Source organism: Cryptomeria japonica, chromosome 8 (genome assembly GCF_030272615.1).
Source record: "Cryptomeria japonica chromosome 8, Sugi_1.0, whole genome shotgun sequence".
In the NCBI taxonomy this organism is placed as follows: domain Eukaryota; kingdom Viridiplantae; phylum Streptophyta; class Pinopsida; order Cupressales; family Cupressaceae; genus Cryptomeria; species Cryptomeria japonica.
Window position 1 is genome coordinate 633,555,327 of NC_081412.1, and position 72,089 is coordinate 633,627,415.

General features: G+C 34.7%; 2 protein-coding genes across 2 annotated transcripts; both read right to left on the reverse strand.

Moving 5' to 3' along the window:
- Positions 1-6,747: 6,747 nt before the first annotated feature.
- On the reverse strand, positions 6,748-36,653 carry LOC131857851 (receptor like protein 21-like). The gene is made up of 5 exons (XM_059210619.1): positions 36,362-36,653; positions 35,856-36,200; positions 35,549-35,814; positions 35,400-35,407; positions 6,748-7,003 (listed from the first exon to the last, which is right to left on the reverse strand). Exons 1-5 carry the CDS (start codon positions 36,651-36,653, stop codon positions 6,748-6,750), a joined length of 1,167 nt encoding a protein of 388 aa, XP_059066602.1.
- A 31,926-nt stretch (positions 36,654-68,579) lies between these two features.
- Positions 68,580-71,495, reverse strand: LOC131045139 (receptor-like protein 7). Its single transcript, XM_057978672.2, has one exon. The coding sequence runs from the start codon at positions 71,493-71,495 to the stop codon at positions 68,580-68,582; it is 2,916 nt and encodes a 971-aa protein (XP_057834655.2).
- Between the last annotated feature and the right edge of the window lie 594 nt (positions 71,496-72,089).

Below are 72,089 nucleotides of genomic sequence, written 5' to 3' on the forward strand. Positions count from 1 at the left end.
ATTATCACATCACTTTTCTTTGCAACTTGTAAATTTTCCTTCTATGTATTGAATGTGCTTTATGATGTAAACAAAAAATGTACCATGGTTTAAGCTATGTTTTCAACTAATTAATTTTAGGTTGAAGATCTAATTATTAAAACGTAGAAATCATAAAAGTGAGGACGAAGATTAATATATTACATTACATTGTGCGATTTGAAGCATGAAACAAGTATTAAATGTACATAAATGTAAAATGAATGCATAAATAATGAGGATGAACTAAAAATTATAGAGAATCCCTTAACCACATCATATTTCCTAGCATCCCATTTAGTGCATCATCATAGAATTCATATTTAGATGGAACTCATTGCATGGGAATTTCCCTATTTTTTACAAGAGAAACCATAAATGGTTAATGTAAGGGAGTCCAATGTTCTAATGGTTTTTTTAAAGTTTGATTAGCTTTGCATTTTACTCTTTACATTGAGCATTTATATTTGCCTTTAAAATTTGTTCAACTTATATAACATAATGCATGTTTGTATCCTTTTAAGTAAACACAAAGATAGACTATTGAGAAATATATGATTAGTCCTTTACATGGATAATATATATTTATTAAAGAAGGCTTTAAAAAAATAAAATTGAATTTCTCGATAATATGTCTCATCACTAAAATCATATGGTCGTAAAATAGAAAAATGTTTATAAATTATTTTTATTAATAGTTAAAATTAGATATTATTTGTGTGCAACTTAATTAACTTATTAAATCAAAATAATATTGTAATAAAATTTTATTTTATTTTTTTTTTTTTTTGAAAAAGGGTAAAAACTTTATTGAGAATCAGAAACATGCATTACAAAAAGAATCAGAGCCCTGAGGCCCCCGAAAAGGATAACTAGCCCAACCACAAATCAACCAGCTTCAAAGCCACCCATGTCCTCAGTGAGAATCTTCTGCAATTCCTGACAGTAATCCCCAAAGAGATGCTCCCAGCCTTCCACTTTCCACTCATTATCATGTTCTGATGCCCACTTGGCCAAACAGTCAACCACACCATTCCATTCATGAGGAATATGGATGAAGGACACCTGCTCCATTAAAGAGCTAATTTGAAGAATCTGCTGAACAATCCCTGCCAACTGCCACTGAATCCCACTCACCTTCTGATCAGACAACAAGTTAACAACAATTTGTGAATCCGATTCACAAATCACCCTCCTAAAACCCCTCGCCAAAGCCCACTCAAGTGCATAAAGAATTGCAAAACCCTCCATAAAATTATTAAACTGATACCCTTTATGCACCAAAAAGAAGAAAACAACCTCCCCCCTACTATTCCTGCCAACACCCCCAACACCAGTAGGGCCTGGGTTGCCCCTAGATGAGCCATTAGTGTTGATCTTGATATACTCATCCTGAGGGGGTGTCCACCTTCCAACCCTTTGCACCTTCTTCATAGCCTGTCTCCCTTTCCTAACACAAGCAGAGTCAGTAGACAACTCCTGCAATCCAAGCCTACTCACAATATCTACCTCATCTCTACCCAACGAGAAATTCACCTCACATTTAGCTTCCACTGTCTCCCAAATCATAACAATGATCCTATTCCAAACTTGTTGAACAAACAATTTGGCCTCCTAAAAGATCCTCCTATTCCTTTCAAGCCAGATCTACCACAGAATGAAGATGGGCCCAATATACCAGACCGTCTAGAGGAAGGAGGATGGAATAGGAGGTCTGCCCAAACTGCTCCAAAACTCCACCAGAGAGTCCGCATGGACACAAGGATGCTTCCACACCCCCCACCAATAGTGACAGATCATCATAGAGAAGGTGCATCTGAAGAACAGGTGTGAGGAATTTTCCTCTCCGTTACCACATAAAACATAGATAGAAGGCCCCAGGAATCCCCGCTTGCACATATTGTCCCAAGTTAGACATCTATTCCAAGCCAAAGTCCTGGCAAAGCAGTTACACTTTGGCTAAGAAGCATTATTCCACACCTAATTCCACCAGTTCACTTCTTCTCCCTCAAGTCTTTGACTCAACAATTCCCAGTAACCACTAGCCATAGAAAAAATGCCCTTAGGATTTGGAGACCAAGCAATCCCATCCCTACCCTTCATGGAGCTACAATGTCTATTCGCCAAAATGCCTTGCAACTCTGCACATTCTTCCTCCATCCCAACCACTAGCCATTCATTAGGAGTCTTCCACCACTCCAATTCTAGTCAACCGCACCTATAGATAGCCTTAAAGTCACTCACCCTTGACCATCCAGCTTCCAAGAACCTATGGCCCAGGTTTCCAAGGTTAGGAAACTGATCAAGAATGGGAGGGTATCCATCCCAAGAATCATTCTAGAAAAGAACCTCTTCCCCCCTTCTGCAGATCCAAAAAAGCTTTGCCTTAATGAGAGAAGCCCCCCTCTTGAGAGTGTACCAGATCGATGAGCCCTTTCCTATAAGCGGATATCTAGGGATTTCATCCATCAGGATCCTCTGCATATATTTGTTGGCCAAAATCCTAGCCCAGCCTCGGTCCTGCTCAACACACCACCTTCAGAATAATTTAGCAGTAAGTGCTTCCCCAAAAAGAATAGACTACCTTAACCCAAGCCCCCCAGACTACTTCAACCTACAAAACAGGTCCCAATTGACCAGACTCCATTTGGAAGAGGTGAGATTACTAGCCCATAAGAATTTCCTAGCCAGAGAGTCCAAACCCTTCAAGAACCACTTAGGAACCACCTGAAGCATACATCGATAGGTCGGCAAAGCTTGAACCACCGACTCAATTAGTAGAACCCTCCCCACAAAGGATAACCATCTATGAGTCCAGTGTTCAACCTTGGAGCAGAATTTATCCAAGATCCCTTGCCACGACTCCCTAGAGGGGTTTCTAGGAGAAATAGGAATACCCAAATACGTCTGGGGCAGGGAGCCAACTTGGAATCTCAAGATAAGAGCAATCCTCCTTTGAATAGACTCAAGAGTTTTAAAAAAGAGGATGGAAGATTTATCCTCATTGATCATCTGGCCAGATGCTGCAAGATAAACATCTAGGACCTTACACAGATTTGAAGCTTCATTGATCTGAGCAAGCCCCATCAGGTTTGTATCATCCACAAACTACAGGTGAGACTGCGGCTGCAAGTCATTCCCCCATCTCCAACCCTGAAAAAAACCCCAGCCCACATTATGCTTAGTCAACCTCCCCAGACCCTCAGCAAGAAGAATGAATAAATAAGGGGAGAGAGGATCTCCCTGGCGGAGACCCCTAGAATCACCAAATAGATGAATATGGTCTCCATTGATGAGCACAAAGAAAGAGGTGGACGCAACACAACTCATAACCCAGAGGATCCACTCTTCCACAAAACCAAAAGCCCTGAGGATCTTCTGAAGGGAGGATCTTCTGAAGGAAGGACCACTGAACTCTATTGTACGCCTTAGCCATATCCAGCTTGATAAACATAGCTTTTTCCTTGGATGTTGCCATAGAATGAATGGTCTCCATAGCAATGACCACCCCATCTAGAATTTGGCGCCCTTCCACGAACCCACTCTGCTCCTCAGAAATAACATTCCCCAAGAACTTCTTCAATCTATCTGCTATCAAATTAGAGATGATCTTAAAAATCACATTGCAGAGGGAGATCGGGTGGCACTGGCCTAACTGGTCGGCCCCTTCACACTTGGGGATTAGGGCAATGAAGGTCACTTTCAATGCCCTAAGCATCTGTTTATTCCTCTGGGACTCCTGGACTACTTCCAATAAATCCAGCTTAATTATATCCCAGAACTCTTGAAAGAACTCAACCAGGAACCCATCCAGTCTAGAAGCCTTTCCTTTCCTCATGTGGAAGACAATCCTCTCAAGTTCTTCCAATAAGATAGGACACAAAAGCTGCTCATTCATCTCCCTCGAGACAAGAGAAGGGATGCAATCCAGAACTAGATTCTCCTCCACTGTTTCCCCCTGAGAGTCCTCCCTAAAGAGGGACTAGAAAAACTAGAGAGACTCCCTAGACATCTCCTGCAAGGATAAGCACTACTCACCTCTGTCATTAACCAATACGGGAATGGAATTTTCGTGTCTTCTTGCTTTCACTGAGTTGAAGAAGAAAGCAGTGTTCTTGTCTGCCTCCTTCAACCAGTCAATATGAGCTCTTTGCTTCCAATATATTTCTTCCCAAAGCTCCCATTCCTCAACCACCTTGACAGCCCTGTCTTCCTCTCTAAGCAGTTCCTCATACAACCCATGCTCCCTAATTTTACTGGTGATCTCATTCAGTGCAATTTGAGAAGCTTTCTTCTCATGAAAAATGTTCCCGAAACCTTGACGGTTCCACTATTTAAGCTGAAGCTTAACAAATTACAGCTGCTTGGCAAAAGAGTACATGGCAGTGCCAAAGGCTGGTCTCCCTTTCCTCCACCAGTCCTCAACAAGAACCTGCAACGACATGTCCCAAAGCCACATAAGTTGGAATTTGAATGAAGGCAAATGGGCAACCCGAGCCGAAGATGAAACTAGCTTGATGGGCCAGTGATCCGACCCTCTCCAGTCAAGAATCTCAGAACATGTGGACCACCCCCTGCTAATCCAAAAATAGGAAACCAAAAAATGATCCAATCGTTCAACAATCCAATTCTCTCCCACCCTCCTGTTGTTCCAAGTGAACAAACCATTGCTAGGCTTGACGTCAACTAGCTGCAGCAAGGAGATACTATCCTGGAAAAGGAAAGAAGAAGGTTCCAACCACATTATGCCCCCCTTCTTTTCACTCAACTCTAGGATGGCATTGAAGTCTCCTGCCATAATCCAAGGATGAAAAGGGGCCAACCTTCGCACACCTAACACATGTGACCATAAGATTTACTTACCCTAAAAATCAGTGGGAGCATAGATATTCAAAAACAAGATGAATTCCCTAGTCTCAAGACTAGCCAGTACCCCAGATAAAGAGGATCTGGAGGCAACCCACTAGATAGGATAGAACCTTAAAGGGTTCTAAAGACAGGCCACCCCTCCCGAGGAACCAGCTGCCCCAACACACTGACACTCGCCTCGCCCCCACAGCTTTGGTACGAGACCCATCAACTATCCACAGTAAGTTTAGTTTCTTGCAAGAAAAGGACATTAGGTGAGTGATTCCTAATCATATCCCGAACAACTTTTTGTCTAGGGTCATTGTTCAAGCCCCTTACATTCCATCAGAGCACAATCATTTAGGAGGGTTGGAAAAGTGTGAATCCAAAGTCTTCACTGACCCTAACTCAACCAAATTCTCACCCATCAATTTGATCTTATCTAGATCCTTCTTTCTGCCAACCTTTGAGTTCTTCTCTGAAGCACTTTTCTTAATATCTCTTTGATGTAGACCTAGGTGAATGGTTGTCTTATTACTTTTTTCCCCAACCAGTTCCAATTTGAAAGCTATTAGAGAACCCGCCCCCTCAGCTACGTTCACCTCAATAACAGGAGCCAGGCCCAACTGAGCCCCAACTGTCTAGTCCATCTCCATCTGCTAGCTTCCAATCACTAGCAAGGCCTGGGAAGATTCCTCCATCACACTTTCTAGCACCCCTCCTGATGCACCCTAATCTAGAGGGGTAAACCCTGGGTTAACTTCCTAATGGCTCAAGTCATCTAGGGCCTCAAATCTGTTAAAGGTATCCTCCTCCCGTCTCTCCTATAAGGGTCTCTTTTGTCCTATGTTCCTATTCTTTGTCTTAACTGAGACAAAACCATCAGCACCCTCTACCACACCCGACATGATAGCTTTCCCTTTCTCAGCCCTATCAAGGCTTAGTTCTGACTGCTAAGGTTGTCTCACTACTGGTTTGTATCTAGGACACTTACGCTGTAAATGACCATACTCATGATATAGACGATAGCAAAATGGTAAAGTCTCATAATCTAGCTATTGAACCCATGAATAAGAGCCTACACACATATCTATAGCATCTGGCAAGGGTTTACTAAGATCTATTTCAACACAGATATGTGCAAAGGTCATTACCTTTCTCCCCAGAGTTTGCAACGAGGATCCCACTAGCCTCCCAAGCAGAGCAGCGAGCATCCATAGCACATCCTCTCGATAGCATTCCATTGGAAGATGTGGTAGCTGAACCCACACCGGAACTCTATTTGGGAGCTCCTCTGAAGGATTAAACCTTGCATGACAAGGTTTGATGAATAATCCCATCTGGTTGTAAAAATACGGACCTCCTTCAAAGACCCTATTGCGATCCTCCATGCAGTTGAACATAACCATGAAATAGTTATTTGCCAGCAGCATAATCTCCATTTCCCCTTTCGGTGCCCATGTCCGCTACGCCCAGTTTTCCAAAAACTGCAATGAAACCCTCATTCCCAAGAACTTGCAATATAGCAAGTGATTTGAAAAGTATTCAGTGTCATCAGCTATAATCTCAAGAGGGATGATCAACTTTGGCCTCTAACTACATCTCTCCAGGCAACCATTAATTTTCACCATGCGTGAGCTACCAGCACTCCCAGAGCCTGAATCAGAAGAGAATAGGTTATTGTTAAACATCTTTACATTCTGAAATGGGTGTTTTGAGCCCACCGCAGCACAGAAATCCATAGCTGGAACCGCCTGCGAGGCTTCCCCACCCAAAGTCACCATCAGGGCACACAAAAATAAAAAATAAAAACAAGGACAACGGTAGAAGGCCCACACTCCTAGGTCTCCCCACGGGGCTCAGCACCCAAGGTCCCTCCCCTCACTCATACCACCAAGGATCGGCCCACCTAAAACCCCAAACCCCCAGGAAAGCTTTGGCCACAACAGCAAAACCCCACCCCCGCTCAACCCTCCCACCTCCTGGCGACCACCCCCACAGCCACCACCGAGCCCTAGCAACTCCTTCCTCCTCCGTCTTCCCTCGACACCCAACACTCCCCCCCCCCGCGCGAACCCACATCAACATCGCCTGGGAGCTAGGGCCGCGAAACCCTAGCTTGGCCTCCTGCGCAGACCTGCATGAAGGCCATCCTTAGAGAAATCAATATTGTAATAAAATTATTGTCTTATAAATATCTTAATTTATTAACTATTTAATTTTATTTTTTGAATGTTTAATATTTTTTTCCTTAAATATATATATATATCTTGAATTAGTAATTATTAATTGACTTTTAAATAAAAGGTTACAAAGAAATATTAAAAAATATTTGAAAATATTTTTAATTGATTACATATATTTTGAATAATATTTTAATCTTAAATATTTTCTTATAAACATTTATAATAATTTAAAATTGTAGCGTCCTAAAATTGTGACGCTTGCAATTTCGACTGCATTTGGGTCTTCACGATGGTGACGCAACACGAAACCTGAATGGAGACCCCGAAACTTGTCCACGACATCAAAAACTACATTTTTCCAGCACCCTGCCTGATCCCTCCTTGCACCCTGCTGTCCCGGGAGGTGGGACCAGAGCGCCCAGTGCCCTGGTCCCCCAGGACCATGGCGCCCAGTGCCCTGATCCCTGGCCCTATTTTTGGGCCCGGTCTCCTATGGGACCTCAGGTCTTTATGTTTGCAATTTGGAAAATAATCTTTCCTGGTCGGCCTAAGGTCGAAAAAATCAGTCTATCAACCTTAATTGACAAGTATATAAACTACATTTCTTCTCTCATTTTAAAAGATGGAAAAAGGTGGAAACGATATTCAAACATTCAAGCATTCAAGCATTCAAGCATTCCTTCAAGCAATTAATCATTCTAAGTCTCCATTCAAGGCTAAGTGTTGCATTCAAGACAAGGATTCAACCATTGAAGAGGAGATCACATACTACAACATACAACATATAACAAACAACAACATCTACACCTTCGCATGTAAGAATACAAACATTCTTACAACAAGGTACTAGTACTTGTTTTACAATCATTTACATTTACAGCATTTCTCATTTCTTGGTTAATTCCAAAACCAGGATTTGACCTAAGGGCAAACCCCTAATCCCTAACCCCCCAATCATCTTCGCTTTTCTGTGTGTAGGTTGCAGGTACATGGCTGAAATTGAAGATCTGGAATCCTTGTACAGAGATGAATAGATCCCCCTTCATTTCGTGGATTTTTTGGAGGACCGTGTGCACGTCGGGTGCCATCGTCCCATCAACTTTTGCTCAAATTTGCAGGACAACGCCATCTCGACATTTCATTGTTAATTCCAGGTCCACAGCTTCATCCTATATCCCTATCTCAGTTTATAAGAGAATCTTTCTCACTTTTCTATGCATTCCTAACTTAATCATTCTATCTACATTCTTTACAAAAGAGGGTAGCCTTGCTGTCCTAACCCTTGAAACTCATTTAGAATCCAATCTTGCATTATGTGGGATTGGATCTTGTAGGTTTCAACCCCTCTTTTGAATGTAAAGTCTCCCCTAAGTGAAAACTGTCAATCCTAGTAACCTCCCTTCTCTCTCCTTGGAGTTGGAAGAGGGGAGAGCAACTAGGGTTCGATTTTCCGCTTTACATTTTGGTGAACCCGACGTGAACATCCTTTCTGATTATTCATGGTTAGATCTGAAAATTGGATTCCTTAATTACATTTCCATGTTTGATCTTTTGCAAAATTTTAGAGGTTGATTGCATAAAAACCCTAAATTTTCTTTTTAGTAATTGAGCTTGCGAAATGTTTAATTATTAATGCTTGTTTTAGATCTACCCTTCTATTGCAAATTATCAATTCATATTTGTGCTTTAATTCTGAAAATTAAGTGGTTAAGTGTCAAAACCTAATTTTTAAAGCCCTCTTGATTCAACCTTTGACTGATAATTTGACTGATCAAAACATCTCCAAATCAGCTGTAACTTTGGATTCCACAACAAAATCATAAAATCTTTCATCCCTGAAAATTTGGAAAAAAGTTGCGAGGACCGTGTGCACTCCGAGCACCATCATCCCTGACATTTTTTCTGAAATTTCGGGAGTTAGATCTTACTGTATTTTTCTGCTAAAATCTGGAATTTTGGCTGATTTTATCAATTCTAACACTTTCAAAATTAAGGTCAAAGTTGGTCTTGTGGTTGCTTGGGTTAAGGCTTCTAATCATTCAAAAATTGTTGAAATTGAAATTCATGTCGAAATTGTGTTTCTTACTATTCTAAATCTGAAAAGTGTGTTGGTGTTCATTCAAAATTTTAGTGCTTTATTCAAATTCTTGCAATTTGTGACTTTTGAAATTAAGTGCTTAATTACAACAACTTTGATTTCCATTTTCAAAATTGAATTTTGCATGAAATTGAGTCAACTTTTAGAATTCAAAACTTGCATTGCTTTTGGTATTCCCTCTAAAATCATAAAATTCAAAATTTCAGTTTCCCTCTCTTTTTCAAAATTCAAATTTTGCATTTTTCGACAATCTTGGTAGGGTTCAATTTTGAGATTGCAACTTTAATTTGGCCTATCTACAGATCGTAAAATCACTCAATTTTTTCAAATTATCTCTAAAATCATCATAACTTTGATCCCTGCAAATTTTGAAAAAATTTGCGAGGACCGTGTGCACCCTCAGCGCCACGGTCCCTAACATTTTTTCCAAAATTTTGGGAGATTGTCGTGATTGCATTTAATAGCCTAAATCTAGGAGATTGGCTAATTTTATTAAAATTTGCTACCTCTAAATTCAAAATCTTCTCTCCCTCTCTAGTGCATGAATTTTACAACAATAAGCCCTACTTACACCATTCCCGTTAGATGAAGCCTTAGAATTAAGTCTTTCCAAGGTTTAATTATTGAGGAGATGGAACCTAATTTGAATAGCCTTTTTAATGAGGACATGGGTAATTCCTCTAATCCTCCTAATGATGAAGAAGCTCTCCATGAGGTTTCTATAGAACAACTTTCGAAATTGGATAATCAATTTGATGATTTTCGACAATGGATGTCTCAAGAATACCCCGATAGTCAAGCTCTTTCATTAATTGAGGGTCTAAAATGTATGGTTCAAAGTGATAAGAATGGAATTGATATTTTGCTTGGTATTGCACACATTGTGGATTTGAATGTGATGCCTATGAAGAGTTGTGCTGAAACTTTAGGTTATACACAACCTTCCACTCAAGTCAATCATTCAATTCCTTTGACAACTTCTATTGCTAGCATACCTACCTTTACATCAAACATAATGGCTACTTCAATACAAGACATTCCCCCTATGATTACCAGTCATGGGGGCAATCCTTCCTCTTCGATTAACCCTCTTCCTTTATTTAATCCAAATTCTTCATTCATTCCTTCAATGAGTGTTCCTATTATATCTCCACAAATGAACATGATGCAAGGGGGCAATTCATTTAATCATTCCATTCCTCCTTGTAGTGTTCCTCCTTTCCAATCATCTCCTATGACTAACTATCATAGTGTCCCGCCACCTTACTCTTTACCTTCTTTCAATAACATAACACCTCCATCTCAATCTAACGCATCTAATATGAACTCTTTGACTGAAGTGACCATTAACAATCTTGCACAAACTGTCTCTTCTTTATAGCAACAAATTGCCTCTATGAATCAATCTAAGTTTAGTGTGCCCACATTTGATGTTGTGAGACCACTTTCTCTTGACATTGTTCGAGCTATCCCTCCTAAACATGTTGAAATCCTGCATTTGGAGCTTTATAATGGTAAAGGTGATCCTCTAACACATGTTAAGACTTTTCAAACAATATGTACTTATTTTGCTTATGACCAAAGGTTGCTTGCGAAACTGTTTACTAGGACATTAAGAGATAAAGCCCTACAATGGTATTGCTTGTTGCCTTCTTATTCTATTACTTCTTTCGAACAACTTGCAAATGCTTTTATTCAACAATTTCAAAACAATATAAGTCCTAAAGTTACTTTGATTGATTTAATGCATTGTAAACAAGGTGTTAAAGAAAAAGTGACTGATTTCATTGGTAGATATAAGCATTTGTATGGTCAAATTTCTTTTCCAGTGCCTGACAATGATATTCAAAGAATCTTTATTTCCAATTTACAAAAAGATATTCGAGACAAACTCCTATTTTCTGAGTTTACTTCTTTCCAACAGTTGTGTGCAACTCTTCACAATTATCAACTGACTGTGAGTCAAATGGAACAATCACATCCTATGGCTCCGAGTGATAAGGGTGATAGTAGTCAACAACCATTTGGGAAGTTTAAACCGAACAGAGAGTCCATTGAATTCAATGAAAACATCATCAACAACAATGTGAATGCAGCATCAGGTGTGCCTCCTATTTCTAATTTTTTCAAGAAAGAAAGAAAGTATACTCCTTTGAATGAATCATTGCATAGTATTATGAATAAGCTATTGGAACAAAATGTGCTTACTCTTCCTCCTATAAAGCAAATAGATCCTGCAAAGATTAATTCACCCTATTTTGATAACAAATCTTTTTGTCAATTTCATCGTCAACCTGGGCATGATACTGAAAATTTTTTTGCTTTAAAGGGTTAAATTCAAGATTTGATTGATAATAATACTATCTCTGTTTTTGGAGTGAATGATAAAGGCAATACATCTGTAGCTCCTCCTAACCAAAATCTTCAGATTTTTACTGATCCATTACCTTCTCATACCTCTAATGCGATTAAGGCTAATGATTCTTCTTTCTCATCTGATGGTCTTGTGTCTATGACTCCGAATGTGACTAACTTTGTAGAGCAGCAAGAAAACCCTAAAGAACCTTCCATCACATTTGATTCTAGTGAAACTATCAGGGCACCTGATGGTCCTTTATACATAGTTGCAAAAGTCAAGAATACACCTTGCCGTGGAGTGCTTATTGATCCTTCGTGCATGGTTAATGTTATTACTGAAGAATTTCTTTTTACTTTGCAATTGAATCAAGTGATCTATGACAAAACAGATGTGATTGTGAAATTATTTGATGCATTTTCTTCTCCTACAATTGGTTCTATTACATTACCTATTGAGGTCCATAACAAATCCCTTGATGTAAACTTTGCTATTATTCCTTCATCCGAACAATTTCGTGTGAAGCTTGGCTATCCTTGGCTATCTTCCATGAAAGCTATTGCTTCTCCTATTCATAAGTGTTTGAAATTTCCCCATAATGGTGAAGTTGTTACTGTCAATCATAGTCTCTTTAAACCAGCTGAAAGAACCTCTAGCATTCCTATTGAATATTTTTGGCCTAAACAATTCCAATCTCTTCCTCCACGAAGTGATCATCTTTTCAAATCTTATCAAAAGTGGAAAATAGATATGATCATATCTCTAAGTGAACGTAGAACACCCAAACTTGATATTCCTATCGTTCTTGAGAAGGAAGTTCTTCCTTTGAAAGATAAAACTAATGTCTTTTCTCAAGAAGATTCCCAACCCATTCCTATGGATGTGATTATGTCTATGTCTAATAAACCTTCTAAAAGTAGACCTATACCTCCTCGTCATGATGGACTTGGTCTCCTTCCTAAACCAAAAATTCTTCCTTTATATGGAGCAGTTCCTCCTCCATCCTTTTATAGAGAGAAGAGACCATCCTCTTCTCCTATTATCCAGCCTAAGAGACCACAACCCAAACACCCAAGTGATAAGGATGAGAACATTCCTCTTCCTAAATCTTCTCCACTTCCTACTAAGACTAGACGAAATCGTTCTGCGCGTGAACGTCGATGAAAGCGTCATCTTAGAGCTCAGGCAGCTACTTCTCAAACTTTACAATCTCCATAAACACCTTCAACAAGCATTATTCCATTTTCTCCTCAGCCGGAAATTGAGCCAAAATATCCTAAACATAAGATACATGATGGTCTTGATCCTGTGTGAGTTAAAGATCCTATTTTTATAAATCTTGATGATGATATAGATGAAAATGTTATTCATGATGAAAATGTTACTTCTCTTGCTTCTGATAGTGAATATGAACTTGTTGATATTGATAACCATCTATCTAACGAATTTTCTAAAGCACTTATCCTAGCTCCTAGACAAGAACAACGTGGCTTGGAACATGAACATAGCCCTTGTTTGGATCTTGTGATAGCTCCATCTGCTGTGTTGGATGTTCCTCCTCTAGCGTGTTCCCTGCCTTCCCAAAACATTGATCAGCAAGATCGAGGGGTAGATGACGTGCTAGACTAGTTTCATTAGCATAGCAGACTCTCTCCTCCTCTCTTTTGTTACTTCTTCCATGTGTTATTCTCATTCTTCTATTTGTTGTCCTTAGTGTTGTCTACTTGAGGACGATGCAAAGCATTAAGATCTCTTTTGGTCTCTCTCATGTTGACTCAAAAGACACATGTGTTCCCTTCTTCTAGGTGACCTTCCTTGATTGGGGAATGAAGAACAATTATGCATAAATACATAATTATCCTTGGTTTATCTCATACTTGGGGGCTAAATCTTTGTGATAACGTGCTCCTTTCCCTTCTCATTTTGTGTATCACTACCTTAAAGCAATCACCCCTGTTGAGGCATGTGCGATCGCTTTAACGTAGGGGGGCATACACCCCATCTATCCCTTCAGGAATACTTGAAAATTTCTTGGCGAACTTAGCTTTGCCTTGAAAATTTTTAGTATTTCTCTTGCATGACTCATAGTGAGGGAACCTTACTACTGACAGTCATGGTTCTCCCTCGTGATCTTCCCTTTTACTTTGTCAATCGAAGTCGTAAGATCCTTAGTCCACTGGGGGCTTGGTGTGTCTTGCCTCCTTGACATGGTGAAAGTCTTTCAATGTTGTTTCCTTGTACTTTACCGGAAGTATGAGCGTACGCTGATACTCCCGCTAAAGTGGGGGCTAAATGTAGTGTCCTAAAATTGTGACACTTGCAATTTTGACTGCATTTGGGTCTTCACAATAGCGACGCAACATGGAACCTAAATGGAGACCCCGAAACTTGTCCACGACATCAAAAACTGCATTTTTCCAGCACCCTGCCTGATCCCTCCTTGCACCCTGCTATCCCGGGAGGTGGGACCAGAGCGCCCAGTGCCCTGGTCCCCCAGGACCATGGCGCCCAGCACCCTGGTCCCTGGCCCTAATTGACAAGTATATAAACTGCATTTCCTCTCTCATTTTAAAAGATGGAAAAAGGTGGAAACGATATTCAAACATTCAAGCATTCAAGCATTCAAGCATTCCTTCAAGCAATTAATCATTCTAAGTCTCCATTCAAGGCTAAGTGTTGCATTCAAGACAAGATTCAACCATTGAAGAGGAGATCACATACTACAACATACAACATACAACAAACAACAACATCTACACCTTCGCATGTAAGAATACAAACATTCTTACAACAAGGTACTAGTACTTGTTTTACAATCATTTACATTTACAGCATTTCTCATTTCTTGGTTAATTCCAAAACTGGGGTTTGACCTAAGGGCAAACCCCTAATCCCTAACCCCCCAATCGTCTTTGCTTTTCTGTGTGTAGGTTGCAGGTACGCGGCTGAAATTGAAGATCTGGAATCCTTGTACAGAGACGAACAGATCCCCCTTCGTTTCGCGGATTTTTCGGAGGACCGTGTGCACGTCGGGTGCCATCGTCCCATCAAATTTTGCTCAAATTTGTAGGACTGCGCCGTCTCGACATTTCACTACTAATTCTAGGTCCGCAACTTCATCCTATATCCCTATCTCAATTTATAAGCAAATCTTTCTCACTTTTCTATGCATTCCTAACTTAATCATTCTATCTACATTCTTTACAAAAGAGGGTAGCCTTGCTGTCTTAACCCTTGAAACTCATTTAGAATCCAATCTTGCATTCTGTGGGATTGGATCTTGTGGGTTTTAACCCCTCTTTTGAATGTAAAGTCTTCCCTAAGTGAAAACCGTCAATCCTAGTAACCTCCCTTCTCTCTCCTTGGAGTTGGAAGAGGGGAGAGCAACTAGGGTTCGATTTTTCGCTTTACAAAAATAATGTTCACATTATGTAAATTCACAAAAGATCTATTTAATACAATTCTAATTTATTCTATTTTTTATGTCAATTAAGTGATTTTAATATTTTGGGAAGAGTCGACCAAAAGAAAGTGAGTCTATGTTAGGTGGCTAACAATGACTGAAAATGAATACTCACAGTTTGGTTTGGCTCTAAATGCTTCAAGTCCCTACCTCACAAATGTTTGTAGTACAAATCTAATTTATAATAATTATAAGTCAATTAATTGACTTTAATTTGTTAGGAAGAGTCGCTCACAAGGAAATCAATCTATATTAGGTGGCCATCAATGACTGAAAATGATAACTCATGATTTGATTTGACTCTTAATTTTTTAAGTGGCTACCTGAAAAATATTTGAAATACAATTGTATTTTCTAGTTCAATTATATGACCTTTTGGTTTTTCCGAAAAGGATCACTAGAGAGAAAGTCTAAATTAGGTGGCCATAAATGACTGAAAATGAATACTTGCGGTTTGATTCGACTTTGAATGCTTTAAGTTGCTACCTTGAAAACCTTTCGAATATGCATTTGGACATTCAATTTGCATTCACTGGTTAAATCAACTAGTCGTTTACCATGTTGAACAAGGAAAATCTCGATGAGCGTGACAAATGCATCACCCAATGGATTATCATCTATTTGACAATTACGGCTACCTCTTTCACCGTTGATTTTGAAAAAATACTTTAGTTTTCCTCTGAAAATCTTTGGTCATGTTACTTCTAATATAATCGTTGATTGTTAAATATTTAAGTCAACTTTCACTTTATAGAGGACATTAGAAATATTTTATATTATAATATGGTATATTGACTTGTAATGAAATATATTATTGAAAAAGAAATAAAATTAATTATATGAAATAAATACATGGTCATTATTGATTTCTTTTACATATAGGGATCTAGAAAGTTAGAACAATAAATCATTAATTGAAATATCAATAAATTTGAATGGTATCATAGATGAGAAGTTTATCAAGTAAAGTGTACATTATGACTTTTATAATTGTTAATTTAGGTTGCATTTAACATCATGACAATATGACATGCATGAAAGAAAGAATCCATACAAAGAATCATTGTAAGTTGATTGGGTTTTTAACAATTCTAATACAATTTACCTGGCTTCAATTGTTATTGACAAAACACAATCTATTTCATGCAATTTTATAAAATCTAATCATATTACATAATTATAATGATGCTATAGAATATTTTTTCAAAGATAGTTCTCTCAATTTCACCATGTTTCAATTAGTGATTTGTATTTGAATAAAGGTCCAAAAGGTAAATGTTGAAATAAATAAAATAAATCCAAGTGAATTTAATGGTCAAAGGTTTAGTAATTCAGCATATATATGTCTTATCTATTAGGAATTAGGTTCCATCAACCTTATAAATCCTATGTAGATAATTACTCCTAAAATTGTTTTTAATTTCCATCAAGGAAGATGCATTCACTGAGAAATAGTCTTATTTAGACACATTTGGATATTTGTACCTAATAAGGGGTGTGGGGCCACTTACACACCACTATTGTCGCCACCCAAAGATCCTCCAATTAGATTTTAGGGTTCATGCCCCCATAGAGAATTTTTTTAAAAAAATGCATTATAAAATATCGCAATTTTGTAGTTGTAAAGTGGAAAATTGAACCCTAGTGACTCCCCACCTAGGAGAGAGAAAGGAAGTCACTAGGATGATTTTCACTTGGGAGAAATTTACATTCAAAAGAGGGGCTTGAATCCACTTGATTCAAATCCAAAGGGAGTAAGGATGTGAATACCAAGTGGATTGCAAGGGTTGAAGTGTGATTTTCCCTCTTTTGTAAATGGGAAAGTTGATTTGATGACTATGCAGGAAAGGGAGATAAAAGAAGTGAAATGAGGAGCTACCAGTTCTGGATCACGTTGTAACTACGGATTTGAGATATTTAGACTGATATAGATCTTCCCTGCAAATTAGGAGAAAATTCGTCAGGACCCTATTGAAAGTGCACACAATCCTCCGAAAAATCCATGAAATGAAAAGTGATGACATCTTGCTCTAAGAGGCTGCCCTCTAGTTCCAAGAATCTCCCACCGTACAAGAGAGGGAATACTCTTCAAGAAAGGATAGGATAGGTGAAAAGAGATATCTTTCTATAAGTATAAAGGAGATCCTTGGAGGAGAAGAGATATTTGTTCAAAAGACATCCCCCTCCAATAGGAGTTGTCTTAGACAAATATAATATCATCTAGAACAAAGAAAAGGAGAGAACAAGAATGCAATCCTTCCTCCTATTCCTAGGTGAAAGGGATTCTTAATGAGGGATGACTCACTTTTAGCCCCAAGAGGGATGGGTGAATTTATCATAGATGTACATTACCAAGTGTGAAAGAGGTTGTAGTCAAGGACTTACACCTCTTGTATAAGAGAGAACCCATGAGGAAACCACCAATAATTTTGCACAAGGAATGACATCAAGTAATATAACTCACATCATCCACAAAATAGGGAAAAGTGGATCCGTAGAGAAAGAGAGAGAGGTATCATTACCCCCCAAGTGTAGGGACAATGAGAAGAGCTTACACAATCTTTAAGAGATAGATTAAACATAATCAAATGCACAATGTACTTTCACAAATGCATGGAATGAAAGACATTAGTATATGTAAAATACATGTCTCAAGAAGTGGTAATCTTTGAAAGGAAGAGAGAAAAATCATCGCATATTTCCCAAGGGGGATTAATTATAAAAGCATACCATTGTAAGACATGATAATCACATATAAAAAATGCAGCCCCTAAAGGAAATAATGATAAATGAGAAAGAAAGAAAGGGAAAGGAGTGAAAATCCTTGCCCCGCAAGTGAGGAGAACAAGGGGAAAACATTACACATCTTTTGATGGTGATTATTGTGAAGCAATATACCTTCCTAATGGAACAAATCCTCTCAAGGAAGGAAAACATACTTCTCAAGAGATCATTCAATGCTAAGGGGCATATCATACTTGCGAATAATCGAAACCATAAAAGTGGTAAGTTTTCCAAGAGAATGAAAGAAAGAGTGCACTAGTCGCCAAGTTTCAACTCTTAAACAACCTCTAATTCTATACAATATCTCATACATTTTGGCAACACTAGGATAATATCAATTAGTGGATATGGCTAGGATGGAAAGGTTACATGAGCTATTTTGTATCTTCTATTGTATGAACTCTAGTGTATCCAAGTAGGTATCCTTGGAACCCGGTATGGACATCCATCAAAGGTTAAAATAAGGGTTATTTTTAGTAAATGATGTAGAAGAAAGTTCATAGTAGACATGTATGCAAAAGATAAAATTCTAGATAATACATGTGAGAAATATGAGAAAATGCATCAAGAAATTATAGGTTCTATAGGTTTATTAGACAAGGTTACCTCTTTTTAACTTCCTATTAAATATATCTAAAGAATATTTTTCTTCACATCAATATCATTTGAAATTTATAATAAAATTATTATTCTTAACATTATTTCCTTCTTGTAAATGTTTAATTTTCTACTATTATCACATCATCATCTCATCTGCAACCTAGTTTGGCATCTACCACCATAATTTAGACTAATGTGTTCATTCATAACTATAGTATCCCTTATCATAGATATCTAAAATATGTCCACGTAAAAAAATTTACATGCATAATGCAATTTTTCCAAATACATCCAGAGTCTCATATCACTCTAAATATGCAAACATATCTTTTATTTTACTATCATCCATATATTTTTCATCCTTTGGCCATACCATAACCATATATTTTCCTCATAGATTATATCATAGCTTATGCACATACCATATCCTCATCTAAATTCATATCATAGCATCCTCTTTTAACATATCATCTTCATATATATCCATATCTTAGATCACTCACTTTACCTTTTACATCCACATAATATCATTTCTAGTATATAATATAGACTTATACCATAGGCTCTCATCCATGATCAAATATCCCACTTCTAGGTATTTATATTCTCGATTAGGTTATCACCTTAACCTATTTAATGTACCTTAATCTACATTCATATCATAATATCCATTGTCACTTACATTATAACATGCATCCATTGCCATATGTTTCAACCATCATCTATATCCATCATATACCTATAGTGTCATAAAATTGTGGTCCTAGAAATTTTTGACTACAATAAGGTCCTCACGCATGTGAACTCGAATCCTCTAGCCTGATTGGAGACTAGAGATTGCTTGGTTTGTGAAAATAATTTCTTTCTTGGTCTCCGCATAACTCTGTCTGCACTCTTCCCTAAAGAAAGGGGTAGGATAGGGGCGTGACACACCTATCCCCCCTAGGACAAGGGCGTGGCACCCTTTTCCTCCCAAGATAGGGGTGTGGTTCCCTTTCTTGTGCCCTATTTTGGGGTAGGACCTTCCTAGAGCATGCATTGTGGGTTGTGCTATGAGCGGGAAAACTCTCCCGATGTTGGCCCATGATGAAATTCAAACCTACCAACATGTATTTAATGGGCATTCTTCCTCTCATTTGCATAAGGTGGGATGAGTGGGAAATTCACAAGCGATCAAGAATTCAATCATTCAAGAATTCTTTTCCAGCATTGAGCATTCTCAAGTCTCCCTTCAAGGCTAGGTGTTGCATTCAAGTCAAGGATTCAACCATTGAAGAGGAGACTGATTTCAACATTCAATTCCACACAAGAGTTTCTATCAGAATTGCTACTACAAGCTCCCTTGAGGTGATTTACAATTCAATCTTTCATTTACATCTACTTGCAAGTACTTTCTTTCATTACTTGGTTAATTCCAAAACTAGGGTTTGACCTAAAGGCAAACCCCCAATCCCATCCCATTTTCCTCTCTTTTCTGTGTGTAGGTTGTAGGTGTGCAGTTGTACTTTCGGATTCGGGATCCATTTGTTGAGGTGGAAAAACCCTTTTTGTTTCATGGATTTTTTGGAGGATAGTGTACATTCCCACCACGATTTGAGCAAATTTTCCTCAAATTCACAGGGTGACTTCGTCTCGACATTTTAAGTTGCCAAATCTAGGTGTACAACTTCATCCCATATCCTAATCTCAAGTTATAATCGATTCTTTGTCACTTTTGCACTACATAACTCTATCACTTCCTTTCCATTTCAAAAAAGGAAGAGGGGATCAACTTAACATTCCCCAATTCATTCAGAATTCAATCTACCATCTTATGTGGATAGATTGAATCTAGTGAATTATCATCTCCTTCTTCCAAATGTAATGGTGAAAATTGTTTGAAGGATAATCAATAGTGAAACTCTCATCTCTCTTTGAGGGAAAGGGTAGTCTTCCTCTTGATCTATCATTCACCATTTTCCACCATTACATTTTGGTGAACCCAACGTCTTGCATACTTTCTTTTGAATAATATCGCATATTTTTCATTTACAAGTTTTTAACTTTCTGTAACCTTAGTGATTAATTTGTTAAAAACCCTAGTTTTTAAAATTAAAATTGAACCTGTGATTTGTACAAATTGTTTGTGATTATTTTAGATCTGAAAATTGTCTTGATTGTCAAATTCAATTTCCTCATTGCCTTTTTCAAATTACAATTAAAATTTACAAAATTAAGAGGTTATTTGCTAAAACCCTAATTTTCAAAAATCATATTGAACTTTCGCAAAAATTGGATTTAAACTTAATTTTTAGATTCCTGATTGTTCTCAGATTTGTCTTCAATCCTACAATTCAAAATTTCAATTTTCTCCCCTTTTCCCAAAATTCAAATTTCAAAATTAAGTGGTTAGGCCATCAAACCCTAATTTTTAAAATTAGTTGAATTTTGTGTGAATTTAAAATCAATTTCAATTACATTCAGATTTATAAACATTTTCCAAGGTATCCCTATCCATTAGGATTGACCCTTTTCAAAATTGCACTTCAATTCCTCATTTTCTTCAAAATCCTAATGGGGTCCTATTTTCATATTTGTGCCTTCATTTCACCCATCTAGAGATCATAAAATTTGCCAATTTTGGGGGGTTGGCTTTAAAATACTTGCAATATCCATCCCTGAAAATTTTGTAAAAAGTTGGTCGGACCAGGTGCATTCCCACCACAGTCCCCGATTTTTTTCCTGAAATCTTGGGACACTGTTATGACTCTATTTAATAGCCTAAATCTGAAAGATTGGTTGATTTTATCGATTTTTGATCCTTCTAGAATTGGAAATACCTTTAAAATTCAACATTTCAACTTTCAAGAATTTTTTAAAATTAAGAAGTTAATTATTGTCTGCCCTGATTTTAAAAATTCTAATTTTAAAATTAAGTGGTATTCCCTTGGCCCTAATTTTAAAAAATCTCCAATTTCCTTTCAATTTTGGAAATTGTGTCATCATGTGTCCCCAACAAAGTTCAAATTGTGTAATCATTATTTTCTTGAATTTTGCATTACTCAGTTTTGTAAGCTTTGTTCTACAATTCAAAATTCAAACTTTCCCTCTAGTGCATGAGTTTTACCACTATAAGTCCTACCTATCCTATTCCTCTTAGATGAAGCATTATAATTAAGGCTTCCCAAGGTTTAATTACCGAGGAGATGGAGCCTAATTTGAGTGACTTCTTTAATGAGGATCATGCTAATTCTTCTCATCCTAATCATTTGCCTATTAATGGATCTCATGATGAAGAAAAAGTCTTAACTAGGGTTTCTTTAGATCAACTTTCTATATTGGACAATCAATTTCACAGCTTTCAACAATGGATGTTCCAAGATTACCCTAATAGTGAATCTCTTCCATAAATTGAAGGTCTTAAACGCATGCTTCAAAGTGATAAGAATAGAATTTATATAATGCATGGCATTGTACATATTGTTGATTCTAATGCCATGCCTATCAAGAGTTGTGTTGAAACCATAGGTTATTCACAACCTTCAACACAAGTCAATTTCTCTATTCCTTTGACTAATCTTATGACTAGTATTCCTACTTTTACATCCAACATCATGGCTACTTCAACTCAAAATGTCATTCCTACAACTATAGGTCATGGGACAATCTCTCTTTTTCATTTAATCCTCCATCATTACCTATGTCTTCCATGAGTGTTCCTATTATTCCTTAATCAATCAGTGTGACATAAGGGGGAAATTTCTTCAACAATTTTATTTCTCCTTTAAGTGTTCCTTTTCCTACACAATCATCACTAATGCCTACTTATCATAATGACCCACCACCTTATTCTCAGCCCATGCCTTCTTTCAATAACATCACACCACCTTCTCAATCACTTATGTCTAATATTAATTCTTCTACTGAGATGACACTTAATAATCTTGCTCAAACTGTGTCTTCCTTACAACAACAAATTTCTTTTATGAGTCAATCCAAGTTTAGTGTGCCCGCCTTTCATGTTGCGAGCCAACTTTCTCTTGATATTGAGATCCCTCAATTGGAACTCTATAATGGAAAAGGTGATCCTATAACGCATCTCAAAACATTTCAAACCTTGTGTACTGATTTTGCTTATGATCAATGATTGCTTGCAAAACTGTTTACAAGAACACTAAGAGATAAGGCTTTACAATGGTATTTCTCTTTGCCTCCTTATTCTATCACTTCTTTTCAACAATTGGCAAATGCTTTCATCCAACAATTTTAAAACAACATTGGTCCTAAAATCACTTTGATTGATTTAATGCATTGTAAACAAGGTGTTAAAGAAAAAGGGACTGATTTCATTGGTAGATATAAGCATTTGTGTGCTGAAATTTCTTTTCATGTACCTAATAATGATATTCAAAGAATTTTCATTTCTAATTGACAAAAAGATATCAGGGAAAAGCTTATTTTATCTGAGTCTACTTCATTTCCGTAGTTGTTCTCAACACTCCATAATTATGAACTGGTTGTGAGTCAAATGGAGCAATCCACTCCTATGGCTCTGAGTGATAAGGGGGAGAGTGCTCAGCAACCGTTTGCAAAGTTCAAACCAACAAAAATCTTCATCGAATTCAATGATCCAATCAACAACAACCATGTGAATCCAACAACAGGTGTGCCTTCTATTCCTAAATTTTTCCAAAGAGAAAGACCATTTACTCCTTTGAATGAATCTTTAGATAGTAATATGTCTCATTTGTTGCATATAAATGTTATCAAACTTCCCCCTATAAAAGAAATTGATCATTCCAAACTTGCATCTCCTTATTTTGATAACAATTCCTTTTGCCAATTTTATCATCAACTTGGTCATGATACTGAGAAATGTTTTGCATTGAAAAAGAAGGTTCAAGACTTGATTTATAATAATACTATATTTGTGGCTGGTGTGAATGATAAAGGGAATAAATTAGTTTCTCCTCCTAATCGAAATCTTAAGATTTTCACTGATCCCTTGCCATCTGATACCTATAACATTATTGATATTGTGCCTAATTCTCTCACTTCTGAGGAATTCGTCTGTATGGCTCCAAACTTGGTTAATATGGTAGTAACATAAGATTTGCCTAAGGATCCATGTATTACATTTGACCCTAGCAAGACCATTAGAGAACCGGATGGTCCTTTATACATAGTTGTGAAGGTTAAGGATATCCCTTGCCATGGGGCCCTGCTTGATCCCTCTTGCATGGTTAATGTCATAACTGAAGAGTATCTTTTTACTTTATGATTTCATAAGCCTATATATGATTCTTATAATTTTGTGGTGAAGTTATTTGATGGCTTCTCTTGTCCTACCATTGGTTCTATCACTATTCCTGTTGCAGTTCATGCTAAATCCATGGATGTTGACTTTGTTATCATACCTTCTTTTGAGAAATTCTGTGTGAATTTGGGCTATCCTTGGCTATCTTCCATGAAGGATATTGCTTCTCCAATACACAAGTGTGTTAAATTCCATCACAATTGAGAAATAATAACCATGAACCATATCTTATTTCGTCCATCCGAAAGAAGCACCGGTATTCCTATTGATCTCTTTTGGCCTAAACAATTTCAATCTCTTCCAACAAGGAGTGGTTCTCTTTTTCAATCTTATCAAAAATGGAAGAATGATATGATCTTATCCTTAAGTCAACCTAGATTGCCAACACTTGACATTCCTATTATTCTTCAAGAAGAGGTTCTTCCCCTCTCAAATAGAACTAATCTCCCTCCTAAGGAAAATTGTCCACCTACTCCTATGAATGTGACTTTACCTTCTCTTAAGGAGAACAAAAATATTCCTCCTAAAGTTAGACCTATACCTCCTCCTCATGTTGGATCTGGTCTCCTTCCTACACCTAATATTTCTCCTTCCTATAGTGCAGTTACATCTCCTTCCTCTTATCGAGAGAAGAGGCCTACTTCAACTATTGTTCAACCAAAAAGATCTCAAGCTAAACCTTCGACTATCATGCAGGGAAACATTTCCACTTCTTCAAATGTTCCTCCTCCTTCTCAAACTTCAACTAAGACTCGACGGAATCATTATGCAAGAGAATGCATGACAAATACGTCGTGTTCGAGCTTGTGAAGCTATCCCTCAAAATACTTAGTCTCCTCAGACTCTGACAGTTGACATGATTCCCTTTTCTCCTAAGAAAGATGTTCAACCAACATCTCCAAATCATAAGTTGCATAAAACACATGATGGTTTTACTCCTACTCATGTTCTTGCTCCTCTTTCTTTAAACTTTGATGAAGAAATGGGTGAAAATTTTATTCATAATGGCAATACAACTCCTAATGCTTCTGATAGTGACTATGAGTATGTTGATGTGGACAAACATTTATCGGATGAGTTTTCACAAACCCTAATCCTAGCTCCTAGAATCGAACAAAGTGGCTTCCAACATGAGCATAGTCCTTGTTTGGATCTTGTGATAGCTCCATCTGATGTGCTCGATGTTGCTTCTCTAGCATGTTGCTCGCCTTCCCAAAATAGTGATGAGAAAGATTGAGAGGCGGATGTTGTTCTATATTAGCGATATTAGCACTGTAGATCTCTCTCTCTCCTCTCTTTTTTTTTTTGTGACCATTCTTCGATTGTGTACCCCTGTTATTCTATTGTTCCCTTAATGTCTACTTGGACATGATATAAAGCATTGAGATCTTCTCTTGGTCTCTTTCATGTTGACTCAAAAGACATCCTCTCTTCCTTTTCTTCTACGGTAGTGTCATACTTTGGGGAATGAAGATTATTATATGCACATACAAATATGATATACATGAGTTATTATACAACATACTGACCCCAAGAAAAGCAATACTACCTTGTATTTTCTCTTCATTATCCTTGGTTTTATACCTCAATTGGGAGCTAAATACTTGCGATAATGTTTTCCCTCTTTTATCTCTCTTAGGTGTATCCTACGTTAAAGCAATCACTCCCAATAAGGTGCGTGCAATCACTTTAACATGGGGGCATACACTCTGCTCATACTTTCCTTCTTGTGATACTTAGAATTACTTAGTGACCCTTGTTTTGCTTTGTGATCTTTAGTATCCTTTCTTTCATGACTCATAGAAGATATAAGGCATAGAATTTTATCAAAATTAAATTAAAAATTGAAAGAATACTATAACTAGTATGATTTTGTTGTGTAATAATATTCAATAATAAAATTTTAGAGATTTTAGTTCAATAGGTAAGAAATTATATATTCACAAGGAATTTATTCAAGAGAACGATTGTATTGTTTAGCGATGGTGAAATATATTTAAAATAATGATAAAATTTTGGAGCCACTAAATTTTGAAAAGTAACTAGTTCTTTAATCGCTACAAAAAATTGTAAGTTATCAATTACAAAATTATATTATATGTGTATATTTAGAATGTCAGTCTTCAAAATATCTATAATATAAATGAATATATATTAAAATCAATATAAATTAAAATTATCCTAAAAATATAATCAAAAATATGAAAAACTAATGTCTTATTAATACTATCCCTCACACTAGTTGGCTGAAGCTGAATATCGTCGGGTCTTCTTGTGGTAACCATGGTCAAGCAACAGGGGGAAAAGTGATTAGAGACTCATGTGGCAACCTCATCCTTTCTTGTGTGGAAAATTTTGGTGCTCAAGCTTTGAGACTGGCTGAAGTGGCAACAGTCTATCATGGGTTAATTGTAGCAAGGGAAAAGGAGCTTCGATGCATCATTATTGAAGGTGATTCTTGCAATACAAGAATGATTCTTAAACGTGTGGCTAAACCAAACTATAAATCTAACTCGCTATTATCAAGTGTCATGCTCTCCATCCTACTCTCAAAGATGTCAAGTTCTACCATGTGTTGTGGGAAGAAAACTATCTAGGGGACAAGTTTAGGCGCATATGTTAATGATTTTGAAATTTTGATTCACTTTTATGAAATCCTGATAGAGGCTTGTGGCATGATTTTTAAGGGCTTGTTTATTAATGATGAATAATCCCAATGTTGCCTTTTTAGTACTTTTATTTCTTTCCTTTTCCATTCCTTACTAGCTAATGCAGGGAGATTTAAATTTTGTTGGTACCACTTACGACTATATTCTCTAGGCTTGTTGCTTTCTCAACCTAGTTTTCTTTTCTACAGATATGGGTGGTGATTTGATTTAGATCGAACCCAAAAAATTCTCTCAATTTAAGATTAATCAAGATCTTTGGAATAAGGTGATTAAGGAAATCTAGATACTTATGCGGAGGAGATGACCAACCATGATATTTAGCTATCTACAACATTTGTTCATGTCTAGGATAATGGTACTATTAAGATTGGCAGTGTCACCTTTATGGTTTCAATGGAGACCGTAGCAAAGGTGATTGGGCTATCCCTCGATGGAGTTTCATTTCCCAAAAAGAAAAAAGGGAATCATAAAGAGGACTTTGATCGTTTCTTTGAACCTAGGGAAAGGGTTTCCAAGCTTCAAAGTGGTTATATTAGGGAAGAACTACCAGATATTTGGAAGGAGTAAGCTATATTGTTTATGAAGTACTTCACCTTAGAAGAAAGGAAAAGTAGGCTCCATCTGTAGAAATTCCCCATGTTAAATCATCTTTATCATGGGGTAAGAATGAGTTTTTCCTTCTAGGTTATATCATCTTTTTCTCAGTTCGTTTCTAAAGCCATTATTAAAGGTTAACCCCCACTCCATTAGGGATTCATTTATAGATTGTATAATTTCTAACTAGCTTTATCCCCCTCTGGTGGGGTCCCTTCTATTGAGATTGGGTTCACCTATGATGCCAATTTATATGTAGATCTTGTTGTTACTCCCTCTAATTCAAGGTAGTGTCTCATTTGGGTTCTCAAATGGCCAGTAGGAAAATACTTGCTAGAATGGCCAAATTTAAGACCATTTTCGCCACCAAAAAGGATCAGGATGTCCATGCTCAACCTCAGATGCAACAAAATATAGATATTGTTGAATATTTTGGATCTGAGCCTCTTTCATTGGATGATTCATACTCCTTAGACACCACATCATTATATTGGTTCCCTGCTAAAATTGGGGCTAACACTAGCCCTTCCCCCATAACCCCTCCCTCCTCTACTAATACTAAACCACCAAGCTCTATCTTGGTTCTAACTAACATTGTGAAGGACCTACATGAGGATATAAAAAGATGAGACAACCTATTAAAATGGCTCTTTGCAAACATGAATGTGGTCATTAAAAGATCAACCAACTGGATTCAGTGGCTAAGGCAAAGGCTAGGACTAACACTTTGGTTAATACGCCTGTACGGCTCCAAACTTGGTTAATATGGTAGTAACATAAGATTTGCCTAAGGATCCATGTATTACATTTGACCCTAGCAAGACCATTAGAGAACCGGATGGTCCTTTATACATAGTTGTGAAGGTTAAGGATATCCCTTGCCATGGGGCCCTGCTTGATCCCTCTTGCACGGTTAATGTCATAACTAAAGAATATCTTTTTATTTTATGATTGCATAAGCCTATATATGATGCTTCTAATGTTGTGGTGAAGTTATTTGATGGCTTCTCTTGTCCTACCATTGGTTCTATCACTATTCCTGCTGGAGTTCATGCTAAATCCATGGATGTTGACTTTGTTATCATACCTTCTTCTGAGAAATTCCATGTGAATTTGGGCTATCCTTGGCTATCTTCCATGAAGGCTATTGCTTCTCCAATACACAAGTGTGTTAAATTCCCTCACAATGGAGAAATAATAACCATGAACCATATCTTATTTCGTCCATCCGAAAGAAGCACTGGTATTCCTATTGATCTCTTTTGGCCTAAACAATTTCAATCTCTTCCATCAAGGAGTGGTGCTCTTTTTCAATCTTATCAAAAATGGAATAATGATATGATCTTATCCTTAAGTCAACCTAGATTGCCAACACTTGACATTCCTATTATTCTTCAAGAAGAGGTTCTTCCCCTCTCAAAGAGAACTAATCTCCCTCCTAAGGAAAATTGTCCACCTAATCCTATGAATGTGACTTTACCTTCTCTTAAGGAGAACAAAAATATTCCTCCTAAAGTTACACCTATACCTCCTCCTCATGTTGGATCTGGTCTCCTTCCTACACCTAATATTTCTCCTTCCTATGGTGCAGTTACATCTCCTTCCTCTTATCGAGAGAAGAAGCCTACTTCAACTATTGTTCAACCAAAAAGATCTCAACCTAAACCTTCGACTATCAAGGAGGGAAAAATTCCTACTTCTTCAAATGTTCCTCCTCCTTCTCAAACTTCAACTAAGACTTGATGTAATCATTGTGCAAGAGAAGGCAATACAAGAATGATGCTTAAACGTGTGGCTAAACCAAACTATAAATCTAACTCGCTATTATCAAGTGTCATGCTCTCCATCCTACTCTCAAAGATGTCAAGTTCTACCATGTGTTGTAGGAAGAAAACTATCTAGGGGACAAGTTTAGGCGCATATGTTAATGATTTTGAAATTTTGATTCACTTTTACAAAATCCTGATAAAGGCTTGTGGCATGATTTTGAAGGGCTTGTTTATTAATGATGAATAATCCCAATGTTGCCTTTTTAGTACTTTTCTTTCTTTCCTTTTCCATTCCTTACTAGCTAATGCAGGGAGATTTAAATTTTGTTGGTATCACTTACCACTATATTCTCTAGGCTTGTCGCTTTCTCAACCTAGTTTTCTTTTCTACAGATATGGGTGGTGATTTGATTTAGATCGAACCCAAAAAATTCTTTGAATTTAAGATTAATCAAGATCTTTGGAATAAGGTGATTAAGGAAATCTAGATACTTATGCAGAGGAGATGACCAACCATGATATTTAGCTATCTACAACATTTGTTCATGTCTAGGATAATGGTACTATTAAGATTGGCAGTGTCACCTTTATGGTTTCAATGGAGACCGTAGCAAAGGTGATTGGGCTATCCCTCGATGGAGTTTCATTTCCCAAAAAGAAAAAAGGGAATCATAAAGAGGACTTTGATCATTTCTTTGAACCTAGGGAAAGGGTTTCCAAGGTTCAAAGTGGTTATATTAGGGAAGAACTACTAGATATTTGGAAGGAGTAAGCTATATTGTTTATGAAGTACTTCACCTTAGAAGAAAGGAAAAGTAGGCTCCATCTATTGAAATTCCCCATGTTAAATCATCTCTATCATGGGGTAAGAATGAGTTTTTCCTTCTAGGTTATATCATCTTTTTCTCAGTCTGTTTCTAAAGCCATTATTAAAGGTTAACCCCCACTCCATTAGGGCTTCATTTATAGATTGTATAATTGCTAACCAGCTTTATCCCCCTCTAGTGGGGTCCCTTCTATTGAGATTGGGTTCACCTATGATGCCAATTTATATGTAGATCTTATTGTTACTCCCTCTGATTCAAGGTAGTGTCTCATTTGGGTTCTAAAATGGCCAATAGGAAAATACTTGCTAGAATGGCCAAATTTAAGACCATTTTCACCACCACAAAGGATCAGGATGTCCATCCTCAACCTCAGATGCAACAAAATATAGATATTGTTGAATATTTTAGCTCTGAGCCTCTTTCATTGGATGATTCATACTCCTCAGATACCACGTCATTCGATTGGTTATCTGCTAAAATTGGTGCTAACACTAGCCCTTCCCCCATAACCCCTCCCTCCTCTACTAATACTAAACCATCGAGCTCTATTTTGGTTCTAACTAACATTGTGAAGGACCTGCATGAGGATATAAAAAGACAAGACAACCTATTAAAATGGCTCTTTGCAAACATGAATGTGGTCATTAAAAGATCAACCAACTGGATTCAGTGCCTAAGGCAAAGGCCAGGGCTAACACTTGGGTGGACAACTTGGATGAGGGCATAGTTTGGAGAATTGTCGATGATCTTGTTGGCATATTGGGGCTAGTGGGTAGAAAGATTGATGATACAGACTCCAAGATCAAGATGCCAGGGACCAAACTTGAGCTAGGCCAAGAGGTCAAGAAAACCCAGGAGGCCCTTAAAATAAAATTGGGGAGGTAAACCTTGCTTGTAAGAACATGGATAGTAATCATAATGCCTCCCTATAGGCTATCTAGGATGAGATGGAAAGGAAAAGGGAAAACAAAAGAAAACACATCAAGTCCCTAGCCACAGTCTTTGGCCCCACGTCATCTCTAGTGAAATCTACCCCTGACTTCATGTTGGTCTCCCCTAGCTCTAAGATTGGGTCAAGTAAAAAAGTTTTTTTTTTATAAAGTGCTTAGTTTGTGCCAAGTTGGCAAGAATGCTACCCCCATATAGTAGACCATCTCTTTGTGTCTATGTTGGGTGGTTTTACTATGTTTTTTCATTATTTCAATTCTTCTTTTTTTGCTATTCTTTTAGTGTATTTGTTGGATCTCTATTCACCCTACTTGTTTTTTCTTATTTTTTGGGTGGGGGAATATTTTATTTGTTGCACATCCCTCGTGTGCTCTTGGTGTCTCTTTGTAGATAGGTAATGGTATGAGCCTATCTCAATTTTATTAATGAAAATAATATAATTATCATGCATCTACAAACAAAATAAAAGTGTGGAGCACAATGTCAAACAATGAATGGAACCTATGAGGAAAAACGCTAGAGTTTCTTCTTATGTAAGAGTTAGGGAAATACTAGGGTGGCCTTATTAAGAGTGATAAGGTTTGTTTTGAGTTTGTTGTTTGGGGATTCTTGCCTATTGGGGATGTTACTTTGTTTGTTGTTGATGGTATTTAGGTGGATGAGGAGGCTCTCTAGAGTGAATCAGACGATGAGCTACTATTAGATATACTCAGTTAAGCCAAGTATCAAAATACCCACTTTGTCAAGTGTTAAAATTTCCACTATGTCCTTGCACCTACTTTTTTCATGTTCTTTCCCCCTCTTATGATTTTGTTTTTACCTCTTCATGGGTTAGATTTGGTTGAGAAGTCTTGTGTTGAGGTAGTCATTGGGGGCTAGAAGGGCTCTACTTTATAGACTTTTTTTTGAGGTTGTGGACGACGACATTGATCCTCCTTAGATGCCTATTTATTAATACAAGTTAGATGTTGGGTCCTCTTCTCATTTAACTAAGGTTATTTATATTGTAAAGCTATTTTTGGTGTTGTTCCCTATTGTTGGGTACAGAAGGGTTTTTCTTCCTCTACCTAGTATTGGTTTGGGTTTCACCAAATTATTTCCTTCACCTATGAAAACCCTCAATTCTTAGAGTGTCTTCTCCTTGCAATACCACTGAATGTAATTTCTAAAGGATCTCTTCTTTGGATTATTTTCACTCTACTCTTTATTAGATCCTTGGGCTTGCAAAACTTCTTCTAGGTTGCAGTCTTCACTCATTGGGAGGTTTCTTGGTCACAAGCCAAACATTGATTCTATCTATAGGAGCCCATTTAATAGATGGAATGGTTCACACAAAATGTGTAATCTTTGTTGAACATATTTCTCATATTCTCCTTCAAATTATATGAGGGATTCTCTTGCGTTCTTTAGGGTGGTCCTTGGTTTTCTGGTAAGAATTCTCTTCACCTTCAAAGATGGTCTATTGATTTTAATGTTAGTAAATTTAATTTGACCATTATATGAGTTAAATTTTCATAAATCCCATTGGAATTCTAGAATTAACGTATCATCCAATGAGTTGGTGATGCAATTGGCCAGTTCATTTATATTAATGATATCACAAAATCTAGAAGTTGTTTTCTTTTTACTATAATTTGTTTGTGTTGACATTGATTCAAAGTTACTCAACAAAGTTACATTGATCTATATATTGGTTTTTGGGATTACGGACTCTTTTTTCAAACCCCTCATAAGTTCCACTTCCATAGTGATGGGATTTCCTCTTGGTTTTGTCAAGAAGATTTTGATTCTATGCTCTTTTGAGAGCATCAAGAATAAGGGTTTTCCTCTACCTCATATAAAAGAGGATTAATACAATTCTTATCCTTGACATAATTATGGATGAAAGTAGTATTTTGACTACCCTCCTAAAGCCAAGTGATGCAATATTTTTGTTTCCAAAAAATATCTTCACAAAGCTCCCATTCATGAAGTTGTTTCAATAAAGAAGACTCCTTTCGAAGGTGATCCACGGTCATACCATAATCTGTAATAAGAGAAGTAACATTATTCAACTGAGATTGAATCTGGCTTCGTCTATATAAATATATTCCAAAATCTAGAACTGTGCCACCTTTTGAGTTGGAATTTTATAAATTGGAGTAACTTGGAGAATTAGTAATTGGAATTACCACATGGAGGTTTTTCCAAATTCCACCATTATGACATGTGTTCATAGAGAGCATGATCTTGTAGCCACATTAATTGAAATTTAAAAAAACACATGATTCTTCATAGGAAAAAGAGAAGAATCGAATCCAAATTTTCAAAAGTTGTGAGACACTTATCACTAATGTAATAAGAAGAAAAAAAAATGATCTCATCTTTTAGAAATTTATTCCAAAGAATGACAATTACTCGAGTAAAAGAGGCATCAATAGGATTAACATCCACAAGATTGAGAAATGAAATATTGTTTTTAAAAAGGATAAAAGATTGATCTAGTCAACTAAGACCCCTAATAATGTCTTCAAGAGAAAGAATAGAATCAAAGTCTTCATCCAGAATCCATAGAAGAGAAACAAATAAAGTGTGCAAAAGATATAAATTAGACCATAACTTAAGCTTATTGTAAAAATATGTTGGTGCATTAATGTCAGAAAGAAGAATAAGATCAATAGAAGAAAAATATTTGTCCACCAAGGATAGTGAGTGCTTGGAAGAAATGAAAAATATAGAAGTAAGTTGATGAGGTCACTCCTCCTTTTCCCCCTATCACCCCCACATACTAACATTAGCATCCCTTTGACAAAGTGGAAGAAAGACTTTATATATCATCCATGGAAAGTTTAGTCTCCCGAAGGAATAAAATAACCATCTCATGATGTTGAACAAGATTGCAAAAAACTGTTTGATAAGAGGTGCTACCCAAACCCTTGCATTCCATGAAAGGATAATCATTAGTGAGAGTCAGTGAAATGCAAGTCCAGAGGATGAACATCATCCAATTCTACTAAAGCTTCACCCAAAAACTTTACTTTATTTTGATAACTTTTCCTCCCAACCTTGCTATTCTTGTCCAAAGTATCCTTTTTGAGATTCTACTACTAAAGACCCAAAGGAAGAGGAATATTTTTCTTGAGATTCTCATTTGCATGAACCATCCTACAACCATTAGGTAAAGTATAAGTAGGGTAACTAAAGGGAACAACTGTAAAATAAGCAATAGATCGATTTGAAGGAATCCACCAAGTCATATTTGGAAGGAGCAGACATTTTATGATTAGTAGCCCAATAATAGAATGCACACTAGAAGGAGTCAGGACTTCCTTAGATACATCAACAACAAAAGAAGAAGGACGCAAAGTAGAAATTTCTAAAATTTTGCCTAGCACATTTAAATTCATGTCATCAAACGTTTCTAAAACATCAAATATATTATTAAAATATCCTTTAGATAAACCTTTCTTCTTTCAAGCAACTTTTTTCACTTTATTCAAATCTCTTACAAGAATAAACTTAGTAGACTTCGTACGCATATTAGACACTAGTTTGTTGCCCTTTACCATAGACATATACTTGGAAGACATAGAATATAAGGGACAAACATCAGAGGCCCTCTTAAGACAATTCCATACGAGATTCTCATAAACTTGGGAAAGCTAACACCAATTTAAGGAAGAGCTTCACAATCCAAGTGTTGAAACCAATGCAAGCTACCTAGTTCGATCTCAATAGACTCTCGCAAGGGGTTATTAAGATCAGTATCCCCATAGATACGAGGATAAGAAGGAACCTTATGGATTTTTTTTTTTTTTCAAATTTCATAAAAGTGAGGCATTTATAATAAGAGGCTAGTTTTTATACTAAACATTATACAAAAATAATTGAAATTGAATTCAAATCATTACGTTTCTTTTTTAAAAATAGTAATATGAATTAAGTGAAATATTATGTTTTCATAATTGATATTAAAATTTTTGATATTATTTTAGATCACTATTATTCTCATACTAAAAATAGATAATGATGTATGATCTAAAATGTTGATCTTCAAAACTGTTTTGCATAATTTAATTCACAAAAATTAATTACAAAATATATTAGGTGGTCGATATTGTATTCTTGAATTCTTACATCTTAGATTTCAAAATGAGACACGTGTGTGCGTGCACACACACACACACACATGAGATATATGATATCACGTGGTTTATAATTATAGTGAACATCAAATAGAGATTGTAAGTAACATGAAGAGATAGGTATATTCTTAAGATAAGATAAAATAGATTTTATATAAATTAAGAGAAGGGTATATTTTAAGAAATAATCTCAAGAACTTTTTATAAACTCTAAGCAATTTTATTATAAAGAGACATAGAATTTGAGATGTTCATTTTATGGTTATTGGAAAATGAATTTCTAGAGTGGATGATATTATTTTTTTCTAAATGCCATTTTTTTAAGGATAAGTAATTGTTTCATTAGTGATTTAATTGGTTGGATCATTATATCATAATAACTTTTTTATCATAGAAAGGTCAGTTAAAAAATAAAAGATTTAAATTTTGAAATAGACAAGTTGAATTGAACTATCTATTGATAATTATTGATGGAAATTTAAATGATATATAATACCAAGTAATTAATAAATCTTTAAATAAAAATCTAACAATGTACTAGGAAAATAAAATAAGGTACTATAATTACATATTTACAATAAAAAAAAAAAACATTTTTTATTTTTTACTTCATATACAAATTTACCCCTTACACATACATTTTACATATTAAATTAAAAATAATAAAAATAAAACATGTACAATTAGGCACTAAAATAGTTAAAATCAGGGAATTTCCTATATTACTCCTCGCGATGTTTACATCATAGAAACACCAACGATTTCTGGCTCCCCTTATGCTTATTAAATTTTGTGTCCCTACACTAACAGAAAACTTACTCCATATACTAACAAAACAAACAGAAAACTTACTCCATATACTAACAAAACACTCTATACAATGCTATATACTTTTATCTATTCCCTCTTATACACCGATCGAGAGCTAAAATTACAACATCATACAAATGGAAGGCTCTCTTTCTCACCCTCTTATTGAAGATCGATATTCCAATCACAATAGAGAATCCCAAACAATAACTCAATCCAAGTCCGATTGCCCATCCTATCATTTGACCATCTGAGTTCTCTGCTTCACCACTTCTCTCAATACTTGTGCAGTTGCCATAGCCAGAAGAGTTGTTGCAGACGGTTACATTGGTAAATGGAATCCCACTTAGCTTAGGATTGCCCAAGTAGGACGACTCCCCAAACGTTAGAAACTGCCCCCCGTGGGGTAAGATAGATTTAAGAACTGCAAATAACTCAGCAACTGAAGTTCTAATGGAATGTTGCCATTCAGCCTGTTTAGCGAGAGGTCCAAAGACTCTAGCTGATCCATGCGTCCCAATGTTTTTGGGATTCGGCCACTGAGATGATTCCTTGAAAGGTTAAGGGCTATCAAGCCTTGAAGAGATCCCATTTCGGGAGGAATGCTCCCAGATAAGTTGTTGTTTGAAAGATCAATACATTTAAGAATGAAAAGAACTTTCACAAATTCAACATCCCAACCTTCCCAGGAAATTTTAATCTGATTTGTATATGTAGCACCAATTGAAGTGCATTCTTCGAGATAGTCTGGATTACTTTGCGATGCATTGACCATTGCGAGCAAATTTGTAAGGTTTCTTGGAATGGGTCCTGAAAGGTTGTTGCCAGAAAGATCCAGAATTTGAAGATTCGGAAGGCCAATTACCTGGCGTGGGGAAGGGTGCCTTCCAAATCATTATTTCCCAAATCCAATACTTGCAGAGATCAGCCTTCTGAAATGGATGAGGGAATAACTCCTCTCAAATGATTACCATTGAGCTTCAATGTATGAATCTTTGTAATGTTGCCCCACTCTGCTGGCAATTTACCTTCCAGATGATTTTCTGCCAAATCTAGAGCACTAAGAGAAGAACTATTCCTGGTTAAATGAGGAGGAATGACACTGCTCAGCGGATTTTTTGAAAGGTCAAGAACCTGCAAATATGGAGTGCAAATAGAATCTGGAATCGCTCCGCTGAGATTATTCCGCGACAAGGATAAGAACCTTGCATTTTCAAGATACGCACCGATGTGACTAGGAATAGAACCATTAAACTGATTCATCGACAGATCCAGCAGATAAGCTCGAGCGAGAGGAAGAGGACGAGCACCTTTTAAGCTATTATTGTGCAAATCTAGATAGTAAGGTTACTCTAGATGGCAATGACCCAGTTAATTGATTACGGCTGGGTAAGTTCCATATCCAAGATGGAATATTGTTTGGATACTGTTAGCAGATAGGTCCAGAATTTCCAAGTTATATTGGGTCACAAGGAAGGATGGAATTCTATCTAAATTGCAAGAACCTAGTCCCAAAGAGGAAAGCTTAAACTGCGGAATCCATGTTGAGTCAATGTTGCCACCCTTAAACAGCACACACTAAGCGTTGACCGCTTAGTATGGCAGGTGAGCTGGCACGGTTGCAAATGCTCTGACAAACGTATGCAAACTGTGGAAGCACAGACAAGCCGTTGAATTTTAAATAATATATTTATTATTGATGGTCTCTTACTTTTTATCTAAAATTAAAATATAATATATATATATATATATATATATAATTTTTAAAATAAATAAATAAATATGATGTTCTAGAGAACATAATATATCTTGAGATGGTATCATTTTTTGAAATTTTTTAATTATTAAAGAAAATGTAAATTTTTGAAATATAATTTAATATTTTTATTTAAAATTTAAATAAAAACATAAAATGCATTAAAAATTTATGTCACTTTCATGTACTTCAAGTTTAAAAGTTAGACCAAAGGCTAGTGCTATTCATTTCTTTTATCATGATGTGTCACAGTACTTGGATTTCACCTAGTTGAATGTCCTTAATTTTAAATCAAGTTTTAGTTGATGTAACTCTAATTCCTTAAATGATAACAATTAAGGTATTATACATTTTTAACATACTAATTCATAAAACATAACAAATTCCCTTACTCATATAAAGGGCTTGTTGCAATTGAACACTCGATTAAACAAATAATTTTATTGGTCACATCACATGTCAAATTAAAGATAATAAATCCCTAAGGCATGCTAATTTATTTTAATTAGATTTACAGAGCCTAATCATCCTTAATTATGCACTATATTGAACCATTTAATAAACTAATTTAATGAAGCATAAATTCAAGGATGACAGAAACATAATGTGTGCAACTTTGATTTAATTGGGTTTATGATTGAGGGCATATTTATTATGAAAATATTCCTAGTAAGCTCTATAACCAATTATAGATTGTCTCTAAGTTGATAAAAAATGGCTCTATAAACTTATAAATAATAATAATGACTGTAACGTGTTAATATGTAATGAGTTCTTAAAATATCCATTTAACTATACAAATAATTTAAATATTCCATAAGAAATAGTGAGAAACCACATGTAAGTGAATTGGAGCAACAAATTATGAACCAATTTTGAGGGTTTGGTAAACCATCATTAGCATAATCACCATGAATTCGATGAAAAATATAATTGAGAAATAAACTAGCAATGGTTAGGAAAAATTCCAAGAAAAGGTGCACAAAAAGGCAAGAAGAATCTTTCTAATTTGAACAACTCCATAGGAAGAAGTACACTTATACAAAAAGAATACATGAATATCATGAGTGGCAAAAAGGAAAGAAAAGAATGTCATTTTTTTTTAATAATCAATCATATCTCAACAATTTTTTTTTTTAATAATGTCGATGAAAATAGTTCTTGAAACAGACTAATGAATCTTTCACCTTTCAAGAAAGGAAATCAACGTTAAGAGAAGCAAGTGAGGCTAGGGAAAATTAACAATAATTCTATTCCATCAATCAAGATCCTCATCTAATAATTTGTGCCTAGAGAATGATATTCATATTTCATTTGGTTTGCTCTTGACTAGAGAATGAAATTCATCTTTCATTTATTTTGCTCAAATTATAAATTTTATTGGCTCCTACCTTGAAAAAGGAAAATGAAAAATTAAATTGAAAATCAAATTGCAGAATCCTATACACTGAAATTCCTCTCAAGAGGATTCTTTCTAGTAGAATTATCTAATAAAATGGAAAGGGATAATGACCTTAATGGAGGGCCAAGGATGTCAAATGGTGTAGGCCTCTTCTTGAAAAATTGTCAATTGTTTTGACTTATTAGATCTTAAAATCCAATAAATTTCAATGTATTTAGAATTTATAGTCTTCTTCAAGAATAATGGTAATGCACAATCTTGGAGTAGATTGACATTTCACTTTAAAAAAATTGAAATCTTAGATGAATTAATTGTGTAGGGAGATTCAAGGATTTATGCAAGGGTATGTATAAGGAGAGATTTGTCCAAATGCTAATCAAATGTATAGTTTAATATAGCTAGATATAATTAGTTTATAGGAAGTTAGGTTAAACCAATCTTTTGTACATGCATTATAAATAAAAAATTCATTACAGAAAAAATAATAGATAGAATATCTCACAAATTTTTTAATGAAATGATACAGAAAAGAATTAGGCAAGCCTAAGGAATCAAAAATCAACACAACACAAATATTAAAGGAAATGATGAGATTATAAATATACTAATTAAACTATTTGATTCATAAAGTAGTGCCTTCAAATCAATTAGCATTGAGATTGTTAAAAGTTGATTTCTTATTCTTCTTTGGATAATAAAGATGAAAATTTCTCTTTTTTCATATATATTGAAGAATGAAATTGTCCTCCTCTTTCTTTATTGGTAGAGAACAAGAGTTATCATAAGAGCCAAGGACTAAGGGGTATCCAAATTCACCCGAGGCACGATCTCGACCTCATCCTATTTCAAGATGTTGGAGCCATGCACTTAGCAAGACTTGATCCTTGATGGGTTCATTAAGAACCATTCGACTTCACCAACAATTGAAGGGCCCATTGACTATAGTTAATAATTTCAATCCTTTTCTTCATAAGAAACATCTTTTTAATATAATCGAGTCAAAGTTGCAGAGATAGTATCCATTTTCTTCTTAAATTGATCAAATTGCTTCACTAATATATTGAAGGTTTAAAAGTATAAGTAATAGTGGCATGAGAAGCATGGGTGGAATATTTTTGTTTACTCGAGATGCATTTAAATTGTTGCTTTTGGAAGCCTTATAATTTAATTAATTTGTGTTTTTGTTATCATCTCATTCTCCAAGATTTTTAATGGAGGATTTGTAAGAAAATTAAATTGAGGTTGTGGAAACCCCACAAGGAAAGGTTCAATTTAGTTTCAGAGCAAAATTCGAACTATAATGTTGCTTGATTGTTACAAAATAGTAATTTAGGTTACATATAATTGGGTTGAATGGTAAGAAACAGTCCTTATAATAAGAAAAAGAACTTGCATTGTTATTACAAATGAACAAAATTGTCTTTTAGACCTATTAGGTAGGTCATGATGGCAGAACATGGGAGAGTGTTTGTTTTGCTCAAGAAGAAATGGAGCAAGTGGGTATCCATGGTATCATTTAGAAATATGGATAATACAATGTTGTTTCGAGGATATCTTTCAAAATTGCAAAGTATTGTAAAGCTATTGATAAGCTCAAAAACTATCTGCCCATGGCTTGTCCAATGCAATCTTTTATAGAACTTGGTGGATATAAATGAAATCTTTTGTTAGTATCCCATTCATGACATTCCATGAGAAGATATTTCTATTTCTCTTAGGCATTTTGTCAAACAGATTAGGTGCCTTTCCTATGCTTATAGATTTTGCATATCCTGCAATCATGGCCTTTTGTCAATCAGTTCATGTCCCTCATCTTTGCTTAAACATTTTGCACGGATATTTAAAAGGGCAGTCAAGACAGTTGCAACTAAAGGATCTAAATAAATTCTTGTGATGGATGTCCATCCCCTGTTCCAAAGCTCCCACTTTCACAGAGGCTAAGAGGAAGCTGGCAAAGGTTGCGATGTTTGGCTTTACACCTGCCCATCTCATTTGGTTGAAATCATCTTAATCCTTTTCAAGAAATGGATCTTCTCCATACCCTACAATCACAGCATTCCGTGAGACCATATTTCTTCAAGGCATTCGATAAAACCATTCATGTACCTTATCTGTGCTTCCACATTTTGATTGAATCTCTACCATAGCGTTTCCAACTATGATATTTGATAATTATTGGGTTGTGTTGTGCTGGGTTGTAAAAATCCTTGACCATTTCATGACAGCGGTGATATAAATGGGAATCATTGGGTGGGAATAAAGTTTGAATTCAAACATTAACGGTGCTAAACGGGACTCGACGGAACGGATTTGGGAGAAGCTATGGGCCCACACCAGCCACCTCCTCTCCACGTGTAGCAATTGAATCTGTGCTAGGAAGTTTTCTTTAAGGGAGGGGGCATGCAATTGCAGGGGAAGTGAAATCGAGGAGAAGATTTCTTTTAGGGAGGAGGCATGCAATTGCAGGGGAAGTGAAGCAGCATAATATTGTTATGTTTGCAAATGCAACTCTGCCACATGAAAGCATAGCTTCCATTGTTTTGGAAACTAAAATTCTTATTATCTTTACTATGAAAGAAAAGAGATGATCAGAAATAATGGGAGAAGAATGATGAATATATCGCTAACTATGGTTAAGTGTTGTTGTGTGAAGAGTGCCGTGTATGCAAAGAGCCACATCAACATAGCAACATTTTTGTCATTTTCAATGGGTGGAAAAGTCATGTGAACGTAAGGCACAACAAATTCGAGGGTCCTGGAGCGATATTTCCAATTTGAATGTGATGGGTATCGTGTAAAACAAGAATATGGTGTGTCAATATGGAAAATTAACTATGTAAATTGTGACTATATGTTTTTTATTCTAATTATTTCCAACATTGACCGACAATTTTTTATTAAACTTAAATCTCGTGCATTTTATTTCCACAAATATTTGTATCAACCAAGAAAAGCTTTCACATAAAATTGAGATCATTGGAAAACATAGACCAGATCATACGACTCACACAAAAATAGAACATACTACAAAAATATAAGAATAATAAAGAAATCAGGGGCACAAACTAAATTTTCGGAGTTGAGATATTTTCAAGCAAAGCATTTTTTCTAAAATCTATGTTGAATATCAAGCAACATTTTTAATTGTGGTTTATTCATGTGATCTTTGAACACTAAGATATATTTGATAACAAGTTAAATTATATAAAATTTAATTATATATCTGAATAATTTTGTATAAATTTTAACTGTTTATCATTATAAAAATTATATAGGTAATAGAGTTTTGATAAAAAATAATTTTATTTTATGATTAAAAAATTAAATATTATTATATAGTAATCAAATTCAAGTTTCTAATATATTTTTAAAAAAAAGTTTGTGAATTTCATATATTAAAAAAAAAATCGCACATAGAGTAGAAACATCATTTTTATCGAAACTCATCCAAGAATTGGCAACAAAATTATAAATTGCTTTGTTTTAATTTTTTCTTTAATTTTCCTAAAGTTTATATTTATCCATATTGAAATAGAAAAGATTGTATTAGGCCTAATTTGATTAGGTTATCCTTTATGTGTTGATTAGTATATGTCCTACATAATTTTACATCGAATTTCAATGATTTTATCCTAATTTGATTCAATCTCCATGCATCTCAAAGGTATGAACATAATCAATAATCTCCACCATTAGTTAGCATGATTTTTTCATAGTCCATGAAGAATTGATATTATTACTTTTCATTTTAACAATGCATATTTATGAATCGACAGTTTGATTTTAAGTGAGTGTGATCCAAAATTTTCATTGAAAATAAAAACCACAATTAAAAACAAAAGTAATCATATCAAATCTCCACCATTCATCACTCTAGATTAGACCCACAAATGCATAATTCGCGTAGGTCACTTGCATGCATGCATATTTGAACCTAACAGTTCAAAATTGGATTGATAATTTCATCCCTTTTTTACCATTATTATTAAATTAAAGTCTAATTTATTCCACAATACAACCTAGGTTAGTGTTTGTAAGGACTAGTTTCACTTCATTTAAATTATCATGAGATAATCAAAATAATATTTACATGAAAACATAATATAAAGATCATGTAACATCCTAGTAAGGGCATCATTAGCTTGCAACATCATTCTAGGTGTCCTACATACTTGCTTAATGTATTTAATCCTCATGCATCACCATTGTAGATAATTATTTTTATTTATTTGTTTAATCTAGATTTATAGAAATAACGTTTTTTCTTATAATAAAACTAGCTAATGATCTTAATATCCATAAAACGTTTTTAAAAAAATACAATTGGTTTTTTTTCTCTCTTAAATGTTAAACATAATCTAACTTCTCATACATATTGCACAACTCATCATATCCAACCATATTTCATATACTTAATATAAAATATAAACTCAAGTTATTGAAAAATTATTGTTTGTATAAAAATGTGTTTACCAAATTTATTCAAGTGGTTTGTCAATCAAACTCTCAGATCAAATTTATGACCTCTAGAACTTGGGTCTCTTGAAATGGGAAATCTAAAAATGTATTGGAATATAAATGAGTTGTAAAAGGGAGTTACATGTGTTGGTGTGTGTTTTAACACATCATAGGGAATCTTGAATAAAAAATAATTTGGACACCACTTTTAGCTGGTTTTAGCTCATGGCTTTGTAATACCATTTGATAGTTTCTTGTATTTTATATCCTATAAACTAGCTACTTGAGATGGAGGTTATGTGTAAGAGTCTTATAGATATTCAAATACCATTGGATGTCTAGTTAGTGATACTTCTATGAGAAACTTGTTATACAAATATAGTATTACTTTGTTTATTTTTAAATAATAAATTGGGTATCTTTAAAATGTGCTATTTTTCTTTTGGAAGGATTTTCCACATGTAAATCATTGATTTTGGTATAGATGTCATTTGTTATATCCTATAAATTAGGTGCATTAGATGGAGGTTATGTGTAAGAGTCTTATAGGTATTCAATTACCTTTGGATGTCTAGTTAGTGATACTTCTAAAACCCAATAAAAAATTAACCAAATAGTTGCTTAACACATTTTACCCTACACTATTCTAGCACATAAATTCATCAAATCATGAATGTTGATAACAATAATTTCAATATCATTGAGAAGAATCAAACAGTAAAATAATAGTATAAGATTGTAGCGTCGTAAATTGTACACCCTTAATTGGGTGGTACAATTCCATGCTTAGGTTAGCACCCACCTTAGTGTGTTGCATTTTGCATTTTAAATCCCCTTTAAGCATTTAATTAATCAATTTAATTAAATCTCAAATCCTCTTTTATCACTTCACATATCATAAAAATGGGCCCTTAACTATAAGTGTGCCCCTTTTTATTTTTTATTTTTTTAATTAATTCATTCATCAAAGCCCTAACTATGTTCTATTTTCACCTTCAAGGCCTGATTTCACATATCTAAACATCTTGAATCATCGCATCGAGTTGGGGATCACCTTATAATCACGACACCTTGCATCCCTAAAAATTTGGAAAAAAGTTGGTCAGACCGATGTGGTTCACATCGATCCCTACTTTTTCTCCTCGAATTTTAGGATCATGTTTTGGAAATATTATAATGTTTAAAACCGAATTGGTGTGAAATTATATGACTTCTAGGTCGACCTATGATCAAAATTAAAGTTAGGGTTTCATACATATAACCTTTCCTTTCCTCATTTGAAGGATCCAACAACTCTAGCAATTGAGGAGCCTCTTATGAAGTGAAACTATAAGTTTATATGAAGTATTCAATTAGAAAATTAAGCTTCTTATAAATTCTACATCAACTATTTTCATCATCAATTGAAGCTTTAAAGATATTGAAGAATAATAGGAGATATCTGACAGTTGATTGGCTTGTAGCTCTCTCTTAGGGTTTGGTATGATTTCATGTTATTTTTATATGTTTGTATGAGTTTCACAATACTTATTTTCAGACCTATATTGTTGCTTTAGATCAAGTTTTGTATTTGTAATTTGAAGCATTCTCATTTACATCATGTTCATTTAGGGTTGTATGCTCATATCATAGGATAGAACTCTTATTCTTATATTTTTGTACATTTAAGATCTTATACACACATAAGGTTCTTGCACACACATTTTCAATACATTATTGGCTATTGTGGAGGTAAAAATCACCAAAACAAGGGGTTTGACTAAGGTAAAACACTATATAGCCACCCAAACACCATTTTTCAAGTTGCGAGTGCAGGTAAAGGAATCTAATGGACGCACGATCTTTTGGAAAGATAGAACTCACAAGTGCAGTCCTGGATCCAAAAACAGGCCCCAAAACACTAGGACCATGGTGCCCAGCACCCTAGTCTGCAATATATCTCTGTAGTTTTTAGCAGTTCAACTTGCAAGGATCTTAATCTATAGTTTTTAGGATTCCAGCTCAGTGCAGTAATAGGGACCAAGGCACCTAGCACCCTGGTCCTGCTTAGTCATGCTCAAATTTTGGTGATAGGTGCACGTCTAAGTTCAATTTCTTGTTCTATACTTTGTATCTCAGTGTTAGATCTAGATTTTTATGTATTTCAATTTACATCTGCACTTTTAGTCATCTCCCTAGCTTAATTTATCATATAATTACATTTTACACATCTCCTCTTCATAGAAGAAAACAAATATAGACCCTAAAGATATTCCTTGAGTCTCTCTTGCAAGAAGTAGTCAAAGTGAATCATCTCCTTAGGCTCTTTTGTATTCCAATGTGTGCATGAGAGTGGGATTAGGTCTTACTCCCAAAGAGGAAAGCTTAAACTATGGAATTCATGTTGAATAAATATTTACAATTAAGTGTTTGGTAGAAGGATATGACTCTTTAAGTCTAGTGAGATTATCAAATATAGAAAGGGAAATGAAGCCACTTAAACTATAGGAGTTGATCCAATGGCTTCTTAAGTTAACAAGATTTGAAATTGTAGATGTAATCATACCATTTGGTTAATTGGCTATCAATAATCCCCTATTTAAACTGATATCAAGCATATACAGGAGCTATCTTAAACCATAGGCATCAATATGTCTCAAGGCAACTGCATCTAACTCAGGAACTAAATGTTGCATCGAGGGAAACTGCTCACGACACTCGAGAACATCTAATCTCTCTTATTTATGCAAACAATGTTGTCTAAGTCAATCATCATTTATCAATTCATCTATCCTATCTATCAAGGAATCTATTCATCAAGCTCTTCATCAGAGACTAAATCGGTCTCTTTGAGCTTCTATCCAATCTAAAACCATGAATCATGGTTATCAATCTATCAATCACATCATCTATCTATCTCGACACATAAAAAATCATCAATTCATCAAACAAAATTGACTTAAGACATAATTGTGCAAGGTAAAAATGTAAAAGCACTAAACCAAACCACAAAAACATGAAAACTTTATGTATTTGCACTAAAACAAACAAAAGCGCTACAACATGTAATGAATGCATGACAACTTTGAGTTAAAGTGTAAAACTAAGCAAATGTGCTATATAATCTAACAAATGAATGAAAAGATCGAGTGTATGCACAAGACTAAATGAATGTGTTGTCAAATTCGACAAATATGAGAAAACACATAACGCATGCACAAGAATGACAAATATATGAAAAAATTTAACAAAAGCATAAATACTTTGCACAAAAGCGCCAGAAAAGTGAAAGCGCAAAAAAAACAAGTAAAAGGACTAAAAAATCAAACAAATGCGCTAAATCAAGATCGAAAAAAAAAAAAAGTTTAAAAACCTAACTAACACATTGGAAAAATTAGAAAATCGTACAAATTGAAATGCAAGAATAAGTTTAGGGTACCTACTAGGGCTCCATACATAGTCGGTCTCTGGTATCTCTGCACTCACTCGAAGTGGTGAATCGTGTATGGTACCACCACGGTGATAGCTTAACACTCCAAGTTAGCTCTCCTACTTTCACTCTCCAAAACGACAAAATGCAAATAAGGTGGAATTGGGCCCAATGTGATTTAAATAATTACCTTTTTGATTTATTAAGGGAGTAATTAATTTTTAAAATTTGAGGGAAAATTTTATTTTTCAAAAATAAATTTTAATTTCTAGGGGCTTTTAAATCACACTTTTTCATCATTTTATTGTGGAATTCATTGATAAATCAAAAAATTCAAAATTTCATGATCAATCTCCTAAGGGGGCACACACTAGTGGCATTTTATCACCGATAGGGGCAAAAATATCGAGACTTGATTTTCTTTGAAACAATGTTGTTTCAACAATATTTCAAAGAGGGGCAAAATGTATACACTCAAAATTTTATATGACTAATTAGATAAATATTTATTATTTATCTAATTATAATTCCTTTATTAAAGAATTAAATTAAAAAAAATTAATTCATTTAATTCATTTACTCTTTCTTCTAATTCAATCTTATTAAATATTTAATATTTAACCATGCACTATGCATTCTTCTAAGGTCTCCATTAATTAAATAATTTTATAATTATTTAATCTTCTTTTCCATCTCAACTCATCTCCACAACACTCAACGTTGCCAACTCACAATTTTGTTGCTAAATTTTTTATTAATTTTCAATTATTAAATAGCCATATTTATCTTCAACTTCCATCTCCTAAATAAAATAATGTGTATGTACACACATTTTCAACTCCCCTATATTCTCTCCAACATCCCTACATTCTTGGAGTAAGTTGAGTCCACTTGTCTCAACATCCCTAAATCTCCTCTAACCATCCTATATTCTCTCAAGTCTTCAACTCCAGTCAAGGTGAGCCTTCTAACACTTAGCCTCTCCTTCCACCTTTTTCTCTCACATTCCAAACAATCTCTTCATAGCCATCAATCTTGTAAGATTTAATCTCAATCATTGATCTCTGCCACATGGGATTTTGCTCATAAATATCTATAAAAAGGGCATTCCCTAAGAATTCTAAGTCTAGTAGTCATCTAATAGTTATCTTCCATCCATGAGTTTTAGCAATCAAGCATTCTAAGAAAATTAGAAGTGTGCCTTTGGCTTAATCATTTTCATATAGTTTTTCATAATCATTGCAACTTGCATATCAAAAATCTAGTTATCGGTCTATTCATCAAATTTTTATCCTGGAAGCAACTATAGTGCAGTCTGAGAGCGAATATATACAACCAAGTTCAAATGGTGATAGGACACAATGGGACAGTAAGTGAAGGTATAATGTTCTAAGTTTTAAATCCTTTATAATTTGTTTCATTGGTAACTTTTGGAGTATTTTGTAGGATTCTCTTGTTATTTGTGAAAACTAATCAATCTTGCAAGTTCAATTTTGAAGTATATTTCTAGGTTACACACCTTTAGTGAAGTTTTAGATTCCTCTAATTTGGTCCTAACTACAAAGGAGCAAAAAAATCTTATAAGCTCAATAGAGGGATAGAAAAAGGCAATAACAAGACAATCCTAGTAATACCAAGAGAAGGGAGACATCGTCAAAAGGGACATGCTCCCAATAAGTGAAAACAACCAAAGAAAGAGACCATAGTGAAATATTAACAATAGGAGTAGCAAGAGGAGTCTCCAATGAAGGATAAACAAGAAAATCAAAAGAAAAAAAAACAAGATTTATAACCTAGCCTGCTAACTCCCACAAGGTTAAAGTTCAATTTGGAAAAAGAGACATCATGCCTTCATCAATAATATTAGTTTACAAAATACTTCTATGTAGGAGGAGAAACCCAAATCTCATAAAAGAGCCACAATTGTGTAGTTAATGAGAATTAATGAACTTCAAGAAAAGATAAGAGATTTAGCATCTACCATAGTTGATAAATATGATGGAGAGCTCTTGCACAGAGACTATTAGTTGACATAAATCAATCTAACCTACAAAAAATATACTTTTCTATCCCAAGGTTTTAATTTATAAGAAAAAATAGTGCAAGATACCATGAATGGTATTGTGAAGAATGTGATAAAATATGACCCCATATCACATCTTAAAAATGCCCATTCAAGCTCAAACATAACTCACACATATGTGGAAAAAATACTAATTTCCCCACCTACACATATACACATACACATACACATGTGGAAACTCTTAGAATAGTATGCATTTATCTTTTTGTAAGGAATATGCCATAACTTGTCATAATTGTCATACAGGACAGAAGGTGCTCCTACACATTTTCATAACCATTACTACATGTTATCATAGTAATATATCATGTAGCTACCATAGCTATACCCTTCATCTGGAATGAGACAGATCTCATGCCCCACTCTAATTCTATTTTAGCTTACATGCATTTCCTATGTCACTAAGAGAGGATAACTAAATATTTATCTCCCTTCTTTGTGTAGGGCATCCAATTACCCTCTCCATGATTGTTGGAGGCACAAAATTATTTCTCATAAAGTAATGAAATGAAATACATTATTCTTAGGATTGTAAGGTGACTCTCACCTAGCCCTAGAAACAATAACTATATTGAAGTGAACACCCCTCTTCATCAAGGAAATCACTAGGATTCCCTACAACAAGTGAGAGGGGATGTACATAACTGAGATAAGGAGAATTTTTTTTTTTTTTTTTAATGAATTCCTGAAGAAAAAGGCTAGTAAGGAGGGAATATATTCCCTTGTACAAAGTTCATGCAAGGTATATGGCATATCTATCTTAGCTATTAAGGATGTAAACATTTACATAGTTTTCAAGATCAAATGTATGATCATCATTTTCAACTAGTATGACCATGTAAATGGTTTGGGTTTCAAAATAAACTATATCCACCTTTGGATGTGCAATAAGAGCTCAAATTAGATTTTTTTCCAATAATAATATTATTTCCAAACATATACAAATAAATAGGGTAGGAAGAATATATATTCATTCTCAATTATTTGGAATTAAAAATAATCCCATCTAAACCTATATAATCATTGTGCAAGTGTAATATTAGAGTCCTTAAATTATATTTTCACTATCACCTAAATTTAATTAGATCCCTCTTTACTCAACAATAGTATGATATCAAATTGATGTAGATATTTACCTACCATTTGTCAAAATTTCAATAAGAAAACTAAGAGAATAGATCATTCACCATATAATGTGAAATTTTTTTTTAAAAATACCACATAATTTTCATATTTTAAAAGAAATGTTCTAAAACTGTAAGTAGAAAAAGCTTATAAGCACACCTTCAACCTAAACACAATTCACACTCTAAAAAACACCATCCAGAAAAATGAAGCAGGTAAATATTGATAACGCAGGTAAATATTGTTAACGCTCACAAAGATCTGTAAATATTGACAACATCATCCAAAAAAACGAAGCATTCTATGTTTGTAGTCCCATCTATATATGATAACTTAAAATATGCAAAGGGTTATCAAGGACACTTGTATAACTATTTTGAACATTTCCAATAATGAGAAATCTACACAAGTTTGCTACACAATCTCATGACTACTTGCTACTACAACAACCCCTAAAGGTACCATAGAATGGCCAATACAGAAATATTTGTAGTCCCATCTGCTAAAAACTACAAAAAGTGGATTATGGAACAAACAAAATATATGTAGTTCTTGGCCAATATAGCTATAAATAGTTTTGTCTATAACCATTAAATCTTTGTTAAATTAGTAAAATTTAAACTACTAAAATAAAGACATAATCTATATAAAAGTAAAATAAAAGGATCGTTACGCATAAAATAAAATCATGTGCTGTGATAAAATTTGTAGGATACATGTTTTTTAATATTAATATATGATACTTTGAAGAGTCTACCATTAGAAATCTAATTTACAACTACATGTGAACATTGAATATTATTTGGAAGTCAGTTTGGTGTAAAGAAACTGTTATGATTTGACTTGATTCGAAAACGTCCTCAACACGCACCGAACAGTTCGCTGCTTTGTAAGGATTCATCAATGAATGCTTAAGTCAATTACCTTTCGTATTCCTGAAAACTATGGGAATTCACCATGGTATCATTGAATTTAATTTTATTTGAATTTTAAATAACTTGGAATTAATTTGTGTATAATCTATGTCTTAACGTCCGTCGTTTTAACTGATGGAGATAATCTAATTTATAATTATAGTTGTTATTTTGAATCCGTTAACAAATTGCCCCAAACTTATCTTACTTCCTTCCAACTAGTTGTTAGTTGTTGAGATAAGCACGGGAAATGTAATTTGCACAATATGGTGTTGCATGGAAAGGCAAACCCTAAGTTGTTTTTAGTCATCTAATCAATTAATATTGATCCAAACTAATTCATACTAAAAATCTACTTAAGAAAATCAATACAACATTTTCATAGGATTATATGAATAAAATTAGAACATACTAGCATATTGTAAGATTATTTTTTTAATTTATAATCAAAACTACCAACATCAAATTTGATAAGTGTCAAAACTTGCCAACATCAACTTTGATCATAAAACATATGTTAACTTCAAAATACTCACATTTCAATTGCTATCACAATTAATTAATCTATAATTAATTTCTTGTTAATATACAATTTATCGCGTTAGCTTAAATTATAATTATTTTTTATTCGGTTTAAGAATAAGAATTGTGAAAAGCAATATCTGAAACAACAACCAACAACAAAACAACAACATAGAGACACTATCTCTAATGTCCAAATTATTTTTTATAATTAGAGTACTATTGTTGCACATTTTTTACACTCCAATTCAAAAGTTTTTTTTAATAATGGGTAGATGGATAAAATATTTATGTTGTAAGATTCTTATAATGGTTATTGTATATTCAACATTAGGAGGTAGAGGACTTGGTATTTTAGTAATATTTTTGAAACAATGGGATTTCAGACCTCTAAGCTAAAACAATCTCAAGGTCCTTTTGTAACATTGAAACATAAATAGGCCTTATTATTGTCCTAAACAAGAGAGCTAGGTGTTCAGATTATGCTCTTTAATTGAAAAAGAATGAGATAGTGATGTGTGTGTATGTATGTAATCTAGACTAAAAATGACAAAATGATTAAATTTAATTGTATACAGTAGATATAGGATGTAAAGCATGAACAACAAGATAGATATGAGATGAGAATACATAGAGGAACTATGATCTAAAATTTGAAGCTAACTATACAGGATATAAGCTCTGGTTGCCCTAGTTTAAAAGTGATGAAGGTTGTGGAAGATGACTAAAAATGCGATTAGGAGGCTCTACACATCTATCTCTCAAAAACTTGGGTCATTATAGAGAAAAAAGGGTGTTAGGAACCCTAGTATTCCATCTATTCAACACCCATCATAGTCTATCACTATTTACTGTGCTCTTCTATAGCTCTCTCACTATTAGATTTGAACCTACACACACATAAAAGGGGAAAATGGTTGTGTTGTATAAGGGCTTGCCTAATTCAAACCCTATGTTTGTGTTCCCACCTCCACAACAACTATGATGAGTGATAGAGTGCATGCCCTTGCAAAGATAGAGGCTAAATCAATGGTGAAATATTGAAATGGCATGATTCCCTTTAGTAATTTGATTCTCTTTTGGAAGTCCTGCAAATAATAGTGCAATAAAAGAATGAAAATAAATGACAAATATTAATCCATTCTTGAATATAGAATTCTTGTAGTCTACTTCTTTATATATTTATAGCTCTATATTTGATTATATTGTAATGTGATTACTAGATAGTCTTATTTACCTTAGGGCCTTATGAATGATCAAAGATGTCCTTTATATAGGGATTACAAGGTTATTTTAAATATAGATTAGAAAATAATGATCAAATGCAAATAATTCTTAGACCAAATCACTAATAATGAAGGTGGACACTTGCAATAATAAAATTTGAGCTTCTTTTAGAGGGACTAGAGCATTAAGGAATAGGTCCACTTAAAAGGGAACCTTCAAAAGGGGAAACTTAAAATGTCAGGATCCTAAACATAGGACCTAGTCTTCGATTTTATATTTGATGATGATTAAGTTATAGGCTTATCAGTAAAATTATAGGGTAGGATAGAGCACAAATGGTCTTAAAATGATCTAATAGAAACCTCACTAAAGTAGGTACTAGATAAAATTTAAATTTTTTAATGTAAACAATTTATGACGCAATATTTAGCCCCTACTTTAGTGAAAGTAGGATCTTATGCTCATACTCATAGTAAAGAAATATAGCAGTTGAGAGCAAGGCACTCTAGGGATAGGATAACACTAAGTTGAGGGATTTGCAAGCTCTAGAGCCTAGGATCTTTTCAACCTACACAAGAATACTCAAAGAAGGATATGCGGACTTTTAGAAAGAGACAAAAGCATACACCACTAAGACGATATTCCATGGTTTGCAAATCAACAAATGTGATGTGTTGGGGGTCCACAGACATTCCAAGCTACATGAATTTACCTAGCTAATAATTCATGTTATGTTTGGTCATTCATATATGGATAAGTGCAAGAAGATGAGCACAATTTTGGGGAAGTTTGTGCATTGGGAAAGATACCACTAGAAATGGGTACCTATTATGCTTCAGAGTGTGAGACTAAAATTCAATAATGATTGCCCATTTTTTAAATAGTAGGTAACCATTATTTAAAAAACAAGTAATGTTATCTTAAATATATATATTTTTTAAAAAGGTACCCATTATTTTTAAGTATTTTTTATTAATTCCTACAAACTCATTTTCTCACCATAAATAATGATTACCCATTACATTTAAATAATGGGTACCTGTTATTTAAAGTTTGAAATTCCAACCTGCCCTTTGCATTAGGTTTCAGCTCGGCAACTAGGCTTGGTGAGCCCGACCCTTAGCCTTGGACCTACAAGTACAAGGATATGTCAATAACAATGGAAAATACTGACTTTCAACGTATATCTATAGCCTTCTTTGACATACCTGTTTGATGAAATTAAAACACATTATAGATTATGGTGTGTAGATTTCAAATATGTAATTTTTTTTGGATTTTTGGAATTTTTTTTTCTATTTTTTAATTATTATTTTTATGAAAATCATATTTTTAATTTATTTAATAAATTTTGTATTATTTACATTTGAGGGTCCAAGAGTTAGTATTTTGTGTCAATGTAGGACTAGGTTGAGTTCATTCTTCTTAGGTTTGCATTTTTGTGTAAATAGTGGGTTTGAGTAGGTGGTTGACCTTCTTGATGGTCAAAAGAGTCAAAAATTGGTATAGGCATTAGGGAGGGTTAAATAGGTCTTAGACATGTTTGAAAATTCGTATGTGATGACTTGGAATAGGTCTTATAGGTTGGAGAGACCAAAAGTGCAAAAATCACAAAGTTGCAAAAAGTTGTCATGACAGCTTTTGTCCTGAATTGGTTAGCGGTGGAGTTAGGGTTTCTTCAACGCCCTAGGAGGACTCCACACATGGGAAAGCTCTAAATACCCTCTCTTTCACATTTACCAAGGTTAGAGAAGTGTGTGATGTAAGTTCAACAATTGAAACTACTCATTTTCAGTCTTGTTGACAACATTTTGGTTTGATTTCACTCATTTTGCAATTGAATATGGATTGAATCCATTGATTTAGAAATGGATTGAGTTACTCTTATGTTTTATTGTGCTGTTGTTTCAATTTAGGCTTTTGTAAATACTGTTCATTGGTGTTTTCTTGCTTAAGTTTGCAAGCAGCCAGTTTTGGCTTGTATATAGCAGTTTTCTAGTAAATATGATTTCCCCATGAGTTTCAAACGTGCTGAAATCATGGATAGTTGGGACATGATAGGAAACCACCTATACATTGTACATATTTAGGTTCAAGTTTTGGAGAAGAGTTTAAGTATGACTATCACCTTGTTCTAGGCGAGTCCATGAGCAACCAGGCTAGAGGAAATAAGGTGAAAATGAAGTGCTAAGTGTAGGGGTGTGTGCCAAATCACCATTTCAGAGTTTGGAGGGGTCCATGGAGTTGGGATAGAGTTTTCCATGCAAGGAGGAGATTTTACAAATCTATTTTATGCCAAAACCCCAACTTGTTCATTCACTGCTCGTTAAAGGCCTCCTAAACCCTTCAAAACCCTCATTTTTGGGTTAGTACATTGTACGGTGAAACCAGGGGCCAAAACCAAAAAATCCTTTAGTGCTAGGTGTATCTTTGAAGAAAATCCAAACTTATTTTGGGGTCTTTTGCATCATTTTCCTTCAACCCCTACAAAACTGGATTTGGAGGCCTAATCGGGGCTCATTCCTTGTAGCCATTTTCTAGGCAAGATTTTAAAATTGGTAAGAAACCTAATGATTGCAAACAACTAATGGACCCTAAATGCATTCAAAACATGTTAGAAGATACCTACACACCTCTGCATCATCCCACAATAGCAGTAGGTCAGTTTGACAAGTTGAAGCCAAGAGGCTAGAATTGAGCACCTGAGAAGCATTATGAATTGATAGGGTTCCTAACCAAAACACCAAAAGAAAACACCTTACAATGGTCAAGAATCAAGCCCTAGAAGAGATTAAGAAGGAATTGGAGGTATAGAGTGCAATTAGGCCTAGTGAGTTGGTGGAATTGAGCAACACCAACTAGGTGAAGTGTTGAGCAGGCTTGGTAAACCCCATCAAATTGGTATCAGAGCCTATAAGATTTGGGTGAAAAGAGTTGATGTCCTCAGTGGAATATGTAAGAGACAAAATCATGGTGACCAATGCAGAGTTGGCAAGGAAAGTGGATGATCAAGAGGAAGAGAATAGACTCCTGAAAGAGAAATTGATTGAATTGGAGGGTAAGCTTGGTGCAATTGAAACTAAGGCTGATGAAGTGTTGGTAAAGGTTGAAGGAGCAGAAGGGAAGGGTAAAGAAGTGTTAGAGATAGACAAAGTGCCTAAACCAGATCCTCTCCTAGAGAAATAACCTTTCCTAAAGGCGTTGAAAGCCTTGAGTGGTAAATCACTAGAAGGATTGCCATTGTTCACTGGTAAGATGGAGGCAGAAGTGGTCTTAGAATGGATAGAAGGTATGGAGAACCACTTTGAATATGAAGGTATAATTGAAGCCCAAAGAGTCATGGCAGACAAGTCTAGGATGAGAAGAGTTTCTCTCACATGCTGGCAATTTGTAAAAGATGAGAGGAAGAAAATGGATGAAGCACCCATCTCTTCTTGGAAAGGGATGCTAGTGAAAATTAAAGAAGTCTACCTCCCTGATGACTATGAAGTGCAAATTCATAGGAAGAGACAAAAGTTAAGACAAAAAGACCTTGATGTTAGTAGCTACACGGAGGAGTTTCACAAACTTAGCCTTAGATCTCATGTGGTGGAAGAAGAGAGTCTCAAGGTTGCTAGGTACCTAAATGGTCTACGGTGGAACATCCAAGAAGAAATCAGCCTAATGAGCCCAAAAATAGTCCATCAAACCTTTCAACTTGCCCTTAAGGTGGAGGAAAAACTGAAAAAGAAAACATGACTCAAGTAGCAATAGAGGCCATAGGGGAGGCTTTGGAGGAAGAAGTACTGAACAAAGAACACAAGGTGAGTCCAAACTCATAGAGCAAGAAGAGAGTGGCACTAGTAGAGGAGGATTCAATTAAGGAAGGGGATCAAATAGTGGTTCCAAGGGAAGATGTAGTGGACAAGGTAGAGGTTCCTCATATTTTGCAACAATGAAGTGATACCATTGTAACCAACTTGGCCATCCAGCATATAGGTGTCCAGAGAAGGGATCATCATCACAAGGTAGTGAAATAAGAGTGAACTATCTTCAAGAAGAGTCTTCAAGCAGCAAGACCTCAGAGGTTGCCTTAGAGTTGGAAGTAGGTGACAACTTGATGATAAGGAGAACTTTGATCAAAGAACTGGTCAGAGAAGAGCCTAGCCAAAGAAGGTCCTTATTTAGAATCAAATGCAAGATTATGGACAAAGTGTGCAAAGTGATAATTGATTCAGGGTCTATAGAAAATATTGTATTAGAAGAGGCAGTGAGTAAACTCAAATTGCAAAGGATACCTCACAACAGTCCTTGAAGATTCACTTGGTTAAACAAAGGTCAACATGTTCTAGTCAATGAGCAAGCATGGGTGGATTTTACCATTGGAAGGTATAAGGACAAGGTATTATGTGATGTCCTACCCATGGATGCATGTCATCTCCTATTAGGAAGACCATGGCAATTTGATAGACAAGCTATCCATGATGGAGCCAAGAATGCATACTCATTCAAGAAAGATTTAGTCACATTCAAGATTCACTCTATCCTTGAGGAAGGTGAGAAAACGGCAGCAGGTCCTAATGTTCTTTTGGTAAGTGAAAAATAGTTTTTGAAGACACTTGAGCAAGGTGAAGGAGTAGGATTTGCACTAGTGATGAACCCTAAAGAGGAAGACAAGAAAGAACAGTTAGATTTGCCAAAAGAGGTGCAAGATTTGTTGAACAAATTCAAAGGTGTAGTAAGTGACGGACAACCAGCCACATTACCTCCTAAAAGAGCCATAAGCCATCAAATAGACTTCATTCTCGGAGCATCCTTACTTAACAAGGAAACTTATAAGATGACTCCCCAACAAAAAGTTGAGGTTGCCAAGAAAATCCAAGAGCTCTTAGACCAAGGTCTAATTAGGAAAAGCATTAGCCCTTGTGCTGTCCCTACTATGTTAGCCCCAAAGAAAGGTGGTACTTGGAGGTTGTGTACTGATTATCCAATTATCCAAGAACCTTCATGAGACTCATGAATGAGGTGATGAAGGATTTCATAGGTAAATTTGTGGTGGTATATCTAGATGAAATTCTCATTTTTAGTAAGGATAGGGCAGATCATATTACTCATTTGCAAGATGTATTACAAAGATTGTATGATAAAAAGCTAACCATGAACTTGGATAAGTGTGAGTTTGTCAACCAAGATTTGGTTTACCTTGGGTTTGTATTGTCTCAAGGAAACCTAAAGATGGATCCCAGCAAGGTTGAATCTAGAGTAAATTGGCCCACTCCTAAGTCAACAATAGGGGTGAGAAGCTTCCATGGACTAGCTCAGTACTATAGGAAGTTCATTAGGCAATTCAGTGCTATATGTGCACCAATGTTAGACACCATTACAGGTGGAATGAAGGCAAAATTTCAGGGGAATGAGGAAGCCAACAAAGGTTTTGAAACCTTGAAGGGGAAGATAGCTACTCAATCGGTGCTAGTGTTGCCTAGTTTTGAGAAATTTTTCATTGTAGAATGTGATGCAAGCAATGTTGAGGTAGGTGTTGTCCTAAGCCAATAAGAAAGACCAGTAGCTTTCCATAGTGAGAAGCTAAGTGATTCCGAGAAGAAATACTCCTATTATGATCTTGAGTTGCATACTTTAGTGCAGGCTTTGAGAAAGTGGAGACACTATCTCCTCCCTAAGGAATTTGTAGTCTATACAGATAACCAAGCATTGAGTTTCCTAAAATCACAAGATAAAATTAGTCATAAGAATATGAAATGGGTGGAGTATATGCAGGCCTATACATTCACCATTAAGCACAAGAAAGAGCAGTTAAACCGGGTAGCTGATGCATTGAGTAGAAGACTTTTGACAGTCCAAGAGATCCAATTGAGAAGCATAGGTGTTGACAGTTTTAGAGGCTTATATCCAGAGGATGAAGACTTCTCAAATGCCTACAAGGTGTAAAAGGATTATCAAAACCACTTCCATAGTGAGTATTCTGATTTTACTTTGCAAAATGGACTATTGTTTAGAGGTGGGCAGCTTTGTGTGTCTAGAGGCTCAATGAGGGAAAATCTCATACAAGAGAAGCATAATGGCAGCCTTAGTGGATATTTTGGATTCAATTAGACTCAAGAGTTGGTTTAGAGGTACTACTATTGGCCAAGGATGAGTCAAGATGTGAAGAAGTATATGGAGACTTGCATAGTTTGCCAAAAGGCCAAAGGTACTTCTACAAATGCCAGTTTATACCAACCTCTTCCTATACCAAATAGACCTTGGGAATGCATTAGTATGGACTTTGTAGTAGGTTTACCAAGAAAAAAACATGGATATGACAACATTTATGTCATTGTGGAGAGATTTAGCAAAATGGCTCACTTTGTGCCTTGCAAGACTACTCATGATGCATGCCAAATAGCTCAATTGTTCTTCAAAGAGGTAGTGAGGATACATGGTTTACCCATGAGAATTGTTTCAGATAGAGACTCAAAGTTCATGAGTAATTTTTGGAAGACACTTTGGCAAAATCTTGGCACCAACCTCTCTTTTGGATTAGCCTATCATCCTCAAACAGATGGGCAGACCGAAGTGGTGAATAGGAGCTTGGAAAACTTATTAAGGTGCCTTACTAAGGGATATGGTCAGACATAGTATCAAGTACTCTCACAAGCTGAATATGCATACAATGAGACCATGAATAGGACTACTGACAAGAGCCCTTTTGAGGTGGTCTATGGAGTGCACCCAAGAGGAATTTTGGAGATGAGAGACTTAGGTAGTGCAGCAGCAAGAAGTGGATATGCAAAAGAATTTTCTTAATCAATGAAGGAAGTACATGAATCAGTCAAGAAAGCATTGAAGGAGAACACAAGCAAACTCAAGCAAGCATTGAAGGAGAACATAAGAAAACTCAAGCAAAAAGTTGATGAAAGGAGGAAAAATCTATAATTTCAAGTGGGAGATCTTGTCATGGCGCACCTAAAAAAAGAAAGGCTACAGCAAGGAGTGCCTAACAAGTTACAAATGAGAAGGATAGGTCCATTTACCATTCTAGCCAAGTATGGAGAAAATGCATACAAGGTGGATCTACCTAGTGACATAGGATTGTCATCGGTTTTCAACATAGCAGACTTAATTTCCTATAAGGGACCAATTCAAGGTTCATATTGTAGTCACTCAGAGGTATCAGATGATGTGAACCACCTTCAATTACTAGCCAAACCAAATCCACAGGCCGAGAAGGTGTTGAGTTCAAGGATCACCAAGAAGACAAGGCATCAGGCCTATTGGGAGAACCTCATCAAATGGTAGGGTATGTATGATGTTGAAGCTACATGGGTGATTGAGATAGTTTAAGAAGCTTGGGATTGATCAGAATCTGATTTCCAAAGAGGTGACATGATCTTCTTTTGTTTGGGAGAATGGTGCAAGAGCACCTAGGACTTAGGCAAAATATTTTTCACAATTTTGGCTTGTATTGACCCAAATGAAGTCAGTAGTGAATAAGGACTCTAGGAGGGTCCAAGAGATAGTATTTTGTTTAAATGTAGGCCTAGGCTGAGTTAATTCTTCTTAGGTTTGCATTTTTATGTAAATAGTGGGTTTGAGTAGGTGGTTGACCTTCTTGATGGTCAAAAGTGTCAAAAATTGATATAGGAATTAGGGAGGGTTAAATAGGGCTTAGAAATGTTTGAAAATTCATATGTGCTGATTTGGAATAGGTCTTATCGGTTGGAGAGACCAAAAGTGCAAAAATTACAAACTTGCAAAAAGTTGTCATGACAACTTTTGTCCTGAATTGGTTAGCGGTGTAGTTAGGGATTTTCAAACACCCTAGGAGGAATCCACATGTGGAGAAGCTATAAATACCCTCTCTTTCACATTTACCAAGGTTAGAGAAGTGTGTGATGTAAGTTCAACAACTGAAACTACTCATTTTCAGTCTTGTTGACACGATTTTGGCTTGATTTCACTCATTTTGCAATTGAATATGAGTTGAATCCATTGATCCAGCAATGGATTCAGTTACTCTTGTGTGTTTTTTTGTTTTTGGTTCAATTTAGAGTTTTATAAATACTGTTCATTGGTGTTTTCTTGCTTAAGTTTGCAAGCAGCCAGTTTTGGCTTGTATATAATAGTTTTCTTGTAAAAATGGTTGCCCCATGAGTTCCACACATGCTGTCATCACATCTAGTTGGGAAATTGTAGGCAACCAACTTTACATTTTAAATATTCAGGTTCAATTTCTAGAGAAGATTTGAAGTATGACTATCACCTTGTTCTAGGTGAGTCGAGGAGCAACCCGACAAGAGGAAACAAGGTGAAAATGAAGTGCTAATTGCAGGTGTGTGTGCCAAATCACCATTTCAGAGTTTGGAGGGGTCCATGGAGTTGGGATAGACTTTTTAATTAAGGGAGGATATTTTACAAATCCATTTGATGCGAAAACCCGAACTTGTTCATTCACTGCCGGTTAAAGGCCTAGTAAACCCTTCAAAGCCCTCATTTTGGGGTTAGTACATTGTACGATGAAACGAGGGGCCAAAACCACAAAAATCCTTCAGGTTTAGGTGTATATTTGAATAAAATCCAAATTTATTTGAGGGTCTTTTTCATAGTTTTCCTTCAAGCCCTAGAAAACTGGATTTGGAGGCCAAAGTAGGGCTCATTCCTTGTAGCCCTTTTCTAGGCAAGATTTTGAAATCGGTAAGAAACCTAATGATTCCAAACCACTAATGGATCCTAAATGCATTCAAAAAATGTTAGAAGACACCTCCACACATTTGCATCATCCCACAATAGTAGGAGGTCAGTTTGACAAGTTGAAGCCAAGAGGCCAGAATTGAGCACCTGAGAAGCACTATGAATTGCTAGGGTTCCTAACCAAAACACCTGAAGAAAACACCTTAGAATGGTAAAGAATAAATCCCTAGAATAGATTGAGAAGGACTTGGAGGTCTAGAGTGCAACTAGGCCTGGTGAGTTGGTGGAATTGAGCAACACCAACTAGGTGAAGTGTTTCAATCTTTAAGTATTTCAATTTTTAAGATCAATTGTGAGAAATTTTAAAATTTGAGAAAAAGAACATCCACTTTAGGAACTTTATGTGGACTCAACTTCTTGCAATGACATGTATACGGTATGGATTCCACCATCCAACAAGTTGTGTTATGTTGGGTGATCCATATATTGCTATGCTAAACAATCACAACTAGCAAGCCACACTATATTAGGTGACCAATTCCTTAAGAAACATAAACAAGAACAAAAAAAAAACTAGAAAGACACACTCTACTATATAATAAATTCTGTATGGAATGTAAACAACAATAGAGATCAAAATAGCAAGCCATGTTGTACTAGATGATCATGATGAGTCATATGAAATGGATGTCATTGGCTAGAAATTTATGTTATATTGGTTGAATCATATACAATCAAAACCTTAGGGAATGTAAAAATGGATCACACTAATAGCTCACACTATAGTAGATGATCAAGAGAAGTCATATACCACAAAAACTGTAAGAGATAGATTTGATGATCACACCTTAGGGGGTGTTATGCCACACAATGCCACCATTTATGGGGCACACCAAAGAAAATAATACACAAAAAGGAGGTCATATACTCCCCTTTATATGTTAGCATATTTTTATACTAATACCTCAAGGATAAGAGAGAGATCCATATCAAGAAAACACACCTTCAACATTAAGAAGAGATACACAATAATGATGCATGCGTCCAAGAGAGTAACATATCCTTATGAATGATGTACACACCTCTAAGAAAGGAAGGAATCATCACAAATGATATATACGTATTTAAATAAGGGTAAAGGGATCCTTATCAAGGATATACATTTTGAAACAAAGAGAAGGGATCCTCATTAGGGATACATACCTTCCAAAAAGGCAAATATGGGATAATTATTGTCTAAGAATACCTACCTTCTTCAAAAAAAATTAGGAATCCATCCTAGCAAACTAGTTCAAACCATATCTAGTAGCTTTCTAGTTCTATAATGTAAAAAAAAAGGTACCATATAATGTGTAAAACTGGTTTGAGTGAATATATGCAACAAAGGAATCATAAACTCGAAGATCTATTTATTAAAGTGTAGGAAGCATATAAGTGAGAACTAAAGAGTATAGCAATGGGAAGATTAATAGATTAGTATATATTGTGCAACTTTTAAGAATGAAATAGGTATTATATATATATAATCTAAAATGAATGCATAAACATGAGAATGAATTATAAATTCTAGAGAATCCGTTAATTACATAATATATTCTAGCATCACATTTAGTACATCATCATATAATTTATATATAGATTAAACTTATTGTATGGACATTTTCTTATTTCTAATGAGAGAAACTATATATGGTGAATGCAAGGGAGTTGAATATTTTTATGGATTTTTAAAATTTTAATTAACTTTATATTTTAGTCTTCACATTGAAAATTTATATTTTCCTCGAAAAGAATTGTTCAAATTATATCACATAACACATTCTCATATCTTGATATAGGTAAACAAAAAGATCAAGAATATTTAGGAATATTTATCGAGTGCTTTTAATGAAAAGTGATTAACATGAATAATATACTTTTACTAAAGAAAACTTTTTTAAAATGTTGTTCCTAAAATTACATGATTTTAACATAATATTTTATTAAAAAAATTTTAAAATAATTATAATTATAGCTAACTATTTTTCTATATGTACTTTAATTAATGTACAAAATCAAAATAACATTATAATAAAATTATTATCTTAGAAATTAGATTAATTTTATAACCATTAATTTATATTCTTCAAATATATAATATTTTTCAACTAAATATATATATCTTTGATGAATAATTTTTAATAAAAAATTTAAAATATTTTATTATAATTTAAAAGGTTGTTCATTTTTGTGTAAGCTCATAAAATATCTATTTAATACAATTCTAGTTTATCACATTCTCTAAGTCAATTATGTGACTTTTATTTGTTGGGAAGAGTCGCTCTAAAAGAAATTTAGTCAGTAAAATTTTTTATGTGACTTTCATTTTATTTAGTGGGAACAATGGTCGGCAATGACTAGAAATGCACACAACATTTGGTTTGATCATGAATACTTATAATTCGTTGCCTAGAAAATGTTTGGAATATGCAATTGAACATTCAATTTGCATTCATTCTTAAATCGACATGTCTTTTGCCATCTTGAACAATGGAAAGACAAATGCATCACACAATGAACTTTCTAATTTTGAATGGATAGTTTAGTTTTGTTGTGACAACTAGTGGTTGTGTTTCTTCTAAATATAACAATTGATTGGTATGTGTTAAGTGAACTTTGTATTTATAGATGATTATAAAATAAATATATTAATAATATTTTATATTACAATAATAGTATACTGATTTTTAATGAAATATATTATTGAGAAATAAATAAGATTAATCAATTGATGTAAATAGGTGATGATTCTTAATTTTTTTTACATGCACGAATTTAAAAAATTAAAAAGATGAAGAAATCATTAATTGAAATATCAATCATCTAAGCGGTATCATAGTTGGGAAGTTTACCAAGTCTAGATTGTGACTTTGTGGTTGTAGAGTTAGGTTGCATCTAGCATCATGACAATAAGAGCTCTATGAAAGAAAGAGTCCATACAAAGGGTAGTTGTAAGTTGATATAATATTTGTAGAGCACTTTTAATTCACTCAATACTTTGTAGAATTCTAAAATAGTTAACCTAGGCTCAATTATTATAGACAAAATATCATCTATTTCATCCATTATTTTTTAAATCTAATAGAATTACATACTTGTAATGAGGTAATATAATATTATTTTAAAAATTGGTTCATTCAAATCATTCAATGTTTCAATTAACACTTTGTATTTCAAAAAAATCCAAAGGTAAAATGTTGGAAGCAATAAAGAAAAGCCAAGTATATTTAATGGTCAAAGTTCTAGGAATCCGACCTATATATCTCTTGTTTGTTGGGATTACCATCAACCTTGTAAATATTTTGTGAGTAGTGACATGTACGCTTAGCTCAACCCCTTCAAAAGCCCATTTTAACCCACATACTTGATATTTATTAAATGGAAACCTATAGCTAAACATGGAACAAACAAGTTAGATAAAACATGATACTTGTTGTTTTCTCATGACATCTTTTCTACATTGATATTCTCTGTTCTGAATTTGATATTGTAGTGCATGCACAGTAGGAGTAGGTTTATGTATGTAGGAGTAACCCGGAGCTCTAACGAAATTATTTTTCTCTCTATTTCAAGTCATCTCATGGAGTGGACAATGGGATGCTTGGATCTACGAAGCTGACCAGAAGACCCTTCTCCAGAACTCATCAACCTATTCAAGCAATGATGGATTCTTTCTTTCCCTTCTTCCTACATTCTTCTATTCCTTTTCTGTTTGCATTTCTATGATCAATGTGATCTTTTCTCAGCTATTCCCATGACTTGTGTGGGATCTTCTGAATAGTTTTCTCTTTATAAATAAAGATATATTACATGCAGATGTTTTCTTTCTTGATTCATATATTTCATATTGGAAATAAGATACTTGTATGGCATACGTTTTTTTAATAAAGATAGTAAACTTGGAAAAAAATTGTGTACCTTTTCTCTGCAATACATAAGACCTATTGTAGGTCACCAAGATTTTTAAGTGTGATAAAATTTTGGTAACATTACCACCTAAACGTTTGTATATTTTTTTAATGGTTTTCTAGGTATTGTGTTTTGTGGAAAATTAATTATTATTTATTTTAAGTTAACTCCATGATTAAATGCATTTTAGTCAAAGCACTACTACTAATGGAAGGGTAACAAAATTTTGAATACTTATCTCGATTAAACATCACCTAAAATTTTGTACTACATTTTCTTAATTGCTTTGGTAGGTTTTGTCAATAGAGAAAACATTAAAGTGTTCTTTATTTTAAAGTAAAATCCATGATTAAACATAATTGATTCAAATTAGTTTCAATAATGAATGGGTAACCAAAATTCCAATGTTTGACCATTGTAAACATTACCTAAAATATTGTAAAATATTTTTTAAAACAGTTTAATAAATTTTGTCTTTAGAGGAAGTTTTAAGTGTTTTTTTTAATTTTGAAAGGAACTTCATAACTAAGTTCATTTGAGTTAAAGTAGTTCTAGTAGTATATGGGTTAAAAAGTTCAAATTCTTGACCAATGTAAATGTCACCTTAAATTTTATTTTAGATATTAATGGATGGGTAAGAAATTTTTCAAAGCTTCCAATCTTACAAACATCGCATACAAATTTGAGGCAATGTAGTACTAGTACTAGATGGGCAAGGAAAGTTTCAATGTTTCATTCCTATAAGGATTACATGAAATTTTGATCTACTATCTAGTAGGTTTGTCTTTAGAGTAAAGTTAAGTTTACTTAATTTTGAATAAAAAGTTATGGTTAAATGCATTTGATACAAAGTCGTGCTAGTAATGGATGGATAACAACGTTTCAATTTTTGACCATGCTAAATATCATTTTAAATTTTGAGACAAAGTAATACTAGTATTGGATAGGCAAGGAATGATCGAATGCTTCACCACTGTAAACATCACTTGAAATTTTGTATTATGTTTTTCATAATTGATTTGATAAGTTTTCTCTTTAGAATAAATTAGATGTTTTTTATTTTAAAAAAACTGCATGATTAAATACATTTTATTAAAATAATACTTACAATAAATGAATTAAAAAAATATAATATTTCATCATATTAAAAATCAAAAAATCATAAAGTGAAATTATTTCAAATCACTACTCCTAAAATATAAATGAATATATTTTACTCAAAAACTACTAAATTAAACCTTGGTAAAATATTATTTCCTTATCATTTTCTTTCTTTGTCATTGAGATAATAGAGTTGTTCACCACACACCATCTACTATTTTGTTTTGGTAGATTTTGTCTTTACAAAAAAAAAAAAAAAATTCTTAATTTTGAAAGAAACTCCATGATTAAATGCGTGAGTTAAAATAATACCTATAATAGATGAATAAGAAAATTTCCAATATTTCATCTTATTAAAGCCTAAAAATAAAAATAAATAACATGCTAATTAAAATGTTCATTTTCATAAAAGTGATTTTTTTTGTCAAATCATACCTTATTTAATGATAAAGTTTATATTGTAGGCATCTAATAGTATTGAGTTCAAATCTTCTACAATATTAACAAGAGACACAAAGCGTCGAGTTCCTATCATCAATATGGTTAGTTTAGAGTAGTTGAAAGTAGAGATGCAATAGAGGGGGAGAGGAAGACAGCGAACAATAGATAGAGATAGAGACAGGTAGAGGGAGAAATAGAGAGGAAGAGGTGGAGAGATATATAAGGGTAGAGAGATAGAGAGAAAGAGATAGATAAATGTGTGTGTGTGTGTGTGTGTGTAGAGAGAGAGAGAGAGAAGTATATATGTTGTTTGCTTTAATTTTAACAATAGCATGTCGAGGAAGCCCATGATGAGTTGTGCAATATGTATGAGAAGTTAGATTAAGTTTAACATTTAGGAAAGAAAAAAAATCAATTGTATTTTTTTAAAAACGTTTTATGGATATTATTATTATTAGCTAGTTTTCTTATAAGAAAAAACATTATTTCTATAAATCTAGATTAAACAAATAAATAAAAATAATTATCTAATAATTGAGCTAGGATGGATAATCGAAATTGAATTATGTATTATAATTAAATAAAGGGATAGGTGTACGTAGTTTTAGAATCGATGATAAATAAATGTGGTAGGTGTTGGTTGGAATATTTTTTCATTGTTGAAAGATTAGTTATTTTACTTTGATGAATGTTTCAAACTCTAAATTGAAATTATGAACCAAATTCAACAGAAATTATACTTCTTATCCCTATTTAATCACATTAAAAAATTGAAATTAGACTTGTATAATGTAGTATGTAAGCATTAGATGTGAAATTGAAAAAAATATTGTATAGAGAAAATAAAAAAACTATTCCCTATAACAGTGGGCCAAAATATGAGGACTAATTGACTATTAATTCATTAATTAATTAAAGTTTGTGAAAATGTTTTTGTTAGAAATATTAAATTGAAAAGAAATAATTAAAGTTAAGATATTATATTATAATATTATATACATCTTTTTTAGTAGTATATTATTATTATATAATATTTAAATAAATTATTTTCATTATATTTAGGAAAATTATATTACTAAATTACATAAGGATTACCCCAATTTAACTTTTATATTTTTAATGTTGTCCAAAGGTGCGCGTTTCCACTATGACTTTGAATTTTCGGCAATGAAATTTCGGCCGTAACAAGAATATTCCAAGAAACGAAAAAAAATTAAAGAACGGAGGATTGCACTGGGACCCTGAATTTCTGCTGTGTGCTGGACTGAACCCATACAATACGGCAATGAAAAAAGGATTGTTTACCCATAAAATCAAATCATGTGCTATGATGATTTTTGTAGGAAACATATTTTCTTAATATTAAAATATGACTTTGAAGAGTCTACCTGTAGAAAAATAATTTACAACTATGTAGATGTGAACATTGAATATTATTTGGAAGTCAGTTTGCTATGGCCACAATAGTAGCTTTCTAGAAAACATTTTTCCTTAGCGAAGATTTTAGTCTTTACGATATTTTCTTTAAATAAGGGTTTGTGAACTTCATCCTACGGAGGGGAGGAGATGTTCAATTGCTCAAAAACATATTGTAGAAAGATCACCCACAAATCAAGATATTTGCATTTTGAAATAGACATAAATTTGGTTGAACTATATTACCTGATCCAAAAAAATGATCCTATAATATAACATATTTGTAAATTAAAAAAATATATTAATAGGAATCGTTAGAGATCAAAAGAAATTATAATAAAACATAATAAATTTTAAAATAAAAATCAAATAATATAAAAAATTAAATTAAATACTATAATTTTTAAAATAATAAAATGTACAATTTCATCCCTTAAAATTACATTTTACACATCAAATTATTTAATAAAACAAACACACTTAAAAAAAAACTTCATATACACCGATGAAGAAAAAACACAAATACACTAGAAAAGCTAAAACCAAGGAATCATTTTGAATTTCATATATTACCCCTTGAAATGTTTCTGTCGATCATTAACACCAACAATTTCTAACACACCTCATGCTAATAAATTTGCATCGGCCATATACTAAAAGAAAACTTTGTCATTATACTAACAAAACCCTCTATACAGTTGTATCTACTTTCATCTATTAACCTCTTATACACCCATCAATAGCTAAAATTACAACATCATAAAAATCGAAGGCTCTCTTTCTCACCCTCTTATTTAAAGTCAATACTCCAATCACAACAGAGAATCCCAAACCATAACTCAATCCAAGTCCGACTGCCCATCCTATCATTTCACCATCTGAATTCTTTGCTTCACCAATTCTCTCAATACTTGTGCAGTTGCCATAGCCAGAAGAGTTGTTGCAGACGCTTATATTGGTAAATGGAATCCCACTTAGATTAAGATTGCCTAAGTAGGACGACTCCCCAAAAGTTAGGAACTGTCCTCCATGGGGTACTTTTCCATCAAGCATGTTGTAAGATAGATTCAAGAACTCCAAATAACTCAGGAACTCAAGTTCTAAGGGAATGTTGCCATTCAACCTGTTTAGCGAGAGGTCCAGAGACTCTAGTTGTTCCATGTGTCCCAATGTTTTTGGGATTCGGCCACTGAGATGATTCCTTGAAAGGTTAAGGGCTATCAAGCCTTGAAGAGATCCCATTTTAAAAGGAATGCTCCCTGATAAACTGTTGTTTGAAAGATCAATACATTTAAGAATAAAGAGAACTTTCACAAATTCAACATCCCAGCCTTTCCAGGAAATTTTGATCTGATTTGTATAGGTAGCACCACTTGAACTGTATTCTTCGAGATGGTTTGAATTATTCTGCGATGCATTGACCATTGCAAGCAGGTTTGTAAGGTTGCTTGGAATAGCTCCTGAAAGGTGGTTGCCAGAAAGATTCAGAATTTGAAGATTCGGAAGGCCAATTACCTGGCGTGGGATACTGCCATGAAAATGATTAGACCTTAAGACCAACACATGCAGCTGTGATAGCTTTCCAATCCAGTGGGGAAGGGTGCCTTCCAAATCATTATTTCCCAAATCCAATACTTGGAGAGATCGGCCTTCTGAAATGGATGAGGGAATAACTCCTCTCAAATGATTACCATTGAGCTTCAATGTATGCATGTTTGTAATGTTGCCCCACTCTGCTGGCAATTTACCTTCCAGATGATTTTCTGCCAAATCTAGAACACTAAGAGAAGAACAATTCCTGGTTAAATGAGGATGAATGACACTGCTCAGCGTATTTTTTGAAAGGTCAAGAACCTGCAAATATGGAGTGCAAATAGAATCTGGAATCGCTCCGCTGAGGTTATTCCGCGACGAGGATAAGAACCTTGCATTTTCAAGATACGCACCGATGTGACTAGGAATAGAACCATTAAACTGATTCATCGACAGATCTAGAAGATAAGCACCAGCAGGAGGAAGAGGAAGAGAACCTTCCAAGCTATTATTGTGCAAATCTAGATAGCCAAAATACATGGGTAAGGTTAGTCTAGATGGCAATGACCCAGTTAATTGATTACAGCTAAGGTTCAAACTATAAAGGCTGGGTAAGTTCCATATCCAAGATGGAATATTTGTTTGGATACTGTTAGCAGATAGGTCCAGATCCCTCAAGTCATATTGGGTCACAAGAAACGATGGAATTCTATCTAAATTGCAAGAGCCTAATTCCAAAGCGGAAAGCTTAAACTGCGGAATCCATGTCGAATCAATGTTTACAGTCAACTGATTGTAAGAAAGATACAGGCTTTCAAGACTAGTGAGATTATCGAATACGGAAAGGGAAATGAGGCCGCTTAACCTATTGGAGCCGAGCCAAAGGCTTCTTAAGTTAACAAGATTTGAAATTGTAGATGGAATCGTACCATTCAATTCGTTGCCATTAAGGTAAAGACTAACAAGGGAAGAAAGCGAGTGCAATGAAGGTGGGATTACCCCAGTTAACATGTTGTAGGACAGGTCCAATTCAACAAGTTTAGAGAGATTGAGTATGGAGACAGGAAACTCACCTTCAATAGAGATATCAGACAGATAAAGACTCTTCAAGGACGACACATTCCCTATAGCAGATGGAATGCCACCTTCAATTCTGGTATATGATAGATCAAGACTTTGCAAGGACAACAAATTCCCTATAGAAGCTGGAATCTCACCTTCAATTCTGGTATCTGAAAGACGAAGATGCTCCAAGCATGAGATATTCCATATAGCAGATGGAATTCGGCCCTTGATGGCTGTCCCTGAAAGAACAATCGTGGTTAGTGACAAAGAAGACTTTCGTTGTCCAGTGAAAGAAATGTCTCCTCCAAGATTCTCATTCCAAGAGAGATCAAGAGAGAGCAAGCGCCCAGTCACATTTTCAAACCAAGCTGGTATATGTGCTGACAAATAGTTCGCTGATAGATCGAGATGAAGGAGAGAGGTGAGGTTGAGAAGGGAATTGGGAATTTGTCCTCGAAGCCCACAGTAAGACATGCGGAGTTTTTGAAGGTTGAGTAGACTGCCAACAGCTTCACCCCACTCTTTGCTTGCAGAGATGTTCACTTCAGCAAGAGAGAGGTATTCCAAGCTCACCAGATTTGATAAGCTTTCCAAACTCACATAAAATTCCCTTACAAGACCCGGAGAGGATTCATTTACATAACCAGCAAATGACAAGTCAAGAAAAGTGAGACTCTTCAACTTTCGATTATGGGGAGGACTGAATTTACCCTTGAAGAGGTTGTGACTGAGATCGAGGTGCTCCAACCGTGCAAGTTGGAACAGCGATGAACTGATGTTACCCTCCAAATAGTATGCACTCAAATCCAGGCGAGAAACATGACCTGTGCGGAGATTACAAATGACTCCTCTCCACGTGCAGCAATTGAATCCGTGCCAGGAAAAGAGAGTGTTATCCTCATCTACAACTGCTGCCTTGAAATCGAGGAGAAGATTTCTTTCAGGGAGGGGGCATGCAATTGCAGGGGAAGTGAAGCAGCATAATATTGTTATGATTGCAAGTGCAACTCTGCCACATGAAAACATAGCTTCCATTGTTTTGGAAACTAAAATTCTTATTATCTTTACTTTGAAAGAAAAGAGATGATCAGAAATCATGGGAAAAGAATGATGAATATATCGCTAACTGTGGTTATAAAGTGTTGTTGTGTGAAGAGTGTCGCGTAATATTTTTGTCATTTTCAATGGGTGGAAAAGTCATGTGAAGGTAAGGCCCAACAAATTTCCTTGAGCGATATTTCCAATTTGAATGTGATGGGTATCGTGGAAAACAAGAATATGGCGTGTCAATATAGAAAATTAACTAGGTAAATTGTGATTATATATTTTTCATTTCAATTATTTTCAACATTGATGACAATTTTTATTAGACTTAAATTTCGTGCATTTCCTTTCCACAAATATTCGTATCGACCAGGAAAAGCTTTCACATAAAATTGAGATTGCTGGAAAACATAGACCAGATCATACGACTTACACAAAAATAGAATATACTTTAAAAATAGAACATAGTTAAAAAATACAACAATAATAAAGAAATTAGGGGCACAAACTAAATTTACTTTGAATGAAAAGAGATGATCAATATATCGCTAACTATGGTTAAATATTGTTGTCCGAAGAGTGCCA

Excerpts from the sequence above, each read along its gene's own strand:
- LOC131857851 (XM_059210619.1), bottom strand. The coding sequence starts at position 36,653 with ATGAATCAGTTTAATGGTTCTATTCCTAGTCACATCGGTGCGTATCTT. Across the intron at positions 36,201-36,361 it reads TCATACATTGAAGCTCAATG|GACCCATTCCAAGAAACCTT; the intron begins GTAATCATTTGA and ends ACAACCTTTCAG. Across the intron at positions 35,815-35,855 it reads CTCGCTAAACAGGCTGAATG|TTCTTAAATCTATCTTACCC; the intron begins GCAACATTCCAT and ends AGTTATTTGCAG.
- LOC131045139 (XM_057978672.2), bottom strand. The coding sequence starts at position 71,495 with ATGGAAGCTATGTTTTCATGTGGCAGAGTTGCACTTGCAATCATAACA.